This window comes from Uloborus diversus, chromosome 4, assembly GCF_026930045.1.
Source record: "Uloborus diversus isolate 005 chromosome 4, Udiv.v.3.1, whole genome shotgun sequence".
NCBI lineage: Eukaryota > Metazoa > Arthropoda > Arachnida > Araneae > Uloboridae > Uloborus > Uloborus diversus.
The window spans coordinates 54,246,090-54,318,178 of record NC_072734.1 but is presented as its reverse complement, the minus strand read 5'-3'; the positions used below and the strand labels follow the sequence as shown (position 1 = coordinate 54,318,178).

General features: G+C 35.3%; 3 protein-coding genes across 3 annotated transcripts in view; 1 reads left to right on the top strand and 2 right to left on the bottom strand.

Annotated features, from left to right (window-relative positions):
* Positions 1-7,265, top strand: part of LOC129220577 (dentin sialophosphoprotein-like) — a 10,169-nt gene extending 2,904 nt beyond the window's left edge. Inside the window, 2 exon segments of the mRNA XM_054855009.1 lie at positions 1-3,626; positions 3,629-7,265. The exon segment at positions 1-3,626 is cut by the window's left edge and continues 1,724 nt beyond it. Of these exon segments, the coding sequence (XP_054710984.1) occupies positions 1-3,626; positions 3,629-4,401 (4,399 nt within the window). The 3' untranslated portion in view covers positions 4,402-7,265.
* An 8,375-nt stretch (positions 7,266-15,640) lies between these two features.
* Positions 15,641-42,843, bottom strand: LOC129219682 (mpv17-like protein). The gene is made up of 4 exons (XM_054853958.1): positions 42,452-42,843; positions 32,725-32,795; positions 25,564-25,695; positions 15,641-15,948 (listed from the first exon to the last, which is right to left on the bottom strand). Exons 1-4 carry the CDS (start codon positions 42,771-42,773, stop codon positions 15,865-15,867), a joined length of 609 nt encoding a protein of 202 aa, XP_054709933.1. The 5' UTR covers positions 42,774-42,843; the 3' UTR covers positions 15,641-15,864.
* A 25,700-nt stretch (positions 42,844-68,543) lies between these two features.
* The window catches only part of LOC129221206 (nudC domain-containing protein 3-like), a 26,034-nt gene continuing 22,488 nt past the window's right edge, over positions 68,544-72,089 (bottom strand). The window contains exon 9 of the mRNA XM_054855659.1: positions 68,544-68,683. The gene's annotated coding sequence lies outside the window, so the exon portion shown is untranslated. The remainder of the gene's footprint in view (positions 68,684-72,089) is intronic.

Sequence of the window (72,089 nt, the reverse complement as noted above, 5' to 3'; positions counted from 1 at the left end):
TGTTTGTAACTGGCCAGATCAAAGTCCTCCTTGTGACGGAAAATCTCAAGGGGAAGGGAACCAAGGTGAAGAAAAACCTGATGAAGGAAATCAAGGTGAAGAAAGACCTGATGAAGGAAACCAAGGCCAAGAAAAACCTGATGAAGGGAATGAAGAAAGGCCAGGTGCAGGCAGTGAAGAAAAGCCTGGTGAAGAAAGTGGGGAAAGACAAAGCAGCACCCAAGAAAGCGTTTCAGAAACTCCCGAATCTTCTACAAAAGACACCAATGGTCAATCGACTGATTCTTCCTCTCAGAAAGGTGAATCAAGTACAGGTGAATGTCGAGAGGAAGGTTTCTTCCGAAATCCAGATGATTGCAGCAAATTCTACCGATGTGTTGAACAAAATGGCCAATTTACTAAATATGACTTTGCTTGCCCTGAAGGATTAGTGTTTGACGAAGTAAACAGTGTATGCAACTGGCCAGAACAAAGTGCTCCTTGCGAAGGAGGTAAATCTGGACAGGGAAGCGAAAGCACAGATGCAGGAGAGACAAGTGACTCGGCCTCACAATCAACTGAATCCTCGTCTGAAAAAACGGAAGGTTCAACTACTTCCTCCACAACAGAACAATCTGCTGGGCAATCGACGGAAGCACAAGGAACAACTACCTCTGATAGAACTACGGGTGATGCCACTACCAGTGGAGGCGAGCAATCTAAAAGTAGTGGAGAATGCACGCAAGAAGGGTTCTACAGAAATCCAGATGACTGTGGAAAGTTTTACCGCTGTGTTGATTTTAATGGGGATGGGCAGCAATTTGTTAAATATGATTTTGATTGCCCCGAAGGGTTGCATTTTGATGATGTCAACAGCGTGTGTAACTGGCCTGAACAAAGTCCTAAATGCGAAACTGGTGCAGGCTCAGGAGAAAAGGGGTCAAGTAAAAACGAAGGAGAAACGACCACGCAGGCAGGAGGTGTGTCTGAACAAACCACGTCAGAATATGAGAGTTCTTCAGACTCTCAATCCACTAGTGACAGTAAAAGTTCGGAATGCACAGAAGAAGGATTTTATAGATGCCCAGAAGATTGCAATAAATTCTACCGATGCGTAGACGAAGGAGACGGAAATTTAGTACGTTATGACTTTAAATGTCCAGATGGCTTAATATTTGACGACAAAAAGAAAAAATGCGATTGGCCTTCGTCGGAAAACAGTTGTGACTCTTCATCGACAACAGTACAAAGTACCACTACGAAAGCAACTGAAAGTTCAACCACTGCGTCAACAAGTAGAACAACTCAAAGAGCTACAACAAGGCCTTCGCAAGAATCTACTACGTCATCCACAACAAAAAGCACCTCATCTTCTGCTGACGGCTGCACCGAAGAGGGTTTCTTCAGAAATCCCAACGATTGCAGCAAATACTACCGCTGTTTGGATGAAGAAGGAGACGGTTCTTTTACAAGAGAAGATTTCTCTTGTGCAGAAGATGAAATTTTTGATGAAGAAATGAGATACTGTAATCGAAAGGATTTAGCTCCGCCATGTGAGGATGAAAGTAAACCTTCCGAAAAACCAAGTGATAGCTCTGAATGTAAAGAAGAAGGATTTTTCAGATGCCCTGAAGATTGTACGAAATTTTATCGATGTGTCGACGAAAAGGGAGATGGCCAATTAGTGCGTTATGATTTTCAATGCCCTGAAGGATTAATATTTGACGGGAAAAACCAAAAATGTGACTATCCTTCTTCTGAGTTGACTTGTGACACTTCAGCAACTACTGAATCTGGACAAACCACTGATTCTGGATCATCATCATCAGAGGGTGGAGCTTCATCTTCAAATCAATGTACAGAAGAAGGATTCTTCCGCAACAAAGAAGACTGCAGTAAATATTATCGCTGTCTGGATGAAGGAGATGGTACTTTAACGCGAGAAGACTATTCTTGTGCAGATGATGAAGTTTTTGATGAAGAGATGAGATACTGCAACCGAAAAGATTTAGCTCCTCCTTGCGATGGGGACGAAACTACTACTGAAAGTTCGTCTGAAGCAAATAAGAAGTCTGAATGCACAGAAGAAGGATTTTTCAGATGCCCTGAAGACTGCACAAAATTCTACCGTTGCATTGATGAAAGCGGTGACGGTCAAAACTACACGCGTTATGATTTTGAATGCCCTGAGGGTCTGATATTCGATGGTAAAAACAAGAAGTGTGACTATCCCTCATCTGAAGTAACTTGTGATTCTTCATCTGGTTCTGAACAGTCAACAGAGGCATCATCTTCGACAGCATCGCCTTCTGATGACACTTCCGGTCAGTGTACAGAAGAGGGTTTTTTCCGAAATCCCGAAGATTGCAGTAAATATTACAGATGTCTTGATGAAGGTGATGGTAACCTCAAAAGAGAAGATTTTGCATGCGAAGATGATGAAGTCTTTGATGAAGAAATGAGATATTGTAATCGGAAAGATCTAGCACCACCTTGTGATGAGCAATCTAGCACTTCCAGCTCATCATCTACAATCAGCGACTCATCATCTACAACCAGCGACTCATCATCTACAACCAGCGACTCATCATCTACAACCAGCGACTCGTCATCTACGACTAAAAGCTCCAGCGGTGAGAGTTCAGAAAATACAGGAGAATGTAAGGAAGAAGGCTTTCACAGAGACCCTAATGACTGCGGTAAATTTTACCGATGCGTTGATTTCGAAGGAAACGGGCAGTCGTTCACCAAATACGAGTTTGAATGTCCTGAAGGATTAGTTTTTGATGAGACGAATGACGTATGTAATTGGCCATCTTCTGTACCATCTTGTGAATCCTCTAGCAGCTCTGAAGAGACAACATCTGATTCAACTTCATCTACAAGTAATTCTGGTGATTCATCCACAACTCGAAACGAAGATGCAGGAAGTACGCAATCATCTACAGCTTCAAGTGAATCGTCAACTGCTGCAACAGGAGAGGAGTCCAATCCGGATGACGGTACTACATCGTCTGGTGATCGCTCTACGTCAGATTCATCCAGTGGAAGTAAGTCATCTGGCGATATTCAATGTACAGAAGAGGGATTTTTCAGACATCCAGATGACTGCACTAAATTCTATCGTTGTGTTGACTTTAAAGGTACTGGAGAATCTTACACGCGATATGATTTCGAATGTCCTGATGATTTAGTTTTTGATGAGGTAAACAGTGTTTGTAACTGGCCAAATCAAAGCCCTCCTTGTGAGGGCGGATCGCAAGGTAAGGGAGAAGAATCCCAGACTACATCAGACAATGGTGGTTCTCTAAGTACTACGGAAAGCAGTGGTACTTCCACATCAAGTACCGATGATCGAGGAACAACCTCACAATCTAGTGGCACATCCTCATCGGATGAATTTCAGTGTCAAGAAGAAGGCTTCTTTAAACATCCTAATAGCTGCAAAAAATATTATGAATGTAAAAGAGATGAAGATACCGGAGAACTCGTAAAAATTGACTGCGAGTGCCCAGAAGGTCATGTGTTTGATTCAGAAGCTTGGTATTGCAACTCCGAAGAATTAAGTCCACCTTGTGATGACGGATCTTTTAAGTGTACTGAAGAAGGATTTTTCCGTGATCCAGAGGATTGCACCAGATATTACCAAGTAACAGGACAGGACCCGGAGAAAATGACTTTTCTAGCCAGAGTTTCCAATGCCAAGACGGTACTGTCTTTGATGAAAGCGGACGCTATTGCAATGCACCGGAACTGAGTGAACCTTGTGATGGTTCTTCTAGTACAACTGCGGGTGGCAGTTCATCAGCTACAGAGTCATCGGAGTCTAATACAACTGCGGGTGGCAGTTCATCAGCTACAGAGTCATCGGGGTCTAGTACAACCTCATCCGGGTCTGACACAACCTCAAAACAATCATCCGACCAAGGAGAGTGCACTCAAGAGGGTTTCTTCCGGAATCCCGATGATTGCACCCAGTATTATCAATGCGAGAAAAGCGAAGAAACCGGAGGGTTTGACAGAACCGATTACACCTGTCCAGATGGTCGCATTTTCGATGAGGGACCAAGTTACTGTAACGATCCTGAACTCAGTGAGCAACCTTGTGATTCCGCTACTACACAATCAGGTACAACTCAACAGCAGGGAAGTGATTCTGGAAGTGACTCTCAGACCACTTCTTCCTCTGGCACACGCAGAGGAGGTGGTAATCCTGAATGCAAAGAAGAAGGTTTCTTCAGACATCCGGATGACTGTAACAAGTTTTACAGATGTGTTGACTTCTCTGGCTCTGGAGAATCGTACGTCCGATACGACTTTGATTGCCCAGAAGGACTGCATTTCGATGAAGTGAATTCGGTGTGCAATTGGCCTACGATGACCCCACCATGTGAATCTAATAGCAGAGCTTTTCTACAGTGAATATTACGGTCATTTCTATAGTGAGGTGACATATTCTGTCTAAAATGTAAATATTATGCACGAATTCAACTGATGAAGCTGTTTACTGAAGGACGAAAATGCAAAGGGTTTTCATAGTAGCTATTCATATTGCTCAAGTCTGGGAAAAGCCACTGAGGCTTAAATTTTCCTATTTAGGGGTCTATTTCTTCGATTTAATGTTCCTTTATTTTATGAAGTCGAAAAAAAAACTGCACTCTTCTTCTGGAGCAGAAAAAAGTGCAGTTAATTTACAAAGACTTTTTTAAAGACTATCATTTCGACAAATTTCGTCAAAATGTCTCCTTTTATTATGCAGTTTTTTTTTCTATTTTTTGCTGATTGAAATAATAATGGCGTAGGTCAATAAATATGATTGACTGCATTTCTATTTTTGAAAAAAGGCTAAAAGACTTCTATCTAAAAATATTCCTTCGATTTCTTCTCTGAGAAAGCTGAATTTAGATTCCGAATCGTTTTGCTAAGCCATGGCTAATCGTAAGTTAAATCGGGGATAAGTTTCATATGCAGTTATATACAAAATAATGTTCGAGGATCGATACACTCGATCGCATATTGTCTCCGAGGAAAAAACCCTTTCTTTTTTGCTCTTCTTCATAATCATGTCATCGTCTCCTATATGTCACGTGATAGTCTACAGAGTGCCAATCTGTAAATGTACAGATCTTTGGTTGTGGTTCATTTTATTTATTTATTTCATTATTTATTTCTTCGTATACTCTGCCGTCCATCTCTTTCTGCATGATAGCATCATATCATTATGTATTTCAACACATCAATGGAAGAAATAGGCTAACTGTGTCTGATGCAGGCTACTTATAGATAAAGAGAAGTTTGGAACATTCTTGTTTTAAGAGAAATCATGATTGCGATTTCCACTGGGTCTCAGTTCAAGCTAATGTCGTTTAGCTCAATACAAACGATTGCATTTAACTCATGCACTGATCAGTTAATAATCAGCACTTCTTTATTAACAGTATAAAGGCATAAAAATTGCTCAGCTCACCGCAATATCTTGCTTTTTATTGCAGCGTTTTAAAGTCCTTCATGTTCAAACTCTACCATGCCAAATTATTGGCCAAGCATAACCTACAAGTCACTATGAATGCTAAACTTAAATATTTATCTACAGTCATTTTCTTTATCAAAGTTTTAAAATGTTTACATTCGTTTGTAAGAGTTTCGATTTAAATTATGTGTGGTTTTCTTTAATTATACAAAATATAATAATATATTAATTATACAAAATAGAATAATATTTTTTAACGTTTGATCTTCCTGGTTTTAAATGTTATCATTTATCATAAAGCATAAGTGTTACAGAAATAATACGTCTTAAAACAAATAGGTTCCAGTATTTAGTGCATTTAAACATTCGGTAATCTTTCTTTGAACGTAATCATTCAATCACAAAACAAATAATGTCCATCATTTCCTGCTTCTTTTGAATGCAATTGCTCAATCATAAAGCTAGCAATTGTACAGTATGAAGAACACTTAAACGCTTCATCATCCTATTGTTTTAAATTCAATAACTCAGTCACAAAACAAACGATTGTACAGGACTAATCGCTCAATCATAAAAACAAAATGATGATCAGTTTTTATTGCATTTTTAAGTTTCTATCAACTTGCACTTAAGTGCTATTAATTCAAACTCAAGTAAATAAGTCCAGTATTTATTGCATATTTAAGGTTCGATCATCCAAGGTTTGAATGTAATCATTAAAATGAGTCATCGACTCATGAGAATGCTGTCATTTATTTATATAGAAAGCATTGTATCCAACATTTCACTGAATTTTAAAATTTGATCAAGTTTTATCTGACAGTTAAAATTGTACATCAAATAGATATATTTTAAAGCTTTAATTTGATCTTACAATCTTACACGACATTATTTACTTGTCAATCTTCTTTTGCCTTGTAATTTCAAAATTTAAATCTAATTTGAAATAAATATTGACCATGGAAAACATTGACATAAATATGGAAATCACACTATGGGGATTTGTAATGCAAAATGGTTTGTGGAAATTTTGAGCGAAAGAAAGAAACAGAACAAGTTACCTAAAAAATATTTTTAAAAAAAATGTGACTTTGGCCTTGATTCCCCATAGGTTCCTCGAATATCTCAACATGTCTAATTCAAAAGTCATCTGGAAAAAATTGAATTAGAGCAAAGAGAAAACCATACAAAGACTGCCGTTTGTCAAAAAGAATTTAAACTGCAATAAAATATATTCAATCTGAACTTTATAAGGAATTAATTTAGGACATTCGTGACCATTTTACACTTAGTGGTGTCGGATATTATTTCTGTAACAGTTGCATAGTATTTCATGATACATTTCTGTAAAATTGCTGAATCATTAGTTATATCTTTGCTTTTGTAATTTACTAAATAATTAGTAAGATTTCAAGGAATATATTCGTTTGTATTGATGCTTTATTATAGCGACTGTGCTATATAAGGCTTAAGTGGAGAGCTTGTAGTTTAATGATTTGAAATATAATTTGTCGTGAGAATATTAAAATTGATTAAGGGTGATTTCAGAAACAATACTTCGAAACTTTCGATTCCTATGCAATGGTTCTATTGTAAAAAACTGTTTTCTTTATCTACAACTTCTACCGTAGCTTTATGTAAACAGGGAATTAGATCACTGTTGTTCTATTTTGTTGTGATTTAAAATCCAGCCTATATTTTTGTAAACGGAAAATGCCGTCCAAGTGCCTTATACCTGCACGAATTGTTCTGATCCAATTCAAAAATAATTTTTGATTTGTGATTTTTTTATTGATGAAAATAAAGTTACTTTTTTTTAAATCTTGCGTAGCATTTTTATTCAATTTCAAAAAAAAAAAAAATCATAATCACTGCCGCGCTAATTCAGTGAACCCACTTTTTCATTTAAACAATTTAGTCGCATAATTATTGGGCGGGGGAGATCCCACTAGGCTTGACCTACCCTCATCGAGTTTCCCAAAATTGTTATTGTTATCATAGATGAAGAGTAAAAGTTGCAAATAAAACGTGAAAGTAAGAATGTCTACCTCTTTCACGTGAACTAATCAGGGTTGCCAGGGGTTGAAAGGTGCCCAAAAATGAGTTATTTACCCTCATCGAGTTTTCGAAAATCGTTATCATAAATAAAGAGTAAAAGATGGAAGTAAAACGCTAAATTTCGGTTCCCTAATCAGGGTGGTCAGGGGATTAAAGGTTTTCAATGAGGGAGATAATTTACTTCTCATCGAGTTTCCGGAAATTGTTGTCATAAATGAAGAGTAAAAGTTGTAAATAAAACGCTAAAGTAAGGTCGCCTACCTTTTTCCGATCCCTAAGCAGGGTTGCCAGAGGTTAAAAGGTGGCCAAAAATTAGTAGTTTACCCTCATCGAGTTTAAAAAAATTGTTGTCATAAATGAAGAGTAAAAGCTGCAAAGAAAGCGTTAAAGTAAGGTTGCCTACACCGTTAAAACTACAGGTTGCATTTGGCACCTTTCAGGGGTGAAACGCTTGTTCACCAGCGACACCCAATACGAAGCCGAAGTGGCACCTCTTACTAGGGCGAAAAATGGGCACCTTTTAAAAGACAGGCAGCGGTGGTGAAAAGAAGGAACCTTCAGGTGGAAAAATGGCACCCTCACTGATTTCTACAGTAGATCCTCTTCCCCCCACCCCCGTATTGTGTGCGTTTTTGAATATTATTGTGTTCTATTTATTGTTTGGGTTTATGATACACAAAGTCTTGGTACTTTTTTCACATTGAATTCATTTTGGATTAAAACTTGTCATTTAAGGCATTTGATCACATTTCAGACTTTCCAACATAATTTAGAAGTGTTCATGACTTCAATAATTATTTCGTATTGCTAACAATAAACATTTTTGGGGAAAATCCCTGAGACCGCAGACGTGACAAGCAATGAACACCATATATTATTACACGTGATAGAAAAAGCCATACATCACTATGTTAAAACGGTTAACTATAAACAATAAGCAGTACTCAGTTTACTTTATTGAAACACAACTCTGAAAACACTAAAAGCCTGTTGGAAAGCCTTAAATGTAAAACGATGATTAAATGCCTATACTTACGCAAGGTTTTGAAGGTTTGTCAGAGAAATGTTGAATTTTAATCCAGTTTCGTTGTATATTCAATGTGAAAATTTAATGTACCAACAACGACGTTGCAGCATCTTCGTCCACCATTAAAGTGGCTGAATTGAACTTATGCCGGAGTGCACAGCGCATGTGCGAGCGAGGCACCTTTGCGGAGGAAAAGATTCGCTATTGGCTACTGCGTGGGCTGATGCCCCTTCATCACCTTCTTTCACCCACTGAGGTGCTAAAAGATATCGGAACAATATTTCCTAGCCTCCATATCACCCTGTGGCTCTGCCTTTGCACCCTACGGCAGAAAATCGCACCCAGCTGGCACCTCTGGTTATAACAGTGTACCTTTTTCCGGTCCTTAACCAGGGTTGCCAGGGCCTAAAAGTTGTCCAAAAATGAGTAATTTGCCCTCATCGAGTTTCCACATAAGTTATATAGAAAATTTAGGTAAAAATATTAAAAAACCGATGGTACACGCTTGTCAATCAATAAAAGCAAAAGAATATGTTTAGATTCGTGTTGGAGCATGATATGAGAACGGTGAACCTTCGAACCCCAGTCTCGCTGACATTTCAAATTTCCACACTCCTTTAATATACCGTCGCATAGCCGGCATGCCACAAAATTAGGGGGTCACCAGATTTTCAACATCACTTACCTGATCCTTTCTGGCATGCCGGAAAAATCAAGGTTAGGAAAAAAAAATACTATAACAAATATATGTTCAACTTAAAAAATAATATAAGTTCTATGCATATCTTATTTGTATTGATAAATAGTTTAATTTCGGAAAAATATTAACTAACGATGTAATTTCTTATTTTAACAAAAAAATATTATTCAATAACAAATAATTTTATAAAAATTAAAGTAAAACTAAGCAAACATTTAAGCACTAAGTTACCGTCCCTAAGCCAAGGTTAAAGAATTTGCCATAGCTATTCAATAAATGAAAATTAACCTCCTTAAAAAGAACCAAAAATAATTTATTTAAAAAAATATATATTAACGAATTACAGTAACAATGGTTTGCTTTCTGATTGGAACTGAATGGGGATATTTACTTTTGTTTTTGTTTTTTTGCAAAATAATCTCCGAATTATCCGGCATGCCGAAAATTCGATTTTTCCGGCATGGCATGTTGGTCAACCTCGCTTTTTTTCCGGCATGCCGATTAATACGAGGTAATACGGTCGATATCAAAAGGTATGATTGAAACTGAAAACAAGGATGGGGGAGATTTCGTGTCGCCGAAACTGAGGGGACACCAAACCTGCCCCCCTCTCTTGAAAAATTCCTGTGTGTGCCTCTATTCGCTTCAAATAAAAGAATCGGCTGCAGACATTTCATTTACATAAAAAATGAATCGCGCTAAACTTGCTCGGCAAATGCGCTATCCTCTAGATAAAATCATTATTGCATAGCCAAACCCGTTCGAAATTCATGCAAAACTCATTTAAAGCGCTTTTTATTCATTGCAGTATTTTAATTTATACATGGAAGAGTGCTTTTGTACTTTTTAAAATGAGGCATCCACAATGCAAATCAACCGCTTGGGATTCTTTACTTAGAACGAAATGTTTTCTCAAACAGTTTTTTTAGCAGATGAAAACAGACCCTCAAATCGCAGTCTAGCTATTTATACAGTTCACTGAGTTAACAGTAAGAAATCTGCCAAATCAATGACTCCCTATATAACCGGTAATGAAGACTGCGGAGAAATTTATTTAATCTTTTTTAGTTGCTAAATATAAAAATAATAATAATAAATAATGACAACAGCACAGCAGCTTAGAAAAGGAGATTTTCTTTTAAATTATGCTATTCACTAATTTCATCAATCACTTAAACTCCAAAAAAAAAAAAAAAAAAGTTTGGGGACCGTTCTTTCGATTGAACGACAAAAGAGAGATTGTGCTAAGGTGCGCCATTGCTCACTGGAATCTTGCATATTTAACTCTAACATTTTTATGAGCATAAATTACACAATAGAAACGATCTTTTCATATGTTTTTGTATACACGTATAGTATTATATTTTTTGCATTAGTTCATTATTATTTTTGTTCACTTATATGCACATAATACCCAAGGATTGCTCATCCCAATCCCCCTGGGAGCGAAGACGTATCCCCCGCCCCCTTCCAAATACTGCAGATTCCTGCAGATTCCTTCAACAATTTCAACACTCCACAAAAAACGAAAAAAGATCAATCACACCTCCGTAAAAAAATTTCAATTTTCCGTAAATCAAAGCTTGATCAAGAGATGAGGTGGCATATTTAAAATAAAATGAAGTGGAATGGAGACCTAATGTATCGCAAAAAAATTACCTCATCCGTTCAAAATGTTAAAAGTCCTTTTTCTAAGGCTGCTAACGCTTGTATTGCAAGAAAACAAAAATATTAGGCGAGAAATTAAAAACTTTATTATGGAAAACCCAAGCAAATAATCGTGTTTGGCAAAGGAAAATTGGAAGAAAACATTACCACAATATGTTTATCAATAATTAAAATTTACAATGAAGATAGGAGTTACGTAGCCAAACTGAAAGGAAGAAGGGAACTCCAAACCCTTCTTTTTTGCGTCACCAAAGCTGGCCTGGAAGTGAGTTTTTAAAACTTAGGTTTCGAAAAAATCCCGGGAAAATGTTCTCAAATCCCGTCCTTTACCCTAACGTCATTAAAGATTGCCTACACCTGAGTATTTAGGACTGCAATTTCGAAAAACCGTGATAGTGCTCCCAACGTAACGTCCGAGAAACGCCATCTCAATTAATCATTCATCATCATTCTCGGTCGAATAAATTTCATCTTTTAGACTTCAATTTCAAAAAAAATAAAACTCCCTGAGGTGTCCAGAAACTGTCGTCCTCCAAATACTACCGAAAATCCTCAAAAATTTCATTGTTAAGGCTTCAATTCAGAAAATTTTTTTGGGGAGATCTCCAAAACCTCCTATCCCTCTAACAGTATTTAAAATCGTCTACGACTGCATTAATTGAATTTCAATTTTGAAAATTTGCCAGGAACTCCAAATCTCTCTGCCCATTAACATTACCAAAAATCTTCTAAATAAATTGCGATCTGTTAAAAACTGCGGTTTTAACAGATCGCAATTTTTTCGAGAGAATGCCCCCCCCCCTCTTTCTCTCTCCCTCGCTCGCCAACATCATCGAAAATGTCTTAAATCTCGATTTTAGTGCTTCAATAACGAAACATTTCTGGTCACGAGCCCCCTTCAAAACTCCCCCCCCCCTTTCATTGAATGTTTGCTTAAATTACGTTTTCGGAGCTTTAATTTCAAAAAATTGGTTGTGAACTAGATTTTAACAAAAAAAAAAAAAAAAAAAGACGTCTACAATCGCGTTTTTAAGGCAATTTCGTAATTAATAAAAATTTCGGGGGGGCGGCGCATCTGTCCTCCCCTTAATTTCACCATAGATCGTCTAAAACTGCATTTTTCGAGCTACAATTTTCAAATTCTTCCCAGGAGAGAGCCCCCGGACTCCCCTTTAAGTGTCATAATCAGAAATAATTCATAATTGAGAATGCGTCCTTGAAGTTTTTGCATTTTGAAAAATTATAGAACGATGACTCCGAGTCTCTTCCTCCCTTAACATCACCATAGATCGTCTAAAACTGTCTTTCAAATAACTATCTTGAAAATTCCTGGGGCAGAGTCCCCGGACCTCCTCTCCTAAACATAATTAAATATAACGTACGACTGTGTTGTGAACTTAAATTTGGAAAAAAAATATCGGGAGAGGCTATTCTGGACCTACTCTCCACTTCCTCCCGAACTTAAAATATAGTCTAAAACTGCGTTTTAATGTCTTCAATTTCAACATAATGCAAGAAGGCAGCCCTCTGACACTTCCTAATTCTGACTGAATATTATGCTTATGTTTAAATTATATTGCTAGTATTAAGGTCTAGTAATATGACTATCCTTGCTAAACCAGAAGCCAAATCTTTTCTCTCACTTTCTGCACATTGGAACATGCGTTTGAAATAGTTAAGGGACAGCCAAAAGCGTACCCCCCCCCCCAGGTTTTTTGAGCCAGTGACGGCTCTGGTATACTCTTTCCAAAATTTAATGACCGTGTCTTCAATGAAGGGAACATCACAGACGGCATGGAGTTGGTGTCCGTTTCAAAGCTGGATCAGACGATTTGATTTCTTTTCAATCTATATATATAAAAATGGACTTTGGTAAATTCGTTCCCTAAGATCTCAGAAACTACCCGGCAGATTTGGCTGAAACTTCCACCGTTTGTTCTTTTTGGTACTGGGGAGGTTTGTAGATCAGTTCGATAAAAATCCGATTGATAGTTCCTTTTTTATTCTAATTTGTCCAAATTTTCGCATAAATGCCCCAATATGACGGTTAAAAATACGTGCACATGTTAAAATTATGTGTCCATCGAAAGCGCTTATTTTTCTGCTGAAGATGGCATCTGTTAGAAAGTTCTAAGTTCTATGAAAAACGAGTTATGGGCTTTTTTTTTTTTTTTTTTTGTTCCATGTTCGAAGGCTTTCCTCAACCCAATTCATTATTTAGTGTATCATCTCAACTCCCAGTTCATAGTTAGAATTGTTGAATGTTTTTATGTTTCGTCTGACTGTTTGAAGCTTTTCTCAAGTCGAATCTTAAAGTAACGTTTTTTCCTCAAGATTGGCTAATAATAACTATAGATTTGGTTGATTATTTTCCATTTAAACGGAACTTTAGTGTAATTAATGGGATTTTTTTATTATTTGTGCTGATTGGATTTTTTTATCATTATCCAATCTAACAGCAGAAACCTCGCCAAAATTTATGCAGAAAGATTTCAGTAGCGGATGCATTTGGCAGTTTTTTCAACTGTCACGGCTTTTGAAGTCAAAGACTACGTAATAATGTTTGTCAGCTTTCACCATGTAAACAAAATATCGTCAATCAAAGAATCTTTAAAAACTTTTTTTACTGTAAAATAATCCAGCAACTAAATTAGGCAAATCCATAAACAGCACAAAAACTTCCATTAATGTGCTTTGTGCACAAATTCAAACCATCGCTAAATTTTACTACTTATTTTGGAAACATTACGGATGAAATTGTTTAGCGCCATTTTATGGTGACCAAAAGTATCTTAGCATATGGCGACAATATCTCTTTAACAAAAATTAGTAGCATACCGTTTTACAAAGTAAAGAGGGGGAGCATTATCCAAGGTATCCCAAAACGATTCCCGCAAATTCAGTAATATTTTAAATCGCACCTAGAACCCACAATAATTAAGATTTTCCAAAATAACTAAAGCAAGTTTAAGGAGATCACGGGCGCGAGGCTACATTTTTAAAAACAGTTCGTTCTTCAATAGACATACAAAGAAGGTAAGACTCAATGTAAAAAAAAAATAAATAAGTATTAACTGATAAATCTTTTTAAACATGTGAAGTTTAATTTCATATTTCGGAAATTCTTCAAATTTGTATACGCTTAAATTTCGTGTTTTTGTTTCTAAATGTATACTATTTTGCTCTTTTTACTTACTGCTACTTTAGTTTTATGAGTAAGGAAGAAGCTAGATTTTAAGTCACGTCAAAAAGGTGTTCTTTCACTTAAAACAGAAAAAAAAATGCAAGTAACGATTGTTTCTGATAATTATTGCTAACCCAGGCAACGTCGGGTATTTTTGCTAGTTTTTTATAAATTTTCTGGAAGTAGCACAATTTTGCATGATGAATACATGTGACAGTGATGAGAGGGAAAGAGGTCAAAAATGTTTTATTGCTTGTAATAATTCTGATCAGTATGCTCTAGTCTCATTGATTCATTTGCACCTTGACAATCGTTAAGAACTAGTTTTGAAGTTTGAGAATAACATATTTTATTATCCTCCAATCAATAGTTAATATATTTTCTTCATTAACTAGCTTAAGCTTAAGAAGAATTTTTCATTTCACTTTACCCCCATCTTCTCTACCATTTTTAAACTGATTGTTTCAATTTATCATTAGATGTTTTTATTTAAAACTTTCAGTGATGTTGGTTTTCAATGAGGGAAGTAGAACAGTGTGTTCTGAAGGTGTTTAATTTATTTTTCGTAAATCATATTTACTTTCCTCCTTATCTGATATGTATAAAAGGATATTTGATTCGTTAAAATTCTCGAGTTCTGATTTTCGATGTGTGCTGAATGGCTGAATCCATTTTTGAGAATTTCCGAAAAATATCTGTTACGGTGTGTGTGATCCATCATTTTTGGCTATGCGACTTCTATTTTTGAAAACTTCCAGGAGAGCGCCCCCACTGTAACGCCAGAATAAGACCCTTTTTATCATCAAGAGTCATCTAAAGCTGCGTTTCTAGTACTGCAATTTTGAAAAATTTATAGGAGAGAGCCCCTGATTCCCCCCTCTTTCCTTAACACGATCAAAGACAAGCCTAGAATTGCGTTTTTGGTGTATCAGTTTCAAAAAATTGCCGGGAGAATGATACCGAAATTCACCTTCCACTAACATTATCAAGATCTATCAAACCTGCGTTTTTAAAGCTACAAGTTCAAAAATTTAAGTGGAGCGCCCCCCCCCCCCCCCCAATCTCGTCAACATTATTAAAATATCGTCTTAAATTTGGTTTTCAGAGCTTCAATTTCGAGAAAATTTCGGGAGAGCTTCGGAAAACTCTTTTTAGTAACGTCGCAAAGGTTGGCTACAATTGCGATTTTAGAGCTTCAATTTCCCCCAACCACATATAGCGTTTTTAACACTTTAATTTTGAAAATTTTCATGGGGTGAGTCCTAGGATCTCTTCTTTCCCTAACATTACCAGATAGTCTAAAACTGCGTTTTTAGGACTACAATTTTGAAACTAAGGAGAGCCCTCCTTAACACAATGTTAGACTACCTACGATTGCGCCTTTGAAGTTTAAGCATTAGTAAAAAACTCAACCGCTCCCTCCTTGAAATACTTCTAGATCCACCCTTGTTTGTTACAGTGCTTACTTTTTTAAAAACGTTTTTACAACTAGAACAAAAAATGCTTCGCATTTTTTGGTTTCTGATAAAAGCGTGTAATTGAATGGAAATGTGATAGAAGTGAAATTTTTATTCAAGCAATGCATATAAGAAGGAATGTGAAATGATATGTACAATTCCTTCCATGGGAAAAACAACTGACAACTTGGCAGTTGTCCACATGAAAGAAAAAAAAAAACGTATTTCTCGCCAAGAAATACAAATCACAGGTCTAATGTTGCTTCATATTTCTCACTGGGGTTGTTTTGCGGGTACATTCGATACATCTAATCCCCACTTTCATTCTTCAGTTAATTTATTCACGTTACTAGTAACTGAAGCTCCACTCGGCTTTTCCGTTTTATGCTGCAAGACCTCTGTAATCTGGAAAAGAAAGATATCAGTTAATAACATAACCGAAACTTCATTCATGTTATATAAATTTTAAAGCATTGATTGAATACAAATAAAAAATTGAAAAGTCAAAGAGCTTGTTGCAGGGAAGAAGTTAAAAACTGCCAGATTGATGTTGGATTTACCTAAAGCCCCAGAAAGACATCTTGGGTTTAAATTCCGCTTTCTTCCTATATCCATACTAATACAGTAAAACCTGTAAAGTTGACCACCCTTGTAAGTTGACCACCTGCCTAAGTTGACTGCTATTTTCAGGCACAGGAGTAGATCCATATCGTGTAATTTTACCTCTATAACTTAACCACCTGTTTAAGTTGACCACAAAAGTAGTGCACCACAAGTGGTCAACTAACACAGGTTTCACTGTATTATAAAGAGAGAGGGAGAATTTTTGTGTGTTTATATGTTCGAGGTAATCTCCAGAACCACTGCACCTATTTGAAAAATTCCTTCACTATATGAAAGGTGCTTTCTTACTGAGTAACATTAGTCCAGTCAATAGATACATTTTACCTGGCAAAAAATGGGGTCAAAGATTTTATTTTTTTAATTTGTACATATTGGTGCCGACATGGAAAAACCAAGTTATCCAACATGAAAGACCCCGGGAGAACTTTTGGGGGCCGAAAAACCACAAAAATGTATGACTTTTTTTGTTTTTTCCAAAATATCTCCGAAATGGTTCAACTTAGAAAAAAGTTTTAAATATAAAGTTTAAAGAACATAAAATTTCCTACAACTTTTGCATTTACAACTTTTTTGTAGCACAAATAACAAGCTTGCTATAGCTCTTTGAAAATAGGCAGTTTTCCTCCACTCCGAAAAAAAAAGCTTTCATACTGAAAGCAAGGCGTCATAATTATTAGAACTTGACTAGAAACTGTAGTTTCAGAGAGTTTATCGACAGTTAGAGTAGTTTGAGTTTCTTGCTCACCCCCCCCCCCCCCGCTGGACACAGTAGCAGTTCTGGCTGACAGATTAGTTCCCACTAGACTCCAAAAACAAACGATGTATTATGAAACTGAAATACATATATACGCATTCATTTAAAGCACATACGACGATGCGATAATAATTTTAAAAAAAAAACCTTCCCCACTGTTCACGAACTAACTTTTCTGATCTGACAGAGGTAGTCTTCATCAGACTCCAATAATAGATGATCTACTGTTGTTTGTAACTGGATTACACAATATATACATTCATTTGAGGGATATAATTCGTACATTCTAGTATAATTATTGCAAACAAAGATGCGATTTTTAAATATTAATGTGAAGGAATGAATATTAGGCAGCTAATAAGCAAACAATCAACACAGTCATGCAACCTATGCTCTGATACAATAATAATAATAAACCCTCCCCCACCGCCAGGGACGTAACTAGGTCATTTTCGAACAGGGGCAAGATCTCGTTTCGGCGCCCCCCCCCCATACAAAACAAACAAAGCAAAAAAAAAAAAAATCCTCGAGAAACTTCATAACGTCAACACCAGGGCCCCTCAAGTACATTACAGAGAAAATACACGCTCCCTATATATATATATATATATATATATATATATATATATATATATATATATATATATATATATATATATATATATATATATATATATATATATATATATATATATATATATATATATATATATATAATACAAGTGAAGAATATTGGAAAGACTAAACCAAAAGCCCATAGATGCGCAACGCAGCAAAACTAAAAAGCCAAGTAAATACATAAACTGTACAAGCCAAAGAACAAGTTTTAAACAATTTTTAAGAATAATACTGATGAGAAAAATACAAGCAGCAATTAATAGAAAAAGTTGAAAGGTTGAATCAAGAGCTCATTAGCCGTGAAGGATTCAATAAGTATGGTAAAAAGAACAAAAAATTAAACTACAAAGTAAAAAGAAGGTGTTTAAGCTCCAGTATATGCACGACAGAATATCATATTGGGCTAAATGCACCACATGGTTAACTATATATAATAAACAAGAACTTAAACCTAAAATTAAGATCTTAAATAAATCTTAAATTTAATTCTAACTATCAAATTTCAACGCAAATGGAGCAGAATCACGGAGGAGACGGTTACATTTGAGGCAGTGAGTAGCGAAGGGATGCAAGTGGCAAAATTAAAAAGTTGGAGATAACCAGTACACATAGTAGGTGAACCCCTTCTCCGTCTTGGGGCAAGAGATAGTACTAGTAGCCTTGGTAGGTGCTGCTGTATAGCATGATTTAGAAAAAAAAATCAATGAAAGCCTACCTAGGCTATACGCGTTTTACTCAAAACTTGAAAATGTCCACTTATATCCCTTTGCTTCTCACTGACTCATATGAGCCAAGGACGAATTTTACACAAAATGCATTTGCAATTTATACATGTCTTGTAATGTAACTTTTCGTTACACCGTGATGGAGTGCTCTTAACAAGTAGCACAAATAGATAAATAATATTCCATTTGGTGTAATTTTTGAACCGTTTCACCACTGGAAGTCATATTTGAATTAGGCAGTAAGAAAGGAGTCCGCTGCTTATAATGCCATAAGCCTTATAAATGCCACTTTTACGTAATTATAAGTTTTTATATAACTTTATCACTGTATTGCTTTTTTTAAAAATAGCGATAGGGGGCAAAATCATTAAGTATTTTATTTATTGTTTTACATACAAAGTTATTCAAGGAAAAATATTTTTGTATTTCCACAAGAGAGTAATTCACAACTCGTTGCAATATTGCTTTAAAAAAATTAATTAAAAATTATAACTTCAATAAAACAAAGATTTTCAATTATTTATTTTTCAGTATTTTAATATACTACTATGAAGAAATTCGCAAGAAAAACAACAATATTCAACTACAAAAGAGCAACATATCGCAATAATGGGTGAAATAATTTTAAATCCGATAAAAAATTTAGTAGGTTGTTTGTTTTTGTTTCTTACTTCAAATTAATTTTGAATATTACTATACTTGGCTTATCCTGACTTTAAGCTGACATCTTACTGTAGTTCAAAAGGACAGATTATCTTATTTAAACTCTATCTTAATATTTTTGTGCAACACTTTTTAAATTTTCGCAATCTGTACAGTTAAATATTAATTATTACAAGAGCTAATTTTTATAAAGGACGCACGTCTCCCAACTCTGGTATATAGTATACATCTGAGAAACAGTTAATAGAAAAACAGAAACCTAATGTGCTTGAGATCAAAACTCTTTCTGTTAACCTTTAAAAAAAAAAAAAAAAAAACACACATATCTTAAAAATGTTAAATATTATATGTTTTCAGTGCGCTTCCGTTCCGGTCATTTTCATTTACAGTACAACTTCATTTTTCCGAACTAGCGGGGACCAAAGGCAATCTGGATAACCAAAATCCGGGTAATTTTGTAAAACATATTCGTAAATAAGAAGACTTATCTTTTATAACAGCAAAAAACGCTGTAACAAAATTACATAGGATTGTTACTCGAAAACACTTAAATAGTTCAGCTGCTGTGGTGTAGGAATGACACTCCAAATATGCCATGTTGTTTATTAGATGACTATAATTTATTGCACGTCCTATACATTAGTTGTGTATTTAATCAAAATAAAGAACAAATATTTGGTACATTGACGGTTTCGTTCCGGCTATCATAATTTAGAAGTATTTTCATTTCAGTGAATATATTTTTTAACTTTAAAAATTTGATCTGGATAAGCCGGAGATCTGGATAAACGGGGGCAAGATCAACGAGGTTCTACTGTAATTATAAATATGCATCAAAAGTACCAAAGAAAAATTCAAGTTTAGAGCCGTAAAAAATAGCTGATTTCTGGCACATTGATTGACGTTGATGATTTAAGCATATTTAAAATATTGTGTGGGTGGAAAAAATATATTGAAACTAAGTCGAAAATTTATCGTTTTAATTCAATTTATTCTCAAAATAACCCTAGTATTTTCTAAAGAAATATTAGCAGCCTCCCGAACTTTAAATTAAATCTCTATTATTATAGTGCGAGATTTTTTTCCAAGAATGTTAAAAATTATAAAGTTCAACAAATTTGTATTACATCATTCAAATTATATAAACAATGCCTTATCTACTCTCCTATCGTCTTTAGCATTTAACCACGATGATAAATAAGATGAAGATTGTTAGGAGCCTCTTTTTCGTGGTCTTTCGCTCTCTTTCTGAATTCAGCTTCAGATAGTTTTTTCGACATATCTTAAAATTGATTTAAAACTATACAAGATGAGCAAAAAATATTCTGAGAACGGAGTAAAAAGCAGAAAAAAAGTTTGTGGTACGAGCTAGAGAAGATTCTCTTTAGAGAATGGTTCTACGGCCAAGAGAACAAACAGTGTAACGATTTTCCCTTAGGCCCTTGGGGTGGAGTAGACAAGTTCTCGTCATTGTAAAAGCTGAGAGGAAGACATCATGTTGACAGCTTTATGACGTTTAATTGTAGAAAAAGGACATTTGAGCATTTCCGCTGTTTTGTATTGGTGTGTACTTCCCTCAGCTTAGCTCCCATATTCCTCCTCCGAGAGGAAAATTCTTATAGATAAGATACAACAAGTACTGGTCACTCTGAGAAAACACATTCATGCTATTTACAGCACCCTCCTACTCTCTCTCTATTTCTCTCTGTCTATCTTTCCCACTCTTTATCCACATTAAACCATGCAAACTTTCTGCCAGCGCCTGCACAGCGTGATTTTTTTTTTTTTTTTTTGGGGGGGGGGGGTAACTTGTACTTTTTTTAAAAATTTAATTTAAGCATTTATTTAGTCAGTTTAGCGCCCCCAAAATCTGGCGCCCGGGGCACGAGCCCCGTCTGCCCCCCTCTAGTTACGTCCCTGCCCACCGCTCACGAACTAATATTTCTAGTCTGACAGAGGTAGTCTTCAGTCAGACTCCAATAACATATGATTTATATTGCAGTTTGTAATTGAATTACATAATCTTCTCATTCATTTAAAGCACATAATTCGTACCATCTATTCTATTACAAGCGAAAATGCAATATTCGAATATAAATGTGAATGAATAAATATTAAGGTGATAATAAGCAAACAATAGATATAATAATGCGTAAATAAAGGTACAATAGTAATACGTAATGAACACTTTGAAAAAATTCTGCAGAAACTGACTTTTTGAGGCATGAAAAACCCAAAAGAATTACCTTTCAAAATAAAAATCAAGATGTAGAAGCTTAGTACAGATTAATTACAGACAGAATAATACAGATCTAAATTACAGAGAGATTCTTTCGACCTTAAAGCAAATAGAGAAAGGACAACAGAATACGCTGTGTATCTTCTTCGAAGCCGTTTTGAAAGTCCACAGGCTCTCCCGGTTCAGAATCTGTAGGGGGTAGAAAGAAGCTGTGGTCCTTTAATTGTTCATATCCTTGTTGCAGTAATTCCAAAAGCTCCTGGAACAAATCTTCTTCAGCAGTCTCATCCAAAGATGAAATTTCTGCAACATTTTCATAATTTGTGCCACTGCAGTGTTTGCACGTGCTGGAGCATTTTAAACCTGCCTTGTGACAAGAACAGGCTCCAGTACAATTTTTCTTGCAGGTACAAGGCACAATCTTCAAAAGATTCTGAGTAACTGAATCTCTTTTCGTGTCAACATGCATTAGACCTTGCTTTCTGCGTTCCCAACCCCATTTCTCTGGTTCAATTATGTTGCCCAACCAACTTTGAATTTGGTGGTAGAACCAATATGAGTGATAACGTCCAGCATCCTCCCCCCCCCCCTCCCCGCACATTGGAGGTAGCCCTGCAAGATTTATCTTAGCCCTGTATACTAGTTTCATTAAAAGATTAAATTGCAAAGTATCCAAAGATAGGTTCAAATACTTTACGTCACCTGTGTATAATATTTGTAAAATGTTTTCTCCAGCTGCAGCTAAGGCACCATGATGACAGATTGGGTTCATAAATATTTCAATAGCTTCCTTAATTTCAAGAGTTTTTTTTTTTTTTTTTTTTTTTGACTATTTTGTACAACTTAATTTTGTTTTGGCCAAAGATTGCCGAAATCGTATCACACCCACTAAACGCATGGATGAAAAGAATATTGCTGGGGTCAAACTTAAAAGATATAGTGGGGAAAAAAACAAATCACAAGCATTCGCTCTTCCAGGTTTTAAAAAGAACAAGTTGCTGAAAGGCTGTCCTAAAGCTGTCATCAGCACCAACAGATCTATATCCTCTCGCCCACTATAACAACCTTTTCAATTTCTTTTGCCTTTGAAAGAGCAGTAAGTAAGTCGGCATCATCTTGAGTCTGCCTGACTTCAATGCCACTCTTCGAAATATGTCTCAAGAAGTTGAATAAGACAATTCTTGTTGTTATAATTTGCCAGTAATCTTTCTTGAGGAATTTAGTTAACATGTTAGGTTCAACCATTACTTCAAGGGAAGAGATTGATTGCTCATTGATATAGCATTTGTGACAGGCAGTGTGAATTGTCACTTCTTTTAAGAACTTCAAAAAACGCTAATGTTCTTCATTTTGCTGTTTTGCGCTGCATCTTTGAAGATTTTCTATTCCCTTCTCCTTCACAATCTTAATTTCGCATTCATGCAAACTGATTTCGCAAATAATAATTATAACAATTAAAAAAAAAACACCTTGGTCAGGCGTAATCATTTCTAAGGGAAAAAATTATAATACAGAACACACAAATTGATAAAACATACTCTCGCTCAAACCCTGAAGTGACCAACATGAGTAGCTATTGAGTCGATTCATCTCATTTGGAGAAAAAAAAAGGGGGGGATGGAATGGGAGTGTTTTGTTTAAGTTAAAGGGGACGGAGGCATTTACCCTCAACTGTGAAAGACAAATGATTTCCAAGGTCAGACTGCCGGCGTTTCTCCTTTTTTCCTCCGTTATCCGATGCGCTTTCACGCACTTCGCTGGGGAGTTCAGAAAAAGTGTAAGCAAGCGAATTTCAAGAAGCTGTAACTCGCTTGCTTTTCACGCTACAAAAATGTTGTAATGACAAAAGTTGAAGGAAATTTAATCCCCTTTAACATTTGTATTGGAAGTTTTTTTGTAATTTTAACCATTTTTGAAATATTTTGAAAATACCACAAAAAGTCACAAATTTTTGGGGGTTTTCGGCCCCAAAACTTCTCCCGACGTCTTTCGTGTTGGATAACTTGGTTTTTCCATATTGGCACTAGTATACACAAATTTAAAAAATAAAATCTTTGACCCCATTTTTTGTAAGGCAAGCCCGTTTTTATCTACCTATTGACTTTACTACATAAGCTATAATTCGAAAAAATCCGATAAAGAGTTCTTTTTTATTTCTACTTAGGCGCAAATGTCACACAAATTCCCGAATATGGGAGTGAAAAATTACTTGCACATATTAATATTATATATCAATATATCGTTGAAAAAAGTAGAATTTTCCATGTTCTAAACAATTTGTTTCGAGTGTTTTTTACTCCAGATTTACATTTACTCCAGATCTCTCTCGACCTTTGGTCGAAAAACTTAGCTATTATCTTCATAGGAAAAAAAGTTACAAGCGTTTTTAAATCAAATTCGAAAAATGTCATTTTGATTCAGGTTGTCAACCATTTTATTTTCGCGTTTCTACGGTTACGCTTTCTGAATCCATTGTTTCTTTCCTTATTTTTCATTTAATTTCTTAAACTTTTTTTATTTCATGTTTCCATGGTTACGCTTTTAAAATCCATCTTTCGCATTTTAATTTCTTAAAAGTATTTTAATATTTGTCGTCATTGTTTGGAAGGGTAATTTTGCATGGTGTTTTTTTATTATTATTATTTAAGCCTGATTGTTGAATATATGTCACTTGACACAATTTTTATTCTCAAGGTAGACCGGGCAAAGCCGGGCAACGCAGCTCTTAATATATAAAGATTTGAAACCTACTGTTAATGTGATTTTATACTTTTCGTTTGTTTGGTGAAACATTTACTAATGCTAAAGAAAAAACATCCGCTTCACTCGCAAAAGGGCTGGGTTCCGGTAGCGTGGTCACTTAGCGCGTTAGGCGCTGAGCAGTTCAGTTTAGGATTATTGTTTTGAAGCAACCATAAATGTAATTCATTGTTTTGGCGATTTGTTTTCAAAGAAAAGAAACTTTTGATTTGCTTTTATCCGAGTGAAATGTACGACATTTTCTACTTTTTTTCTTACGATGATTTTTGAATGTTCTACTGGATGTTTTTTTTTTTTCGTTAGACGGATGGATTATGATAGCGTGGTTGCTGGGCAAGTTTGGCGATAAACAATAGAGTGGCAAAATTATTTTTTACGTATGAAAGATATTATTTGATGTCTTTTTTTGTTTATTTGGTGAAATATTTTAAATTGCAGTAAAAACCGCTTCACTCGCTAAATAGAGTTTTAAAGCAACTGTAAATCTAATTTAATAATTTGACTAAAAGTTTTAAATTCCAAAGAAACTTTAATAGTTTTTTTTTTTTTTTTTTTTTTTTTGAAAAGTTGTGTACGCATTTTATACAAAGAAAAATGATTATTTCACATCAGAAGGGGAGGGGCGTCAATTTTTTTTATTCAACGGAGTTCCATTAAATTTTTAGCACGGGCATCGCTGTGCGGGTGCTGCTAGTCTGCTATAATGATGTAGAGTGTTTTGTTTCTTGATTGTGGTGCTCTTTGACTGTAGATTCACATGGAGTTAATAAAAAACTTCAATCAAGAAGCAAAACAGGCTACTTCACCATAGCAGACATAGGAAGAAATCATCGTTTAGCCCCAAGATGGAGGACGTGTCGCTACTTATTCTACGATTCAGGACTTTGCTTTTACCGAGCAGTCAATCAAATAAACCGATTACGTTTGAGACATTGTTTCTAATTCCGTTTTACTGAGATTTGATTTCTAGCACAAAGTAACATGATTCTCGTAAATCTTAATGTACAGCGATTGCACTTGCTCAGTTCAATAAGCTTATCACCCTACTTTTACTATCACTTTTTGAAGCTCAGCCCTGCAACGTGATTGCAGCGCTCTCGGTGGTGTGCAAAATTTAAATACCAGCTGAAATTAAAATATTTCATGAAAAATCAACCTACTTCGTGACAAAAAATAGTATAGGTCCTGATTTTTTCTTTTCTTATTTTACTTCAAATTGGAACATAATCAGATAACAGTGGCAGTTCCTTTTTAAAATTTTTCCAGACTTGAAGTTTTAAAAACTCAGAAAATAAAATTCAAAATCTGAACTACTAACAGTAACCACCAATTTTTCTTATTCAGTATCTATCAAAAGGGCAATTCGCAAAAAAATGTCCCGTACAAAATGCTAAGTTTTTTATTTTTTCCAGCTAACCAAAGCCTTCAAAAAAGTAATGCTGTAGGGGAAGAATACATGCTTCTGTATACTATCAAAGCATAACAGTTAATCCCACATTTAATAAATAGTTGCTTAAATAAAATAAAAAACTTTTTTTCGAGAATCGCCCAAAAGATGATACTTATTATTCTCTCGATATTGGGCGACGTATTGACTGGTCAATATTGAAAAAGAGAGGAATTAATTGCACACATACCTCATGTCGTTTGACGAGGCAGAGAACGTTGACCCACAGGAAGGAAGCCACCCCGACGAACGCCACCCTCGTGTAAGGGGGCAACAGGGCGAAGTTGATGGCCTGCGCAGGAAGCCAGAAGCAACAGCTCATCTGCAACAAACAAAACTCATTACAACCGGTGCTGTACTTGGAGCAGAAACAGGGGTGTTCACCTGGGGGGGCGTCACCGTGCAAACTGTGCCATTGAAACTTTCAGGGGGGTTGAGGGGTATTTTTGACTTGGGGGAGGGTTAGGCGGATTGCGATGTTTAGGGGGTGTGCGCCTTCGCTCTTAGGGGTGGGCACCCCTGGCAGAAATTAGTAACTGGAGAGAACAAGTCAAATTTTTGGTGTAGGACGAGCTATGGCAAAGATCCCAAGTCACGTGGATTAACTACGGGAATGGGATACAAGTTTTTCGTGAAACTAGTGAAAGAAACCTAATTTCTTCTGGTACTTTACTTTAAAACAGTGGTGCCCAACCTTTTTTTACCCGCAGGCCGTACCTTATATTAAAATGCTTCTCGCGACCAGAACGCAGAGAAAAGTTCAAAATACTTTTTTTTTTCTTCTAAATAACATAAAAAAAATATGGAAAAAAAATACAAACCAAAATACTTGTTTTATGATTACTTGATCGTTTTACTAAATGCATCTGTCATTTAGAAACCAATTTCTGAATATTTGGCTGCAAAATTTGCAATATTGTCATTAATCGCACTTTTCGATTTGAAACATTAAACAAAACAGCGGGCCATACGGATAAGTTTCGCGGTACGGATGTGGCCCGCTGGTCGTAGGTTGGGCACCACTGCTTTAAAATATTTCACGAAACTTGGCATCTCTGCTTCAAGAATTGAAGGCTTCACCCTCTCTCCCTTTTACCTTTTCTCAATGGTGCTTGTAGCTAGGACAGAACGTGGGGGAACTTCGTTCCCCGAAATATTCGATTTATTTTCTTTAAAAAATTCAAATTTAATATGAATTGGTTTAAAAAAATATTTTGTTGAAAAATAAATATCTGCTCTTTGTATTAAAGTTCGCATTAAGTATTCTTAGCAGATCTCTACAAGTTAAACAAAAATTCGTTAGTCTACCCTTTAATAACAGATTTTTTTTTAAAAAATACCAAGCACTTTTCATAATGCACTCAAAAGGACAAAATAACTTTTCTGAGTCAGAAAGGACAAGAATTCCTATGGTTTCCTAAAATTCCAAGAAAATGACACCGCAAACGAAGAAAAATGCGGCTCAAGTCATGAAGAGAATTTCTTATCATTATCTAGCTTTCAATAACTTTGAATATTGAAACATGCATATTTTCTTATTGGGAAAGTTTGGTTTGAAATGCATAGAACCGCACTTTTCTTCGCTTGTGGTGTCATTTTCTTGGAATTTTCAAAAATTACAGGAATTCTTAAACTGTCCTTTCTGACCCAGAAAAGTTGTTTTGTCCTTTTGAATGCATTATGAAAAGTGTTTGGATTTTTTTTAAAAAAATCTGTTATTTTATTCTTTTTAGTGTAAATGTATTTCAGAAATAGAATAACTTTACCCTCACGAAACTTAACCTTATTTTTTCATATAAATGCTCGGTACTAAAAGGGAAAAAAACCTATATACGTGTCTAAAACTTTAAGTAGTTGGCACTAAAATTTAATCCTTGTTCCTCTTTAGGATTAATGCTTGCTAATTTTATGCTTACTTTAGAGAAGCCTTGATTCAACATTTTCACTATGATTGCTATTAACATTACCGTTGCAAGGCAACAAAAATTTGAGCAATGTGTTTTATATTTAAACATTTAATAGGGAAATTACATGAAATTTGCTGTTTTCCAATCTAACTGAAATAATAATTTTATTTTATTAATTTTTCAGCGCTAAGTTGTACCTTAAGATTAAGCAAATCATTTAGTGAAATCCCGAAGTCTCTAAGTGGTGTAGTTGCTGAGATATAATCGAAAACAGGCCTCAGATTTCTCCTTGACAATCAGGCCAAGTATAATAAAAGGGCTTAAAAAGCAAAAATAAGATGTGTGACACCCCCCTCCCCCAACCAACCTTTTTTTTTTTTTTGCAACTTCCGCCTGATCATGACCAGTCACAATTACAGTTAACCATGCAAGAGCTCCATACCTACGGACAGGGGCCCGATTTAGAAACTTTAGGATAGTAAGCCCAGCACACCTGCAACCTGCAGGGAGCCCCTGAGCAGTACATTCGAAAAAAGGTGCTGTAGAGTTTGCAAAGCAAAAAAATAGTTGTTTTAATGTTAAAAGCCATTTACACTTTATAAATTCGCCATCGATGTTAAACACCGTAACAAAAAAAAGCCTTATTTTAGTACAAAATTTCTATATAGTCTCATTTTTGGGGGGCCCCTTATTCCTAAGTTGGGCTTCATGGGCCTATAGGTAAATCAGGCCCTGCCAACGGACCCAGTAACAGAAACAGCGTGACGCTGCGACTCTCGAGAAAATCTGCAGGACTATTTCTTAGTTGGGGAGAGAAGAAAGATAGAATTTTAAAATTATAATTAAAAACTGAGCGTATCTATATGTATGTCCAAGCTTCTTCTCCCGAACGACAGTGAACTGACCATCGAACCAGGTATCGATGGATTCGTAATCCTCCCGATGGCCTGTCTTCATGTTTGGCTATTTAACTTAATCCTCCGATAATAATTAGCGGAGATTTCAAAATCAAATCCCTATTTTTCGAAGGCTTTCCTCGATTCAAATTATTACTCAGTGCTTCATCTCAACTTTCCGCAACAAAGCTTTTATTAAAATGTATAGCGGTGGAAGAAAATCATTGAGATAAAAGATCTGTTGCCATTTTTTTTCTCGAATATGCACAGGTAGAATTCTTGTTTTTGTTTTGAGGCTTTTCCTGTAATCAGGGAATTTAAAATGTTTACTTTTTGGGGGTTTTCCGCAATCTGCCGCAAAATTTCACTGACTTTTTTTTTTTTTTTTGGTTCAAGCTTGAGTGTTGAACTAGCGTCACTTGACAGAACTTTTATTTTCGAGGTGGACCGTGCAAAGCCGGGCGACGCAGCTAGTTAATCCGAAATTTCAGCTAATGAAGTTATGTACCATATTTTCTGGAATGTAATCCACGGGTGTTGCATGTACTTGTATCAGCATCTTAAGCATTTCTCTGTGCCGATGCAGATATTTTTTTACGCGGTTTTGTAATGTCGATTTATCTTGCAGACTATTTTTTAATTTTTGATCAGCGTCATAGTTTTAAAGAACATTCTGCTACCGGCAGGAGAGCCCCGATGGAGGGTTGCTGTGACCTTCCAAAAAAAATATTTTTTTACACGGCAATTTTGTCTGACGATTCGACAAAGTTATTATCATTCGAAAAAAAATCGGAATTATCCTCGGCAAAATCATCATCATTCGGCGAAATTTGGCGTTCCATTCGGCAAAACTTATAGCATTCAGCAAAATTTAGAGCTCCATTCGACAAATTGAGGATTTCCGCCACCTGAAAAATTTAAGTTCGGGACACTCCTGGCTACCGGGCCTACGGATAGCTCAAAATTTCAATTACAAAATACTGATGTCTGAGTGTGAAATAAATCCAACTGACTGAGCGTCCAAAAAGGTTTCATTCATGTTCTGAAGAAGAAGTATGGGATATGGATCCCTGCATATAGAAGTTTCCGAAAATGGATGACAAATTGGGAAGGCGCTGCCCTACTAGTAAATTCTGCAGTTAAATAATTTTAAGAACGGTCAAAAGTCTTTTGAAATGCTCAAATCTGCTTAGAAGGGGATTCAGAGATTAACAGTTATACAGCAGAATATAAACTTGCCCCAATGAGAAATAATCGAACAGCAACTCATGAGTTAGACAGAAAAATGCAGAAAATAAAGGGGGGGGGGAGGCATCAATGTCGAGATCAAAGTAAGTAAAATGCTTTGTCAATTTGCGTCATTATTTTATAAATTTGCTACATTATAAAAATTTAGCTCCATTTTAGATCTTAACGCCCAACCAAACATTAGCCAAAATATTTCACCAAATGAGTAGCAAAACAACGCTAAAAATTAATTTTAATCCCTGACACTCATTTCAGATAAAAATAATAATTAATCGATTTCCATGAGATAATATTGCTGTGCTGATTATTTCTAAATTTGTATCCTTAAAATTGACCGCTTTTTTTAGCCTACTTTCCCAGTAAAAGTCAGAGAAAGAAGGAAAAAAACGTTAAAGAAGGCTTAATGCATCTTAAAAATTATCGCGAAAAACAAAAACAAAAAAAATTGAAACTAAATTAAATTATATACATAAATATCGAAAAATAAAAAATTGGTAAGTAGGGTATTGAAGTGGGGAAAAATGTCTGTCTGTCCGTCCCCCTCCCCCCGATACCTTTTTAGTGAATAGTCCGATTCAAACTTTTTTTTTTTTTTTTTTTTGTTCAAAAGATCTCGGCGAGGACACCTCATTCCTTTATTTCACTTTCTGATTTGAACAATTTTCCGTTTAATTTTGAACAGTTCAAATCCCTTAACATTAGCGCCTACGGGAGAAACTGGAAGTCAAGATCCCGAACTTAAAGGAGGATTTACTTCAAACAACTTTTGTTGAAACTAGCTCTTGACAAACAACTCCCGACTTGAGTCTCCGGGAGTTTTGAGGCACCTGACTGTGACTTCTCTACTCGAAAATTAGTCGGACTCCGACTCCCCGACTTCGTAGCTTTGGCGAAAACTTATGCAGGAAAAATGACTGACTGACTGACTCCGACTCTTGGAAATTCGACTCTGACTCCTTTATCCCAAAATAAGTCCGACTCCGACTCCCCAAACTTTGTCTGAGTAGCAGACTTTAAGGGAAAATGACCGATTACAACTACCGAGTCTTTGAATAAAAACCTTCGGCTCCCGAATCTGACTCTTTTATCCCAAAATGAGATTAACTCCGACTCCGCAGCCATAATTTTCACAGGAAAACAATTTTTCCTAAAATGATTTCTTTCTATTTTCACTCCAAAGTTTTAATTTATGTATTAAGTTTTTCGCGGATAAATTCGGAGTTCTTTTATGTTTCTACATAAAGATATGCGAAGGCGATTGTTTAAAAGGAATGCTATTTTATTTGTTCGTTTATTTCTTTTTTTCATTTTTTACACATCCAATTCTTTAGATGAGTGAGGCATAGTTTAGTCCTAACTCCTAGAAATCAGCTTGGAAATATTAAAAAATATATGTATCTTTTTTTTTTTTTTTTTTTTTTTCGAGAATATTGATCAGATACTCACGTAGTGCTGCCATCTATAGCTTTAAACAAAATCTAATCAAAACCAGCAATTTTGCTTTGCAACGTAGTGCTGCCATCTAATGGTGTAAACAAAATCTAGTCAATAACCAGCAAATTGTTTCGTAGAGATGAAATCGCACACAAAATACGATAAAAATATTTTAAAACAAAATTCTAAATATTTAAAAATGCATCCATGATATACTTTAGGTGGTGCTACATTAATGAACACCGAAGAATTAACGAAAATAATGGCAGCTGTTAATTTACACTGTACAATAAGTCTCTAAGCTGCTTGATGCAAGTTTCCAGAAAGAATTTCAATTCATCTGATTTTTTTTTTTTTTTTTTCAAATTGAAAATTTCACTTTTAATGTCATTGGGGTTAAAATAGTTTTTCCCGACACAGTAGCGAAATTCCTTGACACCAGTTATCTATTCATTTGTTTTCTTATTTACACTGGTAACGTAAGAGATTTACTCACTAATTTCATTAGATGGTTATTACTACTATTAATATAGTGTTGTTATAGAGACAAAGTTATATATACAGAGTTCGAAAGTATCATCATATTTTCGAAAATCTCCGATATTTTGATATATATCCTATATTTTCAATTAGCAAACTAAAGTCATCAAAACAGTAACATGCATACTCAAATCACTCTTTATTTTCTTACATTAAAATTACATTCTATATAGACTTAAAATTAAGGTTTCTTTCATTATTTATGTCTAATATTTCATTTTACGTTTCTATCAATTATCGGCGGATCCTGGTTATCATTATGACTATTTTCATCCTTATCATCATTACTAGCAGTACCCGCACGGCGATACCCGTTCTAAGAATTTAAAGGAAGTCCCTTGAATAAATAAAAATCTAGGCTTCCCCCCCCCCCCTTCCGATGATGTAAAATGAGCATTCTTCTTCAATTAAAATACGTACACATCTTTGCAAAAAAAAACTATACAAATTTCTTTGGAATTTAAACAATTCGCCACAACGTTAAAATATCCGCATTGCAAATACAGTAAAACGAAAAAGAAAATCGCAATGGGGTGGTTTCCTTCAGTCAAAGTACTACTTTTAGTCACTGAAATTGATAGAATGAGTAAAAAAAATAACATGGACCCAGAAAATACTTTCATTTTTCCAACAGTTGTTTTTTAATAAATGTTTTAAAATGTCCGATTTTGAAAACAAAGCGCGGTCTTGATGACGTCACAAATGATGCATTTTGGCGCATCTTTCTACCATGGTTCCAAGTTATGATAATCAACAAGCGAATTAAAATTGCGCTCTGCGCTTGCTATCAACCATATCGTTGCCAATACACGTGAGTAAAGATGTGAATAAAATATTTTGTTCTGTGATTGGCAACACAGAATGGCATTTCATCATTTGTGATGTCACACAGCAGAAGCGTAAACAATGAAAGCGCATTTATTTCAGTATTTCTTTAAAAATATTAAACTGAAACAAATTATTTAAAAAATGGTCAGATCCTATGTTTTTAAACATGCTCTTTCAGAAAAAATACTTTTAAAATTTTGGAAACGACCCCATTGACATACGCACAAATAATTTAATCTAAAATAATAACAGTAAAACATCCATAAACAATAATGACAACTTTCCCCAAGATGTTTAAATAATAATAATAATAATAACGTGTTTTTCTATTTTCTTTCTAATGTTAGCTTTTCAGATTTTTTTTTTCATTGTTTCCCTGTCGTACAATTTCCTAGTCAGAAGCAATTTTTAGCAAAAAGTCGTTTTGGACAAACACCACATACATATTTAAGATTTCCGAATATAATATAAAAATATATTAAAATGAAATTGCTTTACCATGTATGTGGACCAGAACTTAGCTTTCAGTTCTTCAAAAATGTCATCCCTTCCTTCAAGTATGCCCATTCCTAAATAGTGAAGAGAAGGCGTTAGGTGAAATTTAGTGGAACACTTTATGTTTTAGATTTGTTAACTTTTAAAAGTGCTTATAAATTAATTGATAATATTAGTTCCTATCGAAAAGAAAATGACAGGAAATTCTTAACCACCAATAATGTACTTAAATGGTAAGTTGTCTATGTTTATGTTGCTGCACAGAACGGCTTATCGCATAATTGAATTATACAGAAATTTATTTTACAATTATATTTATATTGAATTAATCTATTAAAAATAATAACACTGGCAAAAAAAAAAAACTCTCAAAATGCTTCTGACACCATTCTTGCATATTCTTACGTAAAATGAATAACCCCCTGAATTGAAGTATGACCACCGATTTCCACCACCGTCCACCACTTCTTGGAGATAGCGCCTTTCACTGCTAGGGTTTCCAATTCCGCGCCGAATTCAGCAGTGTTGCCAGATTGGGGGAAAATTCCCCATTTTGGGGAAATCTGGTGCTCTCTGGGGAAATTTTGGAGAAATGGATTTTGAGGGGAATTCTTTGGGAAAAAAAACTTTTCTTGGGGAAAACCTGGGGAAAAAAATTATGATTAAATTTGCGTCTTGACATCTAGTAGTTACATTCAAACAGCGTTGGTTTAGCTTTGCTCATCTTTATGGAATTCGCATTTCGTATTACGTGGAATATTATGCTATGGAATTCGCATTAATAGTTTTGCTTGAGTTACTAGTTAACACGTGAAACAAGCAAAAAATAAGTATACGAAAAATGTTCTTGGATAAATATATACAAAAATCATAGTTTAAAACACATACAGATGCAGAGTAGTAAATGCGAGTAGAAAAAAAAATTGGCTATTTCTTATCTCTCGGATAGGCGCTTGTATTTATGACTAGTGGCACCCGCACGGCTTTGCCCCTAGTAGAAAATTAAAAGGTATTTTGGTTCCCCTGTATATTTACAAATAATGCATGATGACTTTCTCGCCAATTGGCTTGCCCACGTTACGGTTCCACATTATGATAACTTGGTAGTTTAGTCGCCCATCTTATGATAATTTTGCTCTAGAAAATGTTCTTAAAATTGGAATAGAAAAAGAACAAAATCGAATTTCTGAAAAATCGCTTAAAGGTGCACACCTCCATATGCTACAAACTGATTCTTTGCCAAATTTCATGAAAATCAGTCGAACTGTCTAGGTGCTATGCGTGTCACAGAATTCCTGACAGAGAGAGAGATCCGGAGAGAGAGACTTTCAGCTTCATTATTAGTAAAGAAGGTAAAAAAAGATAAAGTCAAAAAGAAAAAGCAAAAATGGGAAGAAAAAAAAGTTGGGGAATTTTATAAGAAAACTTGGCTATTTGGGGAAAAAAAAAAATTTTCAAGAGACAAAAATATCAGAGAAAGTCGATTCATTTTATAAAAATATTAGTGGAAAAATAATTTTTGTATTTGAGGAATTTTGATAGAAAACATCGCTTTTTGGGGAAAAGTTGGGAGGGAATTGGGGAAATCTGGATTTGACCATCTGGCAACACTGGAATTCAGTTCCGCGGGATTTTTTTAAGAGTCAATTACGCGAGATCCCGGGATCCTGCGGGATTGACTTCATCTTCTAAAAATTAAATTTTTATGAAGAGTTGTGCTTTTTAGGAAGGTCTGCTTTTATAACTTGAATTGTCTATATCTATAGTAATACTATTGTTATACTAGTATTATACTATGTTATTCTATGTCTTATTGAAACCCGTACAGCAATTGTAAAGCACTACAAAGCCAGATCCTAATTAGCATTTATCGTTTGGTAAGAAAAAGTGTGATTCTCGTATGAGATGGTAAAGGATTTTTACTCTAAAAATAACACGCTTAATGAAAACACATGCTGTGGTGCTGTTGCTCCACTGCAATTGGTTTTACTAGAATTAAATAATTGTAGACGTTTAGAAAAAGACCCGCATTAACTTCATCACCTTCTGAAATAGATTTTTCTTTTCTTATGCTGGGTTTTTGCTCAAGAACTGAAAATTTCGGACAAAAACGATGTCTGTTGGATATGTGTTTTGCTGTATCCAATTTAACTTGCATTGATATATCCCTTATTGCTTCATTAACGTTGGTCATTTTATCAGTGAATTTGATTCATTATAGCAAATGGTGAATGCTACTTGATTTCACCATTTCACTAAGTCACAGCCTTAGTAAAAGTGTTTGGATAACTTAGCTAATTTTACCTCTCGCTTTAAAGAAGAATTCAAAAACATGAGCTGATTAACTTACTACACTGTCATGTGAGTCATCCTGTGTTTCATACAAGTTTCTGCTGCTCCTTTTAAAGACTTGCCGAATGCGTAGGGTCTGGTGGGGGAAAGTGGTCAATGGGGTAAAGTGGTCATTCGTTAAATAAATTTCTATAGGTTGGAAATAAATGTTCAAATGAATGTGAAAATTTTGTTATGGAGTAGGGCAGACAGAAACTATATTTTGAATACAAAATTTTACTACTGGCAAAATTTTATTTGGTGAAAAAAAAATATTTTGTGTGAATATGAAAAGTTTTTAAATCTAAACACCTATTTTAACTTCCATGGGAAATTTTGTTTGTTAGAATTATGAACAGATTGACTGCATAGGAACCTTCCTACATGTCTCTAGGACTCTTACTCATTAGCAGTTAGCTGAATCTCTTTTAGATAATTTTTTAGAACAATTTAAGTAAGATGGGGTAAAGTGGTCATAATATTAGGCTTAACAAATATTGTTCTTCTAATGCCTCTTAATCGTTAAGTATAAGGCAGATATAAATTAAATTGTAATTTCACTTAATATGTATTGTATTTACAGTAAACGGGGTTAAATTTACGAGTATATGCTATGCATACGCATATACTCGTGTAGGGACGTATATAGACGTATTCACATAAATGCACCAATAAATATGTATATGAGTATCTTTAAATATTTTTAATCTATACAGATATACATTCGACTATACACGTACATATATACTCGCTTATACTCGCATATGTATAAACACTTATATACTCAGGCAGACACGAATATACGCATACGTACTCGAGTCGACACTTACATACAAGCATATGATATACAAGTAAACAGGGTGAGTTTAAACTTTTGAGCAAATTATTAAAATATGTTAGAGGGGAGGATAAGAAGCAAGAATCACATAAGAAACATATGGTCACAAACACAATGCTGACGTACTACATGCACGCAAAGCCAGAAATTAATGGATGCAAAACAGATCACAAATTTATATATTACACAAAGAAAATTTAACACAACATTTTAGGTCTCAAGAAAGTTTTAAAGCGATTGATGAAATTTGATTCCTGCAACTGTAATACTCGTACATGTGCGTCGCAATTACAAAGCACTCTCTGTTGCAATAACGACACTTTTGAAAAAGTTTCATCTGTCGCTGCGCCTTTGTTGCGATGCTTGTATTAGAGCTACTACAGACGGTAACTTTTAACAACTGCTCTAAATATTTCTTTAAAACGTAAATGTTGAATAAAATCATCTTTGTGTAACAAAATTGCGATTTGTTTGCATACATCAGTTTCTGGCTTTGTGTGCATGTAGCGCGTCAGGCGAATGTAAGTTCCTTATAGTTCTTTGCTTCTTATCCTCCCTTTTCACACTCCTTAGTTTTTTGCTCAAGAACTTTTGCTCATTCTGCAGGCACACATGTATATAAGCTTATATACTCGTGTATACATACATGTACTGGTGTCTACACATAAATGTATGTATATGCGTCTATACAGGTATATGATCGTGTTTGCACGAACATACGTATATACTCGTGCTTCACTATATATATATATATATATATATATATATATATATATATATATATATATATATATATATATATATATATATATATATATATATATATATATATATATATATATATATATATATATATATATATATATATATATATATATATATATATATATATATATATATATATATATATATATATATATATATATATATGTGTGTGTGTGTGTGTGTGTGTGTGTGTGTGTGTGTGTGTGTGTGTGTGTGTGTGTGTGTGAGTAGGCACGTACAAACACGCACTAGATGTATCCACGAATTAACTCGTGTATACTCGTATATGTGTGTATTTACATTTATAGATGCGTGTATACGTGTACTGTACACGTATATTCTCAGATATGCACGTATGTACTCGAGATACAAGTGCATACACGCATGATATTCGTTTATACGCGTATATACCCGTACGTACACGTGACATGTATATACACGTGACACAAATATACTCGTGTAGACACGTATAAACTCCTGTAGGTAATCACGTATACATGCTTATATACTCGTGAAAACACGTATATACTTAAGAAGGCACGTGCATGCATGTATCTGATGCATACATGTATCTACTCATATATGAACGTGTTTACTAATATTTACACGACACGTATATACTCGTGTATACACACATATGCTTGTGCATATACTTGTAACTATAAAAATAACCGAAATATACAAATATTAGGGTTGTTTATAATGGTTTTGCATCTATTTTTAACTATGACCACTTTACCCCACGCTATGACCACTTTCCCCCACTCCATGGGGTAAAGTGGTCATAAATACAAAGGGAAAAGAAAGTGTTACAAAACTACTTAAATCAATATTTATTTTCCTAAAACTCAATGTAATGTGTTCTTTAATAATGCAATGTAAAATAAAAACAAAAAAAGTTTAAATGTTTAAAGAATTTATTGTATCTATTATTCACGTAAGTTGAAAACCTACGATTTTATGACCACTTTACCCCACCAGACCCTAGATAATATCAGGTTTTTCATTGCTTTCTTCTTTAGAATGCACTTTTTGTAACTTAAGGGTTTTGAGTGCATTATTAAAGCTTACAGAAGTGCTCCAACATTGCATTTAGGCTACTCCAACGGGTTTTGGAACACGTTTGGAACGCTTTCTCTTTTTTTCTCTAAAGCGTAGTTTACTGAATTTTAAATTTTTGTGATGGTTTTCGAAAACGCTTATAAGTTTTACGCATTTTCTCAATTACTGAACGTATGAAAACTAAAACCTCCCCCGAATGAGAATACCAATTCATTCTCAGAATAATATACTCAATTTTTATTGTGTTCTTAAATAGTAAATCCATTGTTTTTCATATGAGACACAGTTTTCCTTGCCCTTCTTGCAGATGTACGAGGAAGAAGATGATGCTTGTGAAAATAGTCGTTTTTTGAGCAGCAAAAGCTGGAAAACGCTTGAAAAAGAAAAAAAATTGCAGGATTAGGAATCCAGTGGGGTTTTGCACTCAATCTCGCGGGATCAATCGCACTAAATATCCTGCAGGATTCCATGGGATTCGGGATCGAGATTTCGGGATTGGAACTCTATACACCACCCTCTCCCCTCTTTTTCAATTTTAGACAGTTTTAGACATTATTTTTATTTGCACGGGAAAGGACAATAATATTAACCGTTAACCTTCTTCTGAGAGGCTGCAGAGAGGAAAAGTTCATGAGCATAAACATTTGTAGCAAGGAGGGTGACTCATGCGGCAAACGAAGTATGAGGGCCTGCTTTTCACTGAAGTACAGTCGGATTCCGCTACAACGCGATCCGACTTACGCGAAATGGCTATAACGCGAGTTTTTCATGAATAATTTCAATTTTTTGTTGCTGAAGAATATTGCTCGCCTGCAATATGATTTTTTTTTTTTTTTTGGAAAGGAGTTGCGGAGCCTTAGAATGGATTTCGTTGAAACTAAATATTGGTTTCGTGAATGAACTTCCATCCCTTTAACATCACTAAAAACAGAACTTCACACACTGTATTCGTCTAAACAACGCTTTGCTTTAAATTAGTGTACTCGTACACATAATCGCTCCGATTCTTTACTGTTTTTTTTTTTTTTTTTAAGTTCTACATATGAACGTTGATAAGATAGAATGGCTTCCAAGCGGTATTCTTCTTCATCAGCACAACAGCCTGGTGCAGGCCAAGGCTTTCTCCGTCTGCTTCCTCCAAGCGGTACGACACGTTGGCAGGTTTCTCCACCTGTTCACTCCCAAAATTTTAAGGTCCTTCTCAACACTATCCAGCCACCTTGTTGCTGGTCTTCCCCTTCTCCTTGTACCCTCAATCCTTGAAAAAGTTAGCTTTTTAACCGGGTCCAGATCTGCACGCCTAAATACATGCCCCAGCCATCTGATTCTATTGGCTTTAATTACTCTTAAGATGTTGGGTTGTCGGTATTTACGGTATACTTCAAAGTTATATAAACTTCTCCAAGTGTCATTTTCTTTTACTGCTCCAAAAATTTCCAAGCGGTATTAAGGCAAGTTATTAGGGCATTCAAAGTCCTTTATACAAGAGACGGTCCCCAAAACTTTGTGCAAGCAATGAACAGTTGAAAAAGTTACACGTTAATTTTTTCATAACCTAAACAGTCAGAAATTAACACATCACTTTTATTATTTTCTGTTAATCTATGCATATGTAGTGTATAAAGTATATTGAGAACTAGCCCAGAGAGCACTTTAAATTTTCTTTTGACTTTTAAATAAAATTTAAGAAATTCACCTGTGAAAAAACTTACGTTAGTTCACATACACTTTGTTTTTCAAATTTTTTATGCGTTAACCATATTTACCATACATTTGAATTAAGGATGGTTTTAGTTGCTTTTTGAGCAATTTGAATTGTAAATAGACATTAAAAATATTACCAATATGTATAACCAAAATTTTTAGCATTTTTAATTGTAAAACTAAAAAAAAAAAAAAATCAAAATATCTTTTTTAAAATAATCTTTTTATTATTCTTTTTTTTTAATTTTGAAGTAAAATGAAAGATACTTTATGTATTTAGAATATAAAAATAATTTTAAAACATGTAAAAAATGGAAGATCTAAAAATGCCTAATTTTGGTAACGGATGTACTGGTACGTACGTCCGTTACCATTGATCTATCCAATTATTTTCATCAAAAAATGATTATTTTTTAGTATGATGTTGTTTAACTGAAACTAAAAGTAAGCCTATGTTTTGGGAGTTTTCTGCTAAAAAATAATATTATGGCATCATTTTAAACCGAATTCGATAACAGACGTACCAAAGCAAGTCAGAAAAAATTCATAAGCATTTTTAGGCATATTAAATCTATTGTTAAAAAAAACTTTATGAACTAATCAGAACCTTTGAATATTATGCAAATAAAACAGGTGAAAAGAAAAAATATATTTGATATTTTCCTTTTTAAATACGTAGTCTTAACTTATCACCCATGTGTACTACTGTTTCTAATTAATCGATAGTTGCAAATATAAGCATTATTAACATACATTCAAAATTTGCAAGCTTTCACCTTTAAAATGAGATATCATTCAAGTTTTTACGGCAAATTTGAATTTCTGAGAAAAAGTATAATTTTAGATGATTTTGCCCAGTATGAAACGCACCAAAAAGTTTTGAAAGTGACCGAAAATTTAGGATTCCTTGTTTTACGAATTGTGTAATGTTAGTAAAATTATTCTATCTCCAAAACTGATGAAAAGATTACTGCTCTCCCTCTCCCTCTGTAATTCCTGAGACGATAAGTAGGTATGCACACACATTATATAAATATTTTTAATTTTCCTTGGAACAAACATGTGCGACTCAAATTTCTTATAAAATGTTTTTTTCTTTCAAATAATATCGTTCTCCCTGTAAATATACATCTTTTTTCGCTCTAGTTAGTTCTACAATAAGTTTAAATAGGAAAAACCACTTTGGACCAAAGTATACCCAAACGTGTATAAGGGTAACATTGGCTCAAATAAAAACCAATTAAAACTGGTAATAATATTTTGAAACAAAGTCATCAGTATACAAAAATTAAATTAATAGAACACCAGATGTGCATAAAAGGTTTAATCAGCTTGGAAATATGAATAGTTACAAAATTATTGAGAAAATATGAGAAAAGGTCCAAAATGTGGGCCTAAGAAACCCGCGTTTGCGGTACGTAAGTGCTCAGCTCAGCAACAATCAAAGCAAAAAAGTCAGGTCCCGCGTGAAAAATTCATAAACCTAAACTTATAGGACAACGATACTTTATAATAGGCATCAATCTCTCTCTAATAAGGAAAAAAAAGTTGTGCAAAAAATAATAAATAAATATGACACTGATCATGGCCAATATGAGCTTAGATCAACTCATAAAAAAATAAATCACGTTTTTTAACGAATTTGATAGATTTTTCTTAACTCCTGTAAGAAATAGATTGATTGATTGATTGATACAGATGCAGGATAGTCGCTCAATGAATGAACACCTCACAGTTAATGAACAGCTCGGAACTTTCTTCAGAAATAAGATTTCAAAATTATTTTTCTCAGATGAATTGGCAATAGTAACGATCTTTTATTAAATTTTTAAACTGAAAGAAATTTATAGTAATCTTAGAAAAAGTGGAGGGACAAAAAATGAACCAGAAAGTAACGAAACAAAAGAAGAGTTATAATTAGAACTAAAAAAAAGTATCTATAGATTAAAAAGCAAGGTGAAAGAAATTGTGAAAGTTTACTAAAGATGTATTTTTTTATTTCAGTGTGCAAGTTTACAAATTAAGTCAGACAAATGACCTGGTACTTTAAGATTTGAAAATAAATAAATAATTTTATTTTTTTATATCCAGCTATTTCTAATACTTTTTATCCTCTAAGAATAGAAGTACTTTTATTTAGCTTTTTTTTTTTTCTTTACAGACAAGCAGCTTGCTGAATCAAAATTGTGTTTAGGTTTTTTTTATTAAAAAAAACCTAACACGGTCGAAAACTTTCCTTTTGTGTATGTTATCAAAAATGTACTATAAAATTTATAGTCGCCCCTAATTTTGCGTTAAAGTTGATGCACTACTTTTTATTTAAACCCCTAGAAAACCTGAAGTAGAAACATATAACATCCCATATACATCCCAGTTTTTTTCTTTTGCTTCTTTTCTTTTCTTTCTTTCTTTTTCTTCTTTCTCTCTTTTTTTTTTCAATAATTACATTTTACTAACATAAGCGTTTTTACTATCAAGTACGAAGCTACGGTTTTTAATGATACTGTGAACTTCAGAAATCCAAATTGCGCTTAATCGCTCATTTCGTGGAAGACAATACCCTAAATGCATAAACATTTTAATGAGATTAATATATTTTTAAAATGTAATTACCAAATTTGAAAATATTAAAGAGCTCAAGGATGAAAGCCCAGAGGGCCACTATAAAATCCCTTCTGGTCAGGCCCGTCATTTCAAAATTTTCTTAGGGAGGGCGGAGGGGGGCAAAAGGGTTTGAAAAACGCATGTTATGGGGAAAAAACTACTTAAATGTGGACCAAAAATGCCGAATTTCACTATGTTTCTAAATTCTAAGGAGGAGGGCGAGGAATAATATTGATCCCCTCAAGTGTCCCTGATCGATTAAGTGCAGGATCTACGGCTGGTTGAGCGCAATGATCTGAATAGAGTAAATTTTAACCATGGCAGCTACCGCTCCAAGTCAACAAGAGTCATTGAGAAAGGAGAAAAGCAACAGTTGCTGACGTAGCAAAAACGAAAAAAAAAAAAAGCAGTAAAAAAAAATCTCACCGGTGAAGAAGATAAAGAGACAGCTAGTGGAGCTGATGAGCTGGTCGGTGAGCACCTTCGCCGCTACCACCCTCCCCGTGGTCGCGGGCAGCAGACGATCCAGCAGCCTGTACCAGTAGAAGAGGGCGGGCCCGATGCCCCCCAGTCCTACCACAGCGTACCGGCCGACGCTGTTCCAGTCCATGGTCCTGTCGGAGGGGGCCCGGTACAGCAGCAGGGCCTGCTGAGAGACCTCGGCCCCCACGTACATGGCCCCGAAGGAAGCCATGTTCATGAGGAGGGGCCTGCGCTTGAAGATCCCCTTCACGCGCGTCCACCACATCGCTCTCGCCTTGGACTTCAATCGGCTGCAGAGAGAGAGAGAGTTGCTGTCAGCTGTTTATCAGGCGCCCGCGAGAACAGGGAAGTGTGCCAGCACTGCTTTTCTTTTCTGGCAGGGATCTGCGCACTACCGCCATTTTGGTGCTCATGTTGTGGTATTTGTTATGTTTTGCAAGAGAGTGACGGCAGACGCTGTTTTGTTTTTGCACGCTGTACATTAATTAACATTTAAAGCGGTCACAACACAAGTTTCAAAGCAAACATAAACATCTTGAAGTGCCCACCGTGACTCTGGGGTGGTCGCATCAAGCTTCATCATTATATTTTCCTCTAGGAGCGTTATTCCCCACTCACGGAGTCTCAAACCTATTTTGGAAATATAAAAAAAAAATTTAAAACAAAATTCCATTTTTGAATGTGTTAATTCTTTAGCATTCTGTGAGGGTTAACATAAACATCCCACAACCGGGGGCGCTGCGACCACAGTTTTTGGGAGGGGGAGGGGGTGAATTTTTAATTTGATGAATGAAACTTTGAATTTACCTGAATGATAAAATATGACCTGTATCTAATGAGAAGATAAATTAAAGCATCATCATTACTAAAAGCTTTTCATAAACGCAATTCTTCTAGTTAGCTTTTTTTTTTTTTTTCATTCTTCCTCTAAATTTGCTGATTTGTCCGAAAGAATTTGTCGACTTAGAATATTTTTTGACAAGTCATAGTAACCTCCCATCTGGGCACCCCTGTCCATGACACCAAAGCGTTATACGATTCTCTTGTTTTCATGATGAAGAGCGTGAGCTTGAACACGGTGACAGTTAAAGCCTGTTATTTTTTCAAGCATGTAAAAATGAATGGAAGGAAGTATTTTCAAAGATCAAATAAGTACCAAGTCCGTCATTTCGAGTTTTCCTGGAGCGGGAGGGGGGGGGGTGCTAGGGTGCATACTCAATGCAAGTTTTTTCAGAAACCAACAAAAAAAACATGTAAACTTCTTTACAGAAACATTGTTTTTTCAGAGACACTACACTACACTACACTCCATGTTTCCCTGTGCCTACCACTATACGTGGTTTAACCCGTTGAATGGGACGCTGAAGAGAGTCAAGTTTTTTGATGCTGAGAAGGATCGAGCACCTCCAGAGGTATTGATTTGGAATGGTACTTGGAGGACTTGGTAACCACGAATATATTTAACGTGCCCCAGTCACCATTGACGGACCCGGAGGACCTTCGACCGTTTGGCTTTGAACCCGAGATCCTCCATTCATTGCCTTAAAATTATAGAGACAGGGGAAGGCGGGCAATTGAGCCCTCCCCCAATCCTCGTAAATGAAAAGTCCCTTTGGAATCGTGAAAATTATTCAGCAAAGTACTGTCACTTTCTTCATTGTCCCATGACAAGACTTTGCATTCCCCTTTGCGAGGTAACTCATTTGCAATCATTGGTTTTTATTGGAATTCTATCAATCTTAATAATATTGCGGCGTACGTCAGAGAGCAGATAACCAAACTTTGCCTTTCGAGCCTTGAGGTCCATTTGGCGTAGCGGTTAAACTACTGTCTTAGCATCTAAAAGGTCCGTCGATTAAATCCCACCACTGACACGAGTCACTCATCCTCTACATCCGAACGCCACAATATCAAGGGCGTTCATTTGGTGGGGCACTGGGAGCCAAAAATCTACATCCTTTCTCTAAACTTTTAACTAACTTGTAACATCAACATTACCAAAGAAAACCTGAAAGTTTTACTGCTAAATGTTCTAACCTAAAAAAAATAGATGTGTCTTTCGTAAGATATATCTCATCTTTTTTTTAAATGTAAAAATAAAAAGTTCCGTGAAGCATGCTGTGTCGACGTGCTTTAAAACTACTAAAAAAAATACTTATCAAATAAATTATGAATTTCACAAGGTCTTAGTTAGAAATGTTTCTCGAGAGGGTTCTTTCATTTGTTTCTTCCCAAAATTTCTACAAAAATTCAAGTCTTTCATCTTCTATCAGATGATCCCTATGAAGAATATCTGGTTTAAAATGAATGTAAGTTTTGCAATTACAGCGCAAAAGGAAGGAGGGGGGCTGAGGGAGGAACAAGATTTTCAATCAATTGCCCCTTTCAAAAAAGTCAAAAATACTCCTTAAAACACCCCCCCCCCTAAGATTTTCAATGGCGCAGTCTACGCCATAAGCCCCCCCCCCCCCCCCAAGGCCCCAAGGGGATCGTTCCTGCAAAAGCCCTACATGAAATTTTTTAAAATGAAAACCTCTTAATAATAAAAGAATATGAAGAAGGATCGGATGTAAACACCTCCAAGACTTGGAGGGTCATACACTTGGCCTAGGACCAAAAAAAAAAAAAAAAAAATCCATCAATGTGTCTTATTAGTGTTACAGTGGCGCGGCCAGACGGAAATCCCCTCCCTTTCCTATCCCTTGACCTCGAGCCATGATCGTCAATCTTATACATAAGCACAATAAAAAAATCAAACAAGGATTGTTTTGAACGAAAAGTCTTCCCTGAAAAAAAATCTACTTAAATCAAAGTATATGCTAACTTTTGTTCGAACACCTTTAATATCAAACAAAGGAAAGACAATAGTAATTAGTTATACTAACTTGGCTTACGCTTACTGTACAAGTTATAAATGAAATAATGAAATACACCATTAGTATCGATGATCTATTCGATGAATGCACTTTCGCATCGCTGATTCAGATACGCACCAAGCCGCCTAACAAAACATACAACCAGAACCTAACAGAACCAAGCTAGGTTGCAGTTAAAGTTGGGCGAAAGTACCGAAATACCAAATACAATTGAAGGGACAAGAACAAATAATACTGTTCGGCAAAAAAAAAAAAAAAACCTTCAAAATGCTTCTGACATTTCGTCGGCTGATTCTTATGATCATTTTACACGAAATTTTTTTTACAAACATCTTTTTTAAAAAAGCAGAGTAAAAAGATCGTTTTTCGTGATTTTTCTAATATTTTGAGGGGGTATACCCCCCCCCCATTCTTCTTTTTTGCGATCGGTGTCCATGATCTTGAACTTTGAACCTCTTTTGCCCACCAAAACTATGTTAGCAGTTAATATAAAACACCTTTCACCTCCAAAAAAAAAAAAAAAAAACTTTGGGGGCCTTTAAAAAAAAATTTGGTACATATAGGGGAAAACGGAGGTCATATTCGGATTCAGGGATCATTTTACATAAGAATCAGCCGATGGAATGTCAGAAGCATTTTGAAGGGGGGGGGGGGGTTTGTCGCAGTGTAATTTTTCATGTACAAAAAAAAAAAGGTTGTTCATCTATACTAATATTACAAAGAGAGAGAGGGCGGATTTTTGTATGTTTATATGGTCGAGGTAATATCAGGAACCACTGCACCTATTTGAAAAATTCCTTCACTATATGAAAGGTGCTTTCTTACTAAGTGAAATAAGTTATAATTCGAGAAAATCCGATAAATAGTTCTCTTTTTATTTCAATTTAGGCCCAAATTTCACATAAATTTCCGAAGATGGAAGTGAAAAATTGCTTGCACATATTAATATTATATATCGTTGAAAAAAGTAGAATTTTCCGCGCTCTAAACAGTTTGTTTCGAGCGTTTTTTACTCCAGATCTACATTTTTTACTCCAGATCTCTCTCGACTTTTGGTCGAAAAAAACTTAGCTATCAAATTCGAAAAATGTCATTTTGATTCAGGTTGTCAACCAGTTTATTTTCGCGTTCCCACGGTTACGCTTTCTGAATCCATTGTTTCTTTCCTTATTTTGTATTAAATTTCTTAAACTTATTTTATTTCGTGTTTCCATGATTACGCTTTTAAAATCCATCTTTCGCATTTTAATTTCTTAAAAGTATTTTAATACTTGTCGTCATTGTTTGGACGGGTAATTTTGCATGGTTTTTTTCCCCCTCTCTTTTATTTAAGCCTGATTGTAGAATATATGTCACTTGACACAATTTTTACTCTCAAGGTAGCCCGGGCAAAGCCGGACAACGCAGCTCTTAATATATAAAGATTTGAAAACTACTGTTAATGTGATTTTATACTTTTTTGCTTGTTTGGCGAAGCATTTATTATTTCCAAAGAAAAAACATCCGTTTCATTCGCAAAAGGGCTGGGTTCCGGTAGCGTGGTCGCTTGGCGCGTTAGGCGCTGAGCAGTTCATTCTAGGATTATTATTTCAAAGCAACCCTAAATGTAATTCATTGTTTTGGCGATTTGTTTTGAAAGAAAAGAAACTTCTGATTTGCTATATTATTTGATGTCTTTTTTTGTTTATTTGGCGAAATATTTTAAATTGCAGTAAAAACCGCTTCACTCGCTAAATAGAGGAATAAAGCAACTGTAAGCTAATTTAATAATTTGACGAAAAATTTTAAATTACAAAGAAACTTTAATTTTTTTTTTGAGCAATCACGATTGCTTATTGTTCTCACTTGACTGTTTTTGGCCGTGTTATCATTTTATTTTCTCCCCACCACGCCACCCTCCGCACCAACACCGTCGATCGGCTCCTCACATAGCGAAAGCCGTTTCCAGGTTGCATCCATAAGCTACACACACGCGCATAGATACACAACTACACACACACGCGCATACATACACAACTACACACACACACGCACACATACACACAAACACATACACACACATACACAAACACATACACACACATACACAAACACATACACACACAAACACATACACATACAGACACCTACACATACACACACACATTCATGCCTGCACACAGACACAAACATATATGCCTACACACATACACATACCCCACCCCTACGCACACACATTCATACGCACAACTACCCACACACTTATGCCAGCACACAGACACAAACACACATGCCTACATACACATACACGTACCCCCTACACACAAACACACATACCCCCCCCCCCCACACACAAACACACATACCCCCCCCCCCCACACACACAAACACACACGCCTACATACACACACTCGTGATTGCGAAAAACATAATTTGAATTCAAGATGTCAAAATTCAAATTAATTAATTTTTTTTTTTTTTTTGCTGATCAAATCCAGACTCTATTTCTCTGCAGACTTAATATTGACGAAAGTTAAAAATTGCTAGATTGAATTAGAGTAAAGTGGATTCAAAGAGCTTTATGTATTTATTTATTTATTTATTTATTGAAAAGGTGTGTACGCATTTTATACAAAGAAAAATTATCATTTCACATCGGAGGGGGAGGGGGCTCAATTTTTTTTATTCAACGGACTTCCATTAAATTTTTAGCACGGGCATCGCTGTGCGGGTACTGCTAGTGTATCAATATTTCTATGATAGGTCATTCACAATGAGATTTCTCGGAACATTAATTAGATGTAGTTAAAAAATATTTTTTAACTGTGAGCAATATCAGGAATCCAGAAAGAGGCAGTCTTTTTGTCTCTCTTCTGTTTAACATTTACTAAGCGTCAAAGTTAATTCAAAACTTTCATTTTGTAAGTTTTTCGATGAAAAAAAAACCTGGGTCAGCATTGAATGGGTACCCAATAATACCCATAGCTCCCCCCCACACACACACCTCAAGAGAAAATATGTCGTACTCCCAAAACACTTTACCTGCCGAAAATTTCACTGCCGCAGTCAACACCACACCCTGTGCTCCACTCTTCTCTCATCCTTTGAGGCGTTCAGGGCTTGATTACTGAATAGGCCAACTAAACAGTGGCCTAGTGCTCCCACTTGTTAGCGGCCCCAAATGGCTATTTTTTTTTAAACCAATAGCTAAAACTGCTTTTGCCAATGGCTAAAATTGTAATGGTTGACTACCTACTCAAGGTCCCCGAAAAAGCGTAAGGCTTAGGGCCCCCTGATATATCTTAATCGGGCCCTGGGAGCACCCGTTGCATTTGCATATAGCTATGGGGTACAGGTGTAAACAAATGATATTCGATTTTAATTTCACTCAGGTCACACACACATGTGACAGCTATTTCACATAGGGAATAACCTAAGCATTATTGATAATTAATTCTTGTAAAAAGTTTTTTTTTGGGGGGGGGGGGATGTCGCTGAATTCATTACACAAAGTCTTTTTCTTCTCCTAACCAGTCTACTATTACTTGCAAAAAGAGTGAAAGCGCTTATTAGGGTGTTCCATGCTCAAAAATAATGTTTATCACGTTGTGTCAAAAATTTTTGGAGGACTTAACCGGACCATTTAGAAAAGCTTAGTCAGCTGCATGTATCCTGTGAGCTACAGTTTGAGTGCTGCTGATGTAAACTAACTCGAATAAAAATATTTTGGAAATTTTTTAACGCATGAATAATAAACTATTGAAAACATATTAAAAAGTATTGTCCCTCTAGATAGTTTTTGAAGCCCGGCTTCACAAGTCTATAGATAAATCTAGCCCTGACTAGGGTCCTTCTTCAAAACGGCTTCTAGGTAGAGTCAATTGGATAATTAGCATAAGCTTGAAAAGAACAAAAAAAAAAAAAAAAAGATTTAATAAAAACGAGTTTATCATAAATATATCAAAGGTTGTTAAACCCCCAAAAATATGCTAAGCGGGAAAGTCTATCAGTGACGAATCCAGGAGGGCCGCAGCTGCAGGGGCTGGTAAATTTACCCTACCCCTGCTTCTGCCCCCCCCCCCCCCACGCTGAAACTCATTGCAAAAACATCAATTAAGACGCGTATGGGCAGCAGTTTCAAATTTTGTCTCGGCGCGGAAAAATCGCAAATCCGACATTTTAAGCCCAGTGAAATAATTGGAGGTCAATGTAACTTGTCAAAAATTTCCCAGTTCGGCAAATTTTGTCTGATGATTCGGCAAAATTATCATCATTCGGCGAAATTTGGAGTTCTATTCGGCAAATTGAGAATTTCGCCCTCGCAAAAATTTAAGTCTTTAGTCATTACAGTTCAAATCTAAAAAAAGAAGGAAAACACCAAACAAAATCACATTTAGGAACAAAACGGCGGCATGCCATGCAGAATATATACGACGCAATTGATGAACAAGGGCGTGACGTCACGCGTACAGGAAAATAAAATAGCATCATCGAGTGGGCCGAGGCTCTATCAGGGTTTCCTGATATCAAGGCTCTTTTGATGTGTGTTTACGTTTGGAGCAATTACGTAATCAGAACGAGGTACCAGCAGAAAAAAGAAAATCTTCACTTGTGTTTTCGACACGTTCATATGTTAATTGCTTCAGACGACTCTGCTGAGTCTCGTTATTGTTTTATTCTTCGTTAAAAATGAGACAGTATCGTGAGAAAAATTAGTTCGTGTGTGCGCGTTTGCTTAAAATTAAAAATCTCATACAACAAAAAAATATAATTATCACCTAGAGTTGACAAAAATTCTTTTAAAAACAACTGCAGACAAAAATTAAACTTCTTAAACAGACTAAGAAGTGTTTATTCAGGGGTGCCCCCCCCCCTAAGAGCTAGGGCACACCTCCCTAAATAAAGAGCCCATACCCCCACCCCAAAATGAAAAATACCCCTGAAAAATAAACCAATTATATAACGTAGAAGATGGAAGTTCCAAAAACATTCTATCAGAGGCGGGAAAAATACTCTTTATTTTGGTATGAAATTCTTAAAGTTGTTTTCACTGCAAAAATCACGTAAAACCTTTAAGAGGTTTTTAATTAATGTCTTCGTTAATTAATGTCATCCGAAGACGCAACCTAGCTAAGAACACTCTCGTTTAACTCTTTCGAGCAAATTTTTGCTTTCAAAATCGGTCCATCCGTTTAGGCGCTAGAGTGCCACAGACAGATACAATTCACAGATACGTCTAAAACTTATAACCCCCTTCCTTTGTGTGTCGGGGGTTAAAAAAGACATAACAGCACAAGGGCGTATATAAGGAAGGGGCTGAGGGGGCCCGGGCCCCCTCCAAAATCTGGGAAAAAATTTTATTGAAGGTAGTTATTTTTTGTTTTAGTTGCTCACAAATAATTTCCAAACTTTTAGCTACCAAAAAAAAAAAAAAAAAAAAAGAAGAAGAAGAAGAAGAAGAAATATATATGATAGTGATTAGATCATATATTTCCGAAATGGGTGTCGCAGGAAGAGGTGAGGGTTGCCGCCTCGAAGTGACCATGGTAACAATAATACACTCTATAAACAAAAAAAATCGACGCACCAAGACCGGATAACTCCTTCTTGGTGCGTCGATTTTATCGTTATAGAGCTTATGTGTATAAAACCAGGCTAAGATGCTGTCAAGGCCGTATCCAGAAATTTTTTTCGGGAGGGGCCCGGATTAGCACATTGCCCAACACACACACCATATAGTATATATAGACACACCAAACGCATAAAAATGTTAACATAGAAGACTTTTTGTCTCGATTTTTAACGATTCCACTGTTTGGACTGTTGTTATTTTATTTTAATTTCTTATTATTTTTCTTATTCACCTTGTAGTGGTAAGGATAACACGAGGGTGTCCCTTTAAGTCGGATGTAGAACATCCATAATTTCAGGGGGTCCGGGGGTTTCTCCCCCCGAGAAATTTTTGAAAAACAAAATCTGTATTTTGAGGCCTTATATTAGGTAATTGAAACAACGAAAATATGAAAAAAAAATAGGCAAACAAAGTTGTTTGAAAGTTATACATTCTTTCTCCAATCAAGATCAAACAAAATAAAAATTGCTTGCTCGACAAATCATGGAAATGGAAAAACGAGAAAGGAGAAAATAGAAGCACCCCGTCATCTGCTCATATCGACTTTTAGTGAAGTTTGTTTTTGATCACTCCCCCCCCCTACCGCCACTTTTTTTCATTAACTGCCCTACAGTATGAAAATTGTACAAAATAGTTTAAAAGAAATAGTGTAGACATGCAGAAAATAAGAACGGAAGGGTAATATTCTGGTCATTTGGACAATTCATTCTTTATTTTCTTGACGAGATACAAAATTGAAGAACTTTTCAAGGAATTTCAAAAACTTAAATAATTTTCAGACTCTCGAGCAGTTGAAATTATTTGAAGCTCTCATAACTTTGTAAGACACTCCCGTTTTAAGTTAATAAATGCAACGAAATATTTCTCGAAACAAACTTTTTTTTTCAATCACAAGTAGTGCAGAAAATGAAAAAGAGTAGGGTAAGTGTATATTTTTTTTCTCATACTTAAGGTATTTAACAGTATGCCGTAGAAGTAAGAAAAAAAATTAAAAAAAAAAAACAAGCAATAACAAAAGAACTTCCATGATACTGAATTCGGCATTAAAGAAATGCAAGACATGAAACATATCAGTCACAAAAATGATCTTGAAAATTATGCTACAAAAACGCGAAAATGGTGATTTTTGCATTTTTTTACGCAGGATGTATCAAGGAGCTGAATTTGGCACATCTTGGTAACAAGATACTCGCCTAATTGGAAACTAGGGGCCCAGCCTTTGGGGAGTCCCCGGCTCGAAATCAGTACAGTGTAAGTTTTATAAGAGTTTTAGGGGGAGGAGGGCAGGGTCGTGTACAGAGGGGGAGAAGGGACACCTGTTAGTCCGGGCCCGAGCTTAAATGGGGCCCAATATCTTTAAACCTAGGGTTCAAAATATAGGTAAACAATATGGAGGGGGCCCAAAAAAGGTATTTGTAACAGCCCCAAAATTTCTGTGCACCGCCCCTGGAGGAGGAAGTGCACTGAAGTCAGTTCGGCAGACTTGAAAAGACTGCCGAACCAGACTTTACCAAAACTGATAAAGGGCCTTGCCTTGACCCTGGACCTGCCCTGAATTGAATTGGGAAAGAGAGCAGGAAGTCCTAATTAAAGGTCTAAATTTCAAGTGTGCCTTGCGGCTAATGAGAAATAGAATTGCTTCTTCTGTATTTCTTCAAAATATTATAAATCTTGAATAGTAGCAAAATTAAGAATAAAAAAAACTTCGTTATTCTCCTTTTCTGACATTAGGATTTAAAGAAAAAAAACCTCTTCTGTTTTACGGTACAAAACATTTCGGGTTTCGGGGGGGGGGGGGGCCGGGCCCGTCAGCCCCCCCCCCCTCTGGATACGGCCCTGGATGCTGTGAGAAAATTCTAATTCTTCAAAGGGTGCCGCGAATCATTAAAGTTTGGGAATCCTGCGTTAGATGGTACTAGGAAATGGTGTTTAGAAGGAATCAGGGGATCCGTACCCCTTACTCAAGAAAATAACGTCGTACAACGAAGAAGTCTTGGGGAAGCGAAATTACTTCAACAGAAAGAAAATTAAATAATGTTGGGAAAAAAATCTCAATTATTTCAAAAAGAAATCTTTAAATTAAAATATTTTTTTATCAGATGAAGCTCATTGCTTAGCACAAATTAAGTTTTCCTTTCTCTCTTCCCCCCCCCCCGCTTTTTTTTTCCTTCCTAGTCTGTCTGAAAAGAAGAGTCTTCAAAATGTTTCTCTCTTTAACTCTCGTCCCCTGTAAGAAATATAAGTTTTTGTTGTTCGGTTGGAGTAATGATGGAAATTGATGTCGTAAAGACGCATTTATTTAGGCGTTTTTCAGACATCAAAACATTTCTGGAAGGTCCCCGAACCAACAGCCCTTCACTAAGGTTACTACCGAAAATAATCTGAAATTGTGCCTTTTTTCAATTTTGAAAAGGGTCAAAGGAAGATCCATAAAACCTCTCCTTACTGCGGCGTACGCAGACAAATCAGTTCGGGGGGGGGGGGGGGGCTGAGCTCGAAAGTCTTTGAGCTGGGGGGGAGATACTTATGAACTGTAGCTAAGAAAAGTTCATGTATCGCTTTTCTGATATCAATACGAATGTAAGATTTCAAAAATACATCATAAAAAAAAACTTGTTCTTTATTATAATTATTGTTACATGAGCTATAATGAATTCTGAAGATTTTTATAATGATAAAAAAACATCTAAAACTTACATGTTACAATATTAGATCCAGCTTCCTAGATTTTTTCGAAAATTCATCTAAAATTATGTCGTCGGAAATGTTTATATCCCTGTGTATGGAGAGAAGTGCAAGACCGTTTAGTCTTGTTTCACTAATAGAGTTCCTTAAGTATGTTTTTAATGAACGCAAAGTCGAAAAACTTCGTTCAGCTGTTGCAATTGTCACTGGTAAGATGCACAGAATTTTTAAAAGAGTGTAAATGTTTGGAAACATATCTTTTGGGCACTTAGCGATTGCGTCGATTCCCGAAGAAGGTCTAAGGGATGGATCGATGGCGCACCACTTTTTTTTCCAAAGCTCAAACTCTGCTTCTTCTTGATAACCAGACATATCGCTCCGGTACAGCTTAATCAAACTTTCAATTGATGAAAAGTTTTCTTTGTGTACATTCTGTGGAAGTATATTTTTAAACGCTTTCAAAATTTCCTGGTGAGACAAAAACCGCTCGTCCAGGGAAAGGATGATGTCGTCTAAGAATGGAATGAATACGGCTCTCCTGAAATACTCCTCTGTCATCGTGTAAGGCACATTTTTTCTATATAGTTGCGAGTTGCAAAGTCTTGGAATGCTTTCAGCCACGTTTAAATCTTCAGCAAGACTTTGTACTTCTTCAAAAATATTTTTAAATCTCATTTCAGCATCTTCTCTCATTTTTTGTAACAGATTGCTAACGCCAGCAACCATGTCTAGAGCATTAACTAGGTCTAGATTTTTCAACTGCAAGTATTCTGAGAGATTATACGTATAAGAAAGAAGTTTGGAGGCTACAAACAAGGATAATAAAAAACTAAAATTGCACTCATTATTAAGTAGACTCTGTGCTTTGTTGCTATCTTTTGTTGAAGATTCCCCTCCAATTTCTTCTAAAGCAGAGACGACTGCGCACACATTCTCCTTGAACAATACGATTGCTTCGTGTCTCAAGACCCATCGCGTCTCACACATTCTCTTCAATTTTGTAACATTTGTTTCAGGATTTTTCCTTTTAATCCACTTCTTTAAAATTTCTGATCGTTTACTTGATGATTTGAAAAAAGTGCATATTTCTTTCAAAATTGCGAACATATTCCGAATATCTCGACTTTTGCAACCGTCAGATAAACATAAATTTAAAGAGTGGGACGCGCAATGCGTGTATAAAGCCTTTGGGTACGTTTGCTTCATTATGGCTTGAACTCCGCGGAACTCTCCTCGCATTGCTAAAGCACCATCATAGCCTTGGCCACGGAGACTGTGCAAATCAATTCCGAGATTACTTAAAGTATCCTTAATCGTCGTGCAAAGTCCTTTTCCGGTAACATCGTTGACAGGAACAAAGCATAGGAAATCCTCCCTGACACTCGCAGTCGCATCTTCTAAGTATCGGACACACAGAGAAAATTGTTGAATACCAGCAATATCTGTTGTTTCATCGGCTAGAACTGAAAATAATCCAGATTTGTGTACTCTGTCTCTGATTTGCATCTGAATCATTTCCCCAAATGTGTTAATAATTTCGTTTTGTATACGTGGGCTAGTATACATTGCGTTTCCTGCACTCATCACTAAATGTTGCCTTAAATCAACATCACCACCAGCTGCCCGATATCGCAAAAGAGCACGAAAATTACCGTCGTTCTTTTCAGGATCTTCTAGTGTGATGCGACCAGAATCTTGGTGGCCTCTCAAAGCTATCTGCTGCTTCCCGCAAAGTCTGATAGTTTGAACAATTGGAACAAGTGCTGCTCGGTTTTTTCTTGCAGTAACTTTCTTTTGGTTGTCAACTTGAACAGCAATATCTTCCATCTCTTTTTCTGATATCGATCGAATGCTATCTGCAGTAAGCATACAGTTTTGATGGTAGCTTGTGCGTTCGTGACTTCGGAATATTTCCAAACTATCTTTTAAATTTTTGCACGGTTTGGATACAAGTTTTCCAATCATGACATGTTTCCCTTTACCAACTGTATCCTCGCTACGGAAAAGCACACAGAACTTGCAGAATGTTCCTTTTTCTTGATCAGAATAGGCCAACCATTTTAACTGCATTAGCCAATTCGTTTGAAAATGTCGTTTAAAGCGACCACAGTCCTCAGCTGGAAAAACGTATTTTTTATCTGGCTCCCACAATCCCGCAAGAGCTTTGAGTTTTTCCTCGTTTGACAATTTTCGATTGACATAGCTGGAAATGTCATTGAAACGTTTTTCCTCCATAGGAACTGGTAGGGGCTCTAGTCCTTCCTCCATAGGAAACTGGTCGGAAATTTTCTCTATAGGAAGCTGGTCTTTCCCTCCGTAAGAAACATCTTCATTTGTTTTCTGTTCTTCGATAACAGTAATTTGTGAGTCATTTGATAATTTAGGTTTTTTAAAAAAATCTCTCAAACTGGTTTGTTTCCGCTTCGTAATTTTCGGTTTCTCGTGCTCCATCCTTTCCATGTTTGCCTCGCTAAAACTAACTATTACTCTGAGCGCCGAGCTGCTAAACTGCGGAAAGACCAAAGGCTTCAGAATTGTCATTGTGTTTCTTATTGCAGTCAAATTTCTAGTAATTCTACTCAAAGGAAGTGTCCCTGTATTAACTGTCGGATCACTATAGCAATTCTACGTTAATGTACTTCACTCTGCAGTCTGCAGTAGATAGTCGGACTTTGTTACTGTCCGAGATCATAAAACCCATTTTTCACCTGTCACTAAAAGCACACAAGCGCAGCTCAAATAATCAGATTAAGTAAGTCCCCGAAACCTTAACCAAAGATAGCCTTAACTACCTCCCCCTTTCTTTTACTGACCAGAACAAACCGCCCCAAGGGAATGACACCAGGTGCAACAAAATAGAGTCACTCGCTTCCCTTTTCCTTTATCTCGACAAAGGAACAGAGCTGCTGTGTGTGATACAAGAAAATAAATAAAAAGGCGAAAAGGTGGAAATATTTTTTCCCCTTTCTTTTAATTTGTACAAGCCGTGATTACAAAAAAAAACTATGTTAACTTTATTTTTATAATTAATTTTGAAAATTTCGGGGGGGGGGGGGGCTGTAGCCCTATCAGCCCACCCCCTGGGTACGCCACTGTCTCCTTACTTCTAAACGCCTCCAAAGATGACCTGAAATTGCGTTTTATCTTTCAGAGGAGGATTCTCGAACTCTTCATTTCCATAGATTGCCTAATGTTAGGAAAAGATCTGAATTTCTTTTGGAAAGAACCTTCAAAAAAATAAATAAATAAATAAATAAATCAAAAGTTACTGATTATTGATCAGGTTATTTCATCCAACACCTTCTGTTTCTCCCCCCCCCCCCTCCCTCCCGTGCCCCATTATTACTTTTTTTTTTCTTTTTCCTATTCGGTCTAAAAATAAGAATGTCTTCAAAATACTACACTTTGCAAACCCTCTTCACCCATTAAAACCATTAAAGAGCTTCTCTAACCTCTTTTTTCAGGGCTTCAGTGTCGAAAATTTTTCAGGGGGCAATACCAAACGCCTTGCCTTCTGAAAGCATCGAAAATTGTTTAAGAGCGCTTTTTACGACTTCAATTACGAAAAAATTTTGGACAAGGGTCCGACTGCTGCCGTATAAAACTTGAAAATAATATTAAAAAAACTACAGCTTCGAAAAATTCCAGATGGAGAGCTTTTAAATCCCTCCACCTAGTATCACTGAATAGCTCTTAAAAACTTCGTGTTTTAGCATAGACTAATAATAAGAATAGACCGAGCTATGGCAACCCTTTTGCTGTTCATAAACCAAACCATGTGACTGGTGGATATCCTAGCAACAGCGGGCGTTGATCGTAGCAGACGATCGAAATAAAATAAATAAAATTGATGGAACACGGAAGAATGATCTTTTACGGAGTCCGATTTGTAAATTTGTTATTCTAAGTTGCAAATATTTTGTTAATATAGTGAGTTTTTCGTTTAGATAGTATTGTGCATTTTCTTTAGTCAATTTCAATAACTCTCTAAGCAATTAAATATTCAAGCGCCCAAAAAAAAATCGGCAAATGGTAAGATTTTTACCTTCAATTTCAATTTAAGATACCGATTAGTACATTTTTGCGTTAACGCAAAACGTTTACGCCAACGCTGACGTAGTAGTTCCGAATGAAATAAAAGTTACTGAAAACTGTGACCCAAAACTATTACTAGTGTCAAAATAATGCATAACTAAAAAAAAAAAAAACAGTTCAATCTCTGCACTTGGAAAATTTTTTTTAATGAAAACACATTGTCTTAAAATACATGTCGAGTGTCAAACTATAGATAATGCTGCCATCTAGCAACCATGCTGCCAAAGTCTTCGCCAAGCCCTTCCACTAGTCACGTGATACATCTATGAACCAATTTTCTTCATCAGCAAGAATGAAAAAGCTCGGTCTACTCTTATTATTAGTCTATGTGTTTTAGGCCTTAAATTTCAAAATAGTTTTTGATTAGACGTTAAATCCCGGTTATCACAAATTTGCCATTTCAACTGCGCTTGCGCGCGGACTTAGCTTTTTGGGCTTTCTGTTTTAAGATTTCGTGTTGCTTGTTTATATTTAGGCTGAGTGAGAGTCCCACCAAATTAATGAATGTGATTAGAATATTTTCACAGCGATTTCGTGATATATTATATGAAACTACGGATATAAATAACTGATAATCTTAAGAAAAATATGACATTTCAGTATTTATTAGTTTGGAAATATTTATTTAACATAAATGTATAACATACACGTTGTGTACTTTAAAAATGATTGGAATATTAGTACAGAAATCCGTCTTTTGCGGATATTTTACGTTAGGTGTAAACAACTTAGTATTATACATTTTTATTTAGGCTGAGCGTTCGGTTTTGTATTAGAAGTGATCAGTGGCGGATTGGTTGAAAAAATCGGCCCTGGCATTAGATGTAGCGGCCCCATAACTCTTATAGATTTTACCGAACGATTGGAATATCACTTAAATATGAGGAAATTATTCTTAACAACTAAATATGTTTTATTTAAACGAAATTCAACAGATACGGACAGACGATAGGAACACTTCTGCGCTTTAATGGTGAACAAATTGATACAGTATTAATTAAATCTTATTTTGGGGGAAATTTGTGATTGTAATTGTCCATTTAAGTATTTTTATAATGCCCGAACTTGATTGAATATACTTGATAACACTGCTTGTTTAGTATGTCCTTTTCTGCAGTCATAACAAGTAACTTAATTGCCCTGTTTTATGAAACTGATCTAGCGATGTTCATGGGTGAAAGACTAGGACCGTCTTTAGAACGCGATGGGTCCCTCTACACAAACACACATTACTGGGCCCTGTCATAAACATTCCCGTTTTTATACTGCCATACCCTGACGACCCCCAGATTCGATACGAGGTCAAAAACCTGGTGGGAGGGGTCGGGTACGAGTTTGGCAGCCCCTTAATTTTTGTTTTTCAAACTCATGTATCAATACAAAGAGAGAAAGTGGATTTAGCTTTCGGACTTCTGGGAGTCATTAAAGTATTAGCATATAAACTGAATGGAAAGATTAGCATTGAGTTTGAAACAGGGGGGTCCAGGGGGCCTCTCCCCCGGAAAATTTTCGAAATTGTAGTCTTAAAACTCAATTTTAGGTAATATTTGGTGATGTCAGGGGAGCGTAGGTTCAGGGTTTCTCCTGCTGCAATTATTCGAAAGTGGAAATCCAAAAACAGAATTTCAAATTATCTTCGAGTATATGCTATGAAGAGCGGTTCCGGGGGCTCTCCTCTGAAATTAAAAAAATATATATTAGCTCTGAAACCGCAGTGTTAGAAGATCTTTGCTGATAGATTCCGAGGCCATCCACCAGAAAATTTTCAAATTGAAGTCTTAAAAGCCTTTTTTGGTAAAGACTAGGGCACCGGCAGACTCGAAGTTCAAAAAATTCAATTTTTGCTGACCTTCAGTGATGTTAGGAAAAGGAGTTTTCAGGAGGCTCACCCGGGAAAATTTTCGAAATTGAAGCACTAAAAACGAGATTTAAAACGTTCTTCATTGATGATGCCGAGAGAGAGGAGGGGATGGGGCACTTTCCCGGAAAATTTCTGATACTGTTAATTTAAAAACCCAGTTTTAGACCATCTTTGGAAATGTTAAAAAATGGGAGAGGTTCGAGTGCTTTCCTCCGCAACTTTCGAAACTGGAACTCCATGTTACGGCGGGAGTGGATTCTGCTGTTCTCTCAGGAAGTTATTCAAAATTGAAATCCAAAAATTTAAATTTTACACAATCTTCGATGATATTAGGAGGGGGGGGGAGGCTCTGGGGACCACCGGAATTCTTTCAACATTGGGTTTTATCAACTTATTTTCTTTTTAAACTGAAGGGCCCGAAACTGTAAGTTTGTGCAGCGTACAGAGTACTTTATGTTTCGTCAAAAAATGTTTGAAATTCACATTTCGGCGGCCTTTGGCCTTTGATTTGATAATCTTAATAATGTAGAGTCTTTCATGCTCCTCAATGGTATTTTAAAATTGCATTTTTTAAAATAATTCTACAGAAAAAATATTTTGTCACTTTTATTCGAATAGTTATAAACAGGGTCGTCGAGAGCAAAAAGGAAAAAAAATGACATTGGTCAATATTTTTTACAGGCCCCCTTCTACACCTTTCGCCATTAGGATATTTTACACTCTCCACGAGTTCAATTCCGAGCCGGGCCCCTATTCTCCAACTAAGCTGACATGACCTCACGTCGGCCCTTGTTGTAAGTTGCATTTTAGAGCAATTGTGAATTGTCATTTATAAATAAAAGTGTCAAAGAAACCAAAAGTGTTTTAACTTTTTACGACTGCTAAGGTTTCCGTGTTTTTTTTTTTTTATTAATTTTTTTTATTATATCACTAAAAATATATTGGCAGCCCCAGGGCCCGACTAACTAAAAGTAAGACTCTAGGCCCACATTAATTTGGAGGCCCCCTGAAGACTATGCAGTGTTTGAATTACATTTTTAAAGCACGAATGCACTTTTGGAGGCCTCTTTGTCTAATCACACAACTATGTATAAATCACATATGTGCATTTATGAATCCCGTTTGGGTCCCCTTATAATCGTGAACAAGGAAATCCGTTACTGGCAGAATGATTAAAAATTCCCCTTTAAAGAAGTTTTTTTCCAATTAATAAGTCATAATTTATTATTATTATTATTATTTTTTTAAATACGTGTATTTTTTCATATCGTTGCAATGTTATGCGTAATTCTTTGAAAAATGTGGAGCCCCATAGGAACATGGGGGCCCTTGCCTGAGCCTAGTCAGCCTGTTATGGTAATCAGGGCATGGACAGCCCCATTTCAGAAATTCCCCCTCCCCCTCTCTTGGTGATGGCGCTGCCTCCCTTCAGCCGCAAGCTTTAGCCCATTCGTAAAGAGGAGCTCAGGCTGTGTTTTGCGCATTTGCGTTATTCTAAACACATGCGCGCAAAATTTACATTTTGCTGTTAGTAGACAGGACCGAAATACTTTGCTGTTAGTTGATCGGCCCAATGCATGACCGGCACACCGGGCAAATGCCCGGTTGCCCGCCGGCTGTATCCGCCACTGGAAGTGATGCTGCAATTCTAGTACGCTCTTCTGAGGTTAAAAATTTGGTCCTGAAAAAGGACAGACAAATCAGACACCGAATCCATTAATAATTAAGCCGCAAAATTCAATCTTTACCAAGGCCTAAAAATTAAATCAGAGAAAACTTTGTGATTTCTAATTTTTATCTGTTTCTATCTCATATTTATTACCAAATTTAAAATGTTTGTAATTAATTTTAGCAAGATTTTAGAAATCAGCTTAGTCCGCGCGCAAGCGCAGTTGAAATGGCAAATTTGTGATAACCGGGATTTAACGTCGAGTTAGTTTTTGGGGAGAGCCCCAGAACGCCCTGCCCGTAACCAAAGAAGTTAGTCTGAAACTGCGTTTTTAGAACTTCAATTTAGAAAAGTTCGGCGGAGTAATGAGATTTCGCTCCTTTTTTTTTTTTTTTTAATCGATCAGGGCAACTTCAAAAAGTCACATTCCTTTCATTACACTAACGTCAACAAATATAGCCTATAATGGCATTGTTAAGATTTCAATTTCTAAAAATTTCCGCTGAAGGCCTCCCGAATTTTTCCAACCCGTAGCATTACCAAAGACCGTCTAAAACTGCATTCTTAGGACTACAATTCCAAAAAATGTCCGGGGGAGAACCCCCGGACCCCCTACCCAGCACAAGCGAGAATTTTTTAAGAGTGCCCTTCTAACACTATTTTTTGGTTGTGCCACTGGGTGACGACAGTATAAAGTCCTTGCCCCACCTCGAAAAAAAGGAAAAGATCAGGGCATTGTTACTCCCCTCTCAAAACGAATTGAAATTACAATCAAAAGATGGGGGGGGGGGGGGGGGCTGAGAGCTAAACTTGGTTATATGGGCCCCCTCCATTATAAAAACATATATACGCCACTGTAACAGCACCAGTTTGAGGACACAGAAAAAAAAAATGTCGCAAAGCGCACAAGTTTGGGGCCGTGAAAAAAAAAAAAAAAAGTGTGAATTTTGAGATTTTTAATTCAAATTACGTTTTCCGCACAAGCGAAAAAGTGATCACATTTCCATAACAGAGCCATGGTTTAGCGCAGAAAGAGAAATGGCGACCCTTTAACGAAGAGTTATTACTAGTTTTTACCTGTAAAGATGAAAATGCTGCTTGATGCTGCTATAGCTTGATCAGCCTGATGGAAATAATCAAATTGTTTTTCATTGTTAATGCAAAATCTAAGATCCGATACCAGTAATAAAGAGCCGGTCCAAGAAATCATATTATAAGCACTACGACGCGACGGATCGATCGGCGCCAATCAATGTCTTCATTTTTTCACTTAGCTGATTGAAAATGTTTGATATTGAACTGTTGCATTATCTGGCCAAAACAGTTTTCCTTCTAAATGCTCTTTTAACCACGACTACTGTTCTACGAAGCATAAGGAAAATTACTTCTAAATGGCTGACATAGCAGAAGATGAGATGTTACGAAACAAAAGTGCTAATGAATCCGAATGAGCTCATACTAATTGCTTGCACTAAATGTCTATCGTCTCTAACCAATACAAAAACATAACAAAAAAGAAAAACAAACCAAGCATAATGAAATACTTAAAATACTTCGCCAGCTCAGTTATTCCATCCGAGGAATGCAGTTTCGTGCTTTTTAGCACTCATCAGCCCGGAATAGGAATCACCTGAGCTGGAGGCGAAAAACCTCTTAAGGGAGCCAAAAGAGTCAAACAAACTGGTAGCTAATGTGTGCTAATTCTACATTAACTACCAGTTTGTTTGCATGAAACTGCAGTCCTCAGATGGAAAACTGAGCTGGCGGTGTATCTTAAGTATTTCTGCCTTAGCCCTGGCTTAGGGCGGCAACTTACTACAAAGTAAGCATAATGAGTTTTCTTACGTTTTATTTCCACAAAGAAAACAGAACGGCTATACACATTTTTAAACACAAAATCACAGTTGCCATTACTGGATTTATTATGTTTCGTGCGAGACATTTTAAATGATTTGTAAATCAAATTTCAATTTTTTCCCACTGAAAACTAGTATGTTGTGGCCATCACGAAACTTTCTTCTATATCTATCTTTTAATTCTGATCCCTCCCCGTGCTTGACAGGGAAGCAATATTCCCAACAAAGTCTTATTGATATTCTGGCCCAACTAGAAAGAAATGAGAATTCAAGAAGCATTACTAAACGTCAAAAATTAATGCAAATTACGTAATTCGGAGTTCTACAGCCATGTCCACGATGTTGAATTCGATATTTATCAATTCTCATAAAACTAAATAATAATTGTGGCCTGACAAGAATAACAATTAATGCTAGATAATTTAATTATATGACATTACGAATTATTATCGAAAGAAAATGATACTTCTTTGCCTTTGCTTGGCTAGAGCTAATTGTTTTGCATTTGTAGCTGAGTTATTTTTCTCAAATTGCCGAATCGGTTAATTTAAAATTTTTCTGTTTCGTATTTTTATAATTTCTGTTTTATGATTTAATTATGTCATGCCATGCAAATCATCAACAACATTCTCACTGATATATGAGTTTTCTTTTCAATTTGATCTAACATTATTTCTTTAAACTTGTCGAATTCTGTAATCTTTCAACCTTTTTATTCCACTCATGATAAAAAATAAATATGGTTTAACTGACATGCGAAATCTCTCGCCAAATGTTCTTTGCTCACACAATACTAAAACTATAACCCTAAACTATAATCCCACTATTTTGGCGAGGAACATTCTCAGCGTTAAAAATTTTTCATTTCGTTCTACGATAATATATTCAAGAAAATATTTTGAATACTGCCCATTCCAACCAAATGATGCCGTAAATTAGGTTGGTTTAATTAATTATTTTTAAACTAGGCGGAGATGAAAGCCCTAATTCTTCTGCTAACGTTATCAAATCCTTCTTTCGAACTTAAGATTAAAAAAACCCCATATTCTTAAAAATTCACACAAAACAATTTAAAAAAAAAAACTTACCTGGTGTACCGTTATCCTCTTTCAAAAAAAAATAAATACATTGAACAGAACGTAGCATTAATTCTTGAGATATCGCACTTCAAATCGGAAAAAAAGAACGTTTGATTGCGCCACTCCCTTTTCAGCTGTTGACACCAAAATAGAATCAGCTCTTAGACCCTCTAAGGGCTACTTGTCGATAAATTTTTGTTTGATTCCGTTCATTATTTCTTGAGATACAGCAGTCACAATTGACAACAAAAAACGTTCTATAGCTCAATCCCCGTTTGAGCTATTGACACCAAAATTGAATCAGCACCTGCACCTGTTAGGGGCAACACACGGACCAAATTTGTTTGATTCCCCAGTTACAATATGGGTAATGGCAGGCACGCATAACTGGATAAGGAATTCGCGCCAAACACCAATGGGCACAAGTTCACATAGGGGCACATATGTGTACCGAATTTTGTTCGATTTCATGCGGTAGTTTTTGCTGTAGAGCGGCCAAAAAAAAAAAACTGGTGTGACACACAGACACACACATTTTCCAAAAATGGTCGAAACGGACTCAGCACACCTCAAAAGGCTCGAATCCTTCGAAATTCGCACAAATCCAATACTTCCTTCTATACATATTGGATATAGAAGAAAGTAAAAATAAGGAGCTAGCGTTGAAGCAACATCACCCTAGAGGTGTGCCCCTAGTGTGGTGTTGGTTGAAGCAATGAAAACTGCTCCCACTCATGTGTGTCCGGTTTGTGCAAATCCAAAGGATGGGTAGTTTGCAACTCCCTCCTCCAAAAGTGGCTATATACAACCTAAATCTGAGCTTTGAATATTTAAAAATAAAAATAATTAATTTAAAACATATTTACAGTCTGATCTCCGATGATATGAAATGGAGAAGCAAACATCCGATTTGCAGGCGGAAATGGACGCATCTATTAGTTTTTAGGGATGTCAGTTTTTGCAGATGCGGGTTAGCCTTTGAATTTAGCAGAGTCAAATTAAAATTGACGAAACATGCGCATCAAATTTTTACTTCTCCCCTTCGTCGAGATCTACTCGTCTCAACTTGACGTTTGCCAATTCCATATCCGTGGCCAGACTGTACCTGTTACTTCTGCCTCTCCTGATTTTGTTGAAGAAACAAACAAAAAAACCGGAAATCAATTTTTATGTAATTATGAGAAAAATGTATTTATTGCGGAGGGGGGGGGGGAGAACATCTTACATTCAGCACTAATCTGTTCTAAATAATACAAGTTTTTATGCTCGAATTTAAAAACAATTTAGAACAGGTATAAAGTGAAAAATAAAATAAACTAAAAAAAAATACTTTTGTAATAAAATGAACTAAAATGTAGAAACTAATCTTTGGATGATAAGTATATAAAGTAATTGACCAAACACTTAAATTTAATATAATAAAAAAAACCATGGGGTGCTGTCTATTTACATTTTTGTATGGACAACAAAGCCCCCCCCCCCCCCACCACCACGCTTTTTTGTTTTACATTAAAATTCAGTGTTCAGCCAGTTACTTTACATACTTATCATCAAAGATTATTTTTTACATTTTAGTTCATTTTGCTACAAAAGCGTGTTTTTTTTTTTTTTTTTTTGTTTTTTTAACTAATATTATATTAAGAGGGAGGGCGGGGGTTCACGAAGTTCGTAATTTTCCGGAGGGGTTTCAAAGTTTGGAAACCTCTGATGTTAACCATTCTTTGGGGGGGGGGGGGGGGGGGAAGCGATTTTTTCTTTTTTTTTTTGTAGAGGAAAAAACTGGAGTTTTTGTTGCTTTCCAGGGCTGTCCGAAGAGCTGACGGTGCACAGTGGTTCAAGGGGGGGGGGGGAGGGAGTTGAATAGCAATTTTTAAGTTTAAAGATAGAAAATATTTCATGTCGCAATTACTTAACCTTTTAGTTTTAGCAAGTTACTCCATAAGAGTTTTTTGAAAGAAAAAAAAATAGTTTTTACAAAAATAAGCCAAGATTGTTGAACATTTATTTTTTACTTTTTTCGAAGGCGACCCTTATACTTCAGTTTTAATTCATACATTCAATAAGGAGCACTGAAATTTAATAAAAGTCATTTCTGATTGGTTTTTCACACTTATAGGATGCATATTACATCGTAATTAAAAATCCATCAAAATTGAAAACTACTTGAAATAAAAAAACATTACTTGCGAAAAAATATAATGAAAAATATTGTTGAATATACTTTTATTAGCGGCTTCCGGTACCGTTTGGGATATTTTTCCTATTTCTTTATTTTTCCTTTTTTACTGATTGCGTGTTGATATATTAACATAAAAAAAGTCAATTATTTAACATTGTAAGTTTTTGAAATTATTCGATAAAATTGAAAAATGCTTTTATTTCATTTTATCAGCGGTGTAAAAAAGAGAGGGTGTCCACCCCTAGCTTGAAACTCAAAAAACCAATTAATTAATTTCCTACAAAATATAAGTTCCTACAAAATTAACTCCTATAATGAAAAGTTTTCCCTTTTGTTTAAAAGATGCTTTTCACCATCTAAATCTATTTTATACATGTATGTATATGCAAAATTGAAATCAAATTATGACTGAATCCATCTAAACTTTCATTTAGCCGAGTTGCACTTCTTGAATTAAATATTTACTGTCAAGAAAAGATTAAAAATTTGAAGGTTGATTTAATTCCACTTTTAAATCCTTTCTTAAAGGGAATATTTGTAAAAAATGTTTGAATTGATGATCGGCTCATTAAAGAAAAGAAAGAATAATAATTTTTAGCAATACTTCCATGTTCAGATGAGTCATTATCTAAACCATTTTTTGAATTTTTTCATTCAATCCTCAAACGGTGTGCATGTGTATGCTTTTTATTTAACCTAGAGTTATGAAATAAGTAAAGAATATTTAGTGTTTCTAAGTTGGAAATGAACACCAGCCAAAGAAAAGAAATGAAATAAATAGCATGTTGCATGTTCCAGTGGCGTACCCAGAAATTAATTTTAAGGGCTGCAGCTCCATCAACCCACCCCTGAGTACTCCACTGCACCATTCTGTGTAATAAGTGTAAACAGCAATATATTTTTTTTTTCGAAGCTTTAGTGAACGGATCATTTTTACAACACCAAAGAGAACAATCGATCGTTAACAAATCTTAACAAAGCATTCTGTTAACAAGATAGTACAAAATAAATTATTATATTAAATAATTACAATAAATCAATTAATGTATTTATATGTAACATTCTCTTTACTTATATTTCAAAGTACTTCCAAGCAGTTGTTGTATAATAAATTTAAATACACTTCTTAAAAACACATTTGAGAAGTGAGTTTTACGAAAGCAAACACACGCACGTAGTCCTCGTCATTTGTGTCAAAGAGCTAAAATGAAACATTATTTTGGGTGAACACTGGAAATCTCAAAACGTGGCGTCCTGCAGAAGGGCCCTAAGCAATAAGTTCAATAAAACTCTCTTGGAAATTTTCCGACATAGACAGGGCGAGGCCTCGAAGCACTTTCAGAAACTAAAACGGTAAAAGTTGTTCCACGTGAGTTTACTGCACAAAGACCCCGACATTGTACTACATCGTTATCAGCTAAAGTGGTGCAATTTTCACTTGCTGATGCCTGCTGATGAATAAAAAACAGATGTGGCTCATTTGCTTGTGATGTGAATGGAAGTGAAATCCTCTAGTCCATCCCGTCCTTTTGCGTCTTTTCCTACAATGGTCATTAAGAAAATTAGGATAAGTGGCAGCGATCCCCTATGGGGTGTTAAAAGAAAATGAATCACGGGAAGTCTAAAGATATCTTTTTTAACTTTCCGATATTTTCTATTGCAAGCGGAAAAATCCTTCGTTTCTCAATGACAAAAATTAATACAATAACATTTTCCGTAAGAAAAAAGACGACAGTTGACTGGCACCTTTTGGAGCCGCGCACCGGGCATTTGCCCAAATGCCGGCATATCCAGTACAACCATGATTGAGACCTGTATTTTAAAAGAAAATCCTGTATTTTGTGAATTTCTTGCTTTGATCACTATGTAGCTTAAAAACTTGATGTGCTAGACAAAACTAAGAACATTTTTGAACTCAAAGGTCATAAGTTAATCAGAAACAAGTTAGATTAAAGACAACCAAAATGCTGCTCTCCAGTGTAATCAACATAATACACAAGTCCTTTTTATCTAAAAATTGTCATTTCACCCCAACCCCACCCCTACCAAAAAAAAAAAAGATGCAAGGAAAAGAGAAAGAAGTAAGGTCATGCTTACTACGCAGATTTTAATTGAAATTGTCTAGGCCAGAATTTCCAAAAACAGACACAATATAAAATTTTATTCACAAATGTACAAATCAATGATGTTTAAAGAGTTGCAGTTTAAAATCTCAGAATGCAATGAAAAATGCTTTGAATGAAAATGGCTGGCATCATCTGCACCTATGGGAAAGATAAATTTAAGTTATTTTAAAAATAATTCCAATATTTGTAATAGAAACTAGTGAGGAAAAATTATGACATTATGAAACATTTAAACTTATTCTCAGGCTAGGTTTTGTACAACAATAAATGGATTATCTTAACATCATCAATTTCTGAATTAAAAAAAAAAAAGAAAAAAAAAACTGCAACACAAATAGCAAAATCAGCTCAAGGAAGAAAGCAAAACTCAATATTAATGTTTTAATGAATTATTTTTCAAGATTTTCTAGAAAATTTTGAAACTTTGAAAAGTAGTTTATACAAGCTTGATTGTTTTCCCTTGATTTAATTAAAGAAAAAAAAATCATAAAATTGAATAATAACTATGAAATCAATTACACAATTTTTTATGCTTTGGGAAAAAAAAAAAAATGCTTTTCTTTGTTCTATGTGATAACACTTGCACTATTTTAATGCTTGACCATTGTAAAACATAAAGATACATCCTCATTTAAACTGATTTTTCAAATCAGTTAGATTTTTGCTTTTAGTTTTCTATAATAGCAGATAACATCAATAAATAAGTAAATAAATGAGCAACATTGTACAAGAAAGTGAGAGAGATAGCTTATAAACAAATTTTTAAAAAATGGTAAAAAAAAAAAAGCTTTTTAAAAAAAATGGCTTTTATAACGGGGGGAGAGAAAAAAATTTTTTAGTTGATGCTTGATTCTACAAATTCTTCTGAGACTACTAAAAATGTTTCTGAAATCAATGAAGCTGAATGTGCCTGAAGCCACGCTTCAATAAATATTTCTAGGGCCTGGTAAGCTGCTCATAAAAGCTTAAGTTCATAAATTAGAGATTCTTAAAATCCAACATCAACGGCATTAGTAAAATAATACAAGAATTTTCCAATACATTAAAATTTGGTTTAAAAAAAAAAAAAAAACCCAAAAAAATGAACTTGTTTTAAGACGTTTTTAAAACATAGAGTAGAACTTCAATCACCTAAAAGTCTTTTAATAAAAACCTTTTAACTGAAACCAGTTTCCTGAATTTTACTTATTTATTTTTTGGTAAGTAAACAACATCACTTCAAAGTCACTGGAGATAGCCATTTCTAGTACAGACACAAATTATCTATATTATGTTACTTTTTTTATTTTTTTAAAACCCACCATTAAATTTTTAGATCACTAAATATTTCTATTTTTTGAATACCGATAAATTTGAAAGCAATCTAATCTGTAAGTAAGGTTTCCTTAAGTAATTATTTTTTAACTACTTCTACGTTTAAAGTTAAAGAACAAAAAAAAAAAAAAAAAAAAAAAAAATTGACAGTATTAATAACAACGTAATAAAGATCAAAGTTTACTATATTATGTGTTATTAAATTTGCATTACATTTTCTGACTTGTGTGATTTACTGAACAAATTTGTCTGTAATTATATTAAGTTCATGTTGTCTCCTGACCGCCATTTGTCAGTACCTCTCTAATCTAGAATTTTCAATTTACCAAAGAAGGTTCAGTCCCCCCCCCCTCCCAGAAAAAATATTTAATTTAAAAAAAAAGCAGAGATAACCATTAAATTCATTAATACACCCAAAGGGACCACATTAAAAAAAATGTATAAAAATATTGCTCAAAATTACACTATTAACCACTCGTTTTAATGATAGGCTAGTCAGATGAGTCCCAATTTGTGTGAAATTTTCATAGACCACACAAATAAAAATCACACACACACACACACACACAAAAAAAAAAAAAAAAAAAAGGCCACTCAAAAACAAGTTTGGGTGAATATATTTTTGCTTATTAGAATCATCCTTCCTGTTCAGTACTGAATTCCCTAATATTTTGCTGTTATGCTATTCCATATGAAAATTCTAACATTATTTTTCAAATCTTGTAATTACTTATGTTAATAGTATGAAATATACTTTGAAACTAATTTTTTTTCAAAATCCTGAGAAGGAAATAGCAGTACAGTCGAACTTGCTTATAACGAGCACTAAGGGACAGGGTTCTTTTCTCATTATAACTGAGTGCTGGTAAAAAAAAACAGGTCCGTGAAAAAGAATCACAAAACTGTATATGTGCTTGTTTTGTTATTTTTATATTTCTATACAGAATCAAAAAACTTGGTTATTTGATTTAAAATGTCTTCATGTCTTTTTTGTTATTGTTTTCGAGAAACATGAGGTTCAAAAACCATCGTCATTTTCATCCGTGACTTCAAAATGATGTGAAGTTTTTCTGCACTTTAAAAGCCAAGTATGTCGAGGGATATTTAACTTCAAATTCTTTGCATTTGTTGTTAGGGTGATCATTTTTTCCCCCCTCTCTCTTGACTTTGAGCTTGGATATCCTCAGAAGTATATATCTCAGAAATGATAATGTTCTCTTCAACAGATATAGAGCCATTCCATTTCAGAACAGGCAGGGTCTGTCACATGACCATCACCGATTTTTTTGAAAAAATTACAGTAGTTACAATTAAGGGACATATGAAATATCCCAAAAGGATTTTGCAAGAAAATTTTTTTTTCTTCAGTTATAGCCTATTAAAATTCTGCACAAAATCCGCCATTTTGGAAAAAACCGGCAAAACACTCCATTTCAAATGGACATTATTTCAAAAGTATTTAACCTATTTGAATAATTCTTTTTTCTAAAAACAAATAAGGACCCATATATCCTCCAGACATCGATTTTGAAAGTTTAGTTAGGTTTTTTGATAAAGAAAAAAAATCATTTTTGTCGCGAAAAAACTGCATTTTTACCGATTTTATGATTTTTTTTTCTCCATGAAAAAAAAGTTTTTTTTACTAAACGGAGATGGCAGTCTAAAGCCCTTATATGATAGTTTCATAACATATTTTATAATAATCCTTGGATGCATACAGCCTCGGAAATAAAATTTGAAATTTTAAAAAATTTCAAAAATTAGCGAATTTTGAAGTAATTTTACTCAAAAAACCCATTTTTTTTAAATCTAAAAATTGGCTCATTTGAACCCCATATAATGCTTAACAAGTGGGTAGACACCGCATCCCGTGTTTTTTCCCATAAAATGTTTTATGATTTTTTGAATGTGATCTTATCGCCCATGGCATGCATGTAAAATAAAAATTTCTAATAATTTCAGTCACTGAAAATCTGATGAAATTAATGCTTAATAGCTACAATAATGGTGCACTTTATCAGCAACAAATAAAATTTTACTGACTTTTAATAATGTAGCAGTATCAAACCGCTTCTGATGATCCAGTCAATTCGTCGTTTTGTACTTCATTATATGAATATATTTTTCTGCTGATCAGCGCCTAATTGTTATGGGAGCTGAGATCCCATACTTCCTTATTTGTTTCATTCAAATTTTTGTATTTTTGACCGAATTCAGGCCACTTAAGCAT

Excerpts from the sequence above, each read along its gene's own strand:
- LOC129219682 (XM_054853958.1), bottom strand. The coding sequence starts at position 42,773 with ATGTGGTGGACGCGCGTGAAGGGGATCTTCAAGCGCAGGCCCCTCCTC. Across the intron at positions 32,796-42,451 it reads TCTCTTTATCTTCTTCACCG|GAATGGGCATACTTGAAGGA; the intron begins GTGAGATTTTTT and ends TTCACTATTTAG. Across the intron at positions 25,696-32,724 it reads AGTTCTGGTCCACATACATG|ATGAGCTGTTGCTTCTGGCT; the intron begins GTAAAGCAATTT and ends TGTTTGTTGCAG.